Genomic DNA, 72089 nt, shown 5'->3' on the forward strand with positions numbered 1-72089 from the left:
CTGAGATGCTCAGCAAAGGGCTGGAAATTTGGTCCTATGTTTTAGGAATAAGGTGAGGCCTGAAGATAAAAGGACATCTTCTAGAACTGTGGTTCTCATTCCTAGCTGCACTTGGGAATCATCTGAGGGATGTTTAATAAAATAGATGCCAAAGCCCAACCCCAGACCAATTAAATAAGATGTCTCATCATGCCAGAAATCAGATGTAATTGGTATGTATTTAATCAAACTTAATGGGATTTAATCTGGGTTTGTATTTTCAAAAAGCTCCCTAGGTAATTCTTGGATACATCCAGATTAAGAAGCACTAATCCAGAGCAAAACAGAAGCAGCTAAGAATAGACATTTGGGGACACCAGTATTTAAGGTACTCACAGGAAGACGATAGAGAACACAAATAATAAAGAGTGGCAGATAAAGATAAAGGCAGCAAGGAGGATTTTATCCAAGGAGTGGATGCCACAAAGAGGTAGATGAGGAATGAGAAGAGGCCCCTAGATTTGGTAAGTAGGAGGCCATCACTGATCTCTGGGAAAGCAGTTTTAGTATTATAGCTGCAGAAGCCAAGTTGCAATAGGCAGGGAGTATAATAGATTTTAGATAAGCAGGGAGAGAGTGTAGGCTACTCTTTTAAGAAGTTTGGTGCAATTAGTAGGAGAAAACAGCCAGTAACTTACAAAGAAAAAAAAAGATGGAGAGAAAGCATTGTTGGATTTTAAGCTAGAGCATATTAGATAACTAAGGGTAAGGAAACATTAAAGAAAGAGAGAATGAAAATACACAGTAAAGATGAAGTTATTGGGAGAGCAGGGCCCCAGAAAAGCCCGGAGTGGGAGGCATCCAGATTATCAGTGGACTAGTCAGCCTAGGAAAGGAATACCAAAAAGATAAGCCTAAAGTTGAGGGAGTTCAAGCCATTATTTTCATAATGAAATGGGAGGCATGGATGATTGCTGAGAGCAAAGAAGGTAGCAGGGAAAGGGTAAAGAGGCACACAACAATTGAGAGATTTCCATGTGCCAAGCACCATGGTGACATTCTACCAAGTTACCTCATTCAGTAATTAAATGTGCTTTTCAAGGATAAATGTTGCCAGATGGGATAAGAAGCAAAAATTAGGCCTATTCTGCCCAATTTTAGCCATCTCATCACCTTCCTCCTCTGGTACAATTACTAATTAATGGCCCTTTAAAGCTTGGCCTGCAATTTGTTTTAAGTTAAGTGCTCATTTCTAGCTGAATAGGAAAAGATATTAGTTATGATAATTTTCCCTTAGTTTAGTTTAAAGGTAAGAGCTGCAGAAGATCATTTAAGTAAAAGAAAAACCCTATTATTGAGAACACTCCATTAGTGAGGGCAAAGGGAGATGGGGCTTCAAAAAGATAATGTTTAATTGTCCAAGTTAATGGTAATCAATAAATATTTAGAAAGTAGATTGAACCTGCATATTTTTAAGTTCCTCCTTTAAATGTAAAAAATGTAACATTAGATTGCAAATCCTTCATGGGCTAGGACTGTGCCACTCCTTTCCTCAATGCCTGGGCAATTGTGTGAGCTCAGTGGATGTCAGCTAAGGATTGAGCCATCCTCCATGGCCTGACCCTCCCATTATTATCTACGCTGTGTGGTACAGGCAAGCAGACCAGCAAGCTAGATAGCAATTTTCCAGATGGCAAATGGGAACCTCTAAACGGGAAACTTGTGACATTGGCTGTCCTTTTCTCTGGGAAACACTTTCTAAAATTGGGATTGGTAAATTCAGAAATAGTTGCCTGCATTGACATCCAAGTGAACCAAGTTGGGAGTAGCAGTAGCTGCAAGGAAAGGCAGGAAACCTGACCCTGCCTGAATGAGACTTAGGGGACCCCAGAGGGATGACCCTCCTGGCCGAAATCCAATGGAAGTGAAGGTGGAGATGAGGTTACAGAAGGCTGAGAAAGGCTGGGATGACGTCAGGGTAGCATCCCTATTTGGCTTTCCACAGCTTAAGTCCTGAGCTGCTATAAATTGTTTCCAAAGTCACTATTGGACCTATTGGACCCTTTGCCATAGGCTGCTGAGCCATGCCTCTAAAAGACTACATTATTCTATCCCTAGCCCATTTTATTATTTATGTCTAGCCTATTGCTACGGTTTGAACGTGTCTCCTCCAAAATTCATGTTGAAACTTAATCCTTATTGTGGTGGTATTAAGAGGTGGGGCCTCTTAGGAAGTGATTAAACAACAAGGGTGGAGCCCTCATGGATGGATTAATGTCTATAAAAAGGCTGGAGGGAAGTAGCCCAGGCCCTTTTTGTCCTTTTGCCTTCCTCCACATGAGGACCCAGCATTTACCCCTTCTGCAAGAAGGCCCTCACCAGACACTGAATGCCAGCACCTTGATCTTGGACTTCTCAGACTCCAGAACTAAGAGAAATAAATTTCAATTGTTTGCAAATTATCAGTATGTGTTATTTTGTTTAGCAGCACAGACACTTACAAAAAACAGATTTGAGATGATCAAGCCTCCCTTTCTTAAGCCAGAACAGCATGCAACTTTTAAGTTCTGTGAAGACTGGATCCTGGTTTACATCACTCAACCACTACAATCTCAGCTCCAAGCACAGAGCCTGGCATGTAAGGTAGTTAGTACTCACTAGATATTATATTTATTGAATGTTTGAACTTTGTTTATATAATGCTGCTTTCTTGTGATTCTTGTGATGTTATTTTTATGTGTTTAAAAACTTTCTTATAAAGTATTTTTTAAAGTATTAGCATATTTCTTTATAATTTGAGACACGGTCTCACTGTGTTGCCTAGGCTGGTCTCAAACTCCTAGGCTCAAGCCATCCTCCCTCCTCAGGCTCCTGAGTAGCTGAGATCACAGGCATATGCCACCATGTCCAGCTTTTTTTCATAATTCTTTACATGGAATAGTCAAAGAAAAATTGTGATGCTATAGTGAAGAGTCATTATGTAGACACACAGATGTTTTTCTAACCTTCCAGGAATCCTGGAAGTGTTCTGACATTAGTGCACTGAGGGAGTACTAATCTGAAACCTTGGGGCTTTCAGTCCTCTGTTTCTAAAATAAATAGCTGTGAGGTAAAATTGTTATGACTAGAACACTTTTAGGGGAGACATCACCTGACATTTATTTAATGTGTTTTCTTTAGCCTCCATTTCTCTCCTAGAGTCTTATTCTTCCCTCTTTCATCCTGGGCAGGTAGATAAAAAGCAAACATTTTCATTTCATCTTTAGTCTAAAAGTTCAAAATAACGACAATATCACTAATAGAACCTACACCTTCGGCTTTATTGCAGATCTCATCCTACTTAACCTTATCTACTGGCATTCTGTTCTTGGTGGCTGGGATTATAGAAGATTGGCTTGAAACAAACATCAGCTATTTCTCAACCTCTTTCTTAGCAGCTCACCTTCTTAATTCATGATCACACCAGCTTGATAGAGTGACTCCTGAACGATAATAACAAGAATAGTAAAGTTAATTTTATATAGCATCTTTCATGCAGCTAGCTCTATTACAAAATGCTTTGCCAGCTTAAGAGTTGTAGAATTACAGCGTAGTGTTACTGAATTAAATAATAAGTAACAGCTGATACTAATAATAGCTTAATTTATGGTCTAGTAGAACTGTCACAACTGAGGCAGCTCTCCCCCGCCCCTCATCTCTGTCTTTTCCTTCTCCCTCCTCCTTTGGCAACAGCAGCCAAGTGAAGTGCTGAGATTGTCATATGACTCATCAATGAGTCAAGTCACTTCTTATACTCTGTGGCATTACAACCTTATTAGATCAAGAATTTCCAACCTTTTTGAAGTTGCATCACCTCATCATTGTTTAATTTCACAATTGCTTCTCCTGATGTCATGCACTTGGTGGGAGGGACACACTAGGATAGATTCAAATCTCTTGAGAATTTGCAACATCCTCAAAAAGGCTCTTGCTTTTTACAAAATCGAGGTTGACAATTATACTCTACATGGTAACTCTGTAAAGAGGGTCCTCCTCTCCGCTTAAACCAAAGGATTAGAAATCAAACACATCAAGGCCATCCTGGGGTCAGGTGGCAGAAATTGGGAATGACTATTTTTCCAGCATCTATGCATGGTGACTTTCTGACCATGGACATATGACCTCAGTGATAGCTGGAAAGAATTCAAGAATATTATTACATAAAACTGATCTAAAAACCCCTGCAGCTTGGATTTAACACAAAATGCCCATTTTATCATACTTATTAAGTACTTCTTTCCCCATTTACTGACCCCTTGCCTCTAAATCCTGGAGCAGGAATATGGGCCTTTCCTATAATCCTACCTGGTGACCAAACTCTCTAGGGCCACCACAGCCACACCTTCTAGAAGATACGCTTTTGGGAGCCAGAGGGAGTTTGGACCTAAAGCCTTTTTATATTGTCTGCTGCAGGCTGTAGGATAATTGTCAGGGTGTCCTCTATGCTCTGAAAACACTGCCAACTTATCTGAATGAAATGTATCTCAATAACATTCCATGCTGGGGAGGGGGCCCTGAGCAGGAAGCAGCAGTAACATTTTATGCACCTTTTATTATTGCATAAAAGTGATTAACTGACAATTTATTACTCGGTTAAGACATCAAAACAATTAAAATGAACATAAAAATCTAACATTGCCAGACTCTTCCGGGCTACCTGAGAACAACTGACATGTCCATCTTTTTCCCTGCCACATGAAACTCTTCACAGGAACTCACCTCTCTCTAATACCTCTATTCCTAGAGGTGACAGAGGAGCCCAGGTCTGAGTCCCATTAAGCTTGGAGGTTGGCTGGGTGCAGTGGCTCATGCCTGTAATCCTAGCAGTCTGGGAGGCCGAGGCAGGAAGATTGCTTGAGCTCAAGAGTTTGAGACCAGCCTGAGCAAGAGTGAGACCCCTGTCTCTACTGAAAATAGAAAAATTAGCTGGGCATGGGGGAGTGTGGCCTGTAGTCCCAGCTACCCGGGAGGCTGAGGCAGGAGGATGCTTGAGCCCAGGAGTTTGAGGTTGCTGTGAGCTAGGCTGATGCCACAGCACTCTAGCCCAGACAACAGAGAGATACTCTGTCTGAAAAAAAAAAAAAAGCTTAGAGGTTTTTTTGTTTTGTTTTGTTTTGCTCTCTTAGTTTTCCTAAAGATGAGCTTGTCCGCTATGAAAAAAAAAAGAACTGTGGACCAAACCAAGAGATATATCCAGTTCTTGCCTCTATCACCACAACATATTCTTCTTGATTTTGTTTGGCTGATACTAAAACCAGGTTCATAATATTGTAGTTTGCTCCATCAAAACAGAAGCCTTCCTGACAACTGTCTTCACAGTCCCACTGCCCTGAAATATCTGCTAGAGAAATAATTAAATTGTGAAAATAATTAAATTGTGAAAACCATGTTTGACAATTGGAAATTTCCTTCTACAGAAAGTTCTTTGGTTTTACCCTATGCTTTCCAGAATGAATACAGACCTTTTAAATTCTTAATTCAAAGCGGATCTAAATCTCTCTTTAGGATTTAGAGAAGAGGCAATGTCTGACAAACATTGAGTTTGAATACCAATAACACCACTTAATTGCTACCAGGTTCTCTGAGCCTATTTTATCATCTGTACCATGGGGCCAAGTCTAGTGAGAGCTGTTAGAGCTCCTGCCCCATTCTTGATATTTTCCATTTCTTGACTGTGGTGATTATCACCCTTAGTTTTACTGCCTACAATATATGCCACATGTAGCAACTAGTTTGATTATGATGATATGAGCTGGCAGAAAGTAATTTTTTAGAAGTCCTCAAACTATCTCTGATTTTCCTAGGCTCATCTCAGAGGTTGTGTCTGAGGGACTAGACAAAGACAAGGGTTCTCAGACCTTATGGGGCCTTGGGACTCCTCACCTTCCACTTAACAAATGACCTCCCTGCTATTTATTAGTGATTTAAGAGGTTTTGTAAACCAATTACCATGAGCAAACAGCACTTATTGTAAGGCAATAAACAACAGTAAACCATGCCCTTATCTAAATTCATTGCTCTAAGCCACAGATCTGCAGGGAACAGTTAGGTTTAAAACTCACAGTTGGTTAAGATTGAAGATTTATAGACACTCTCATCCAGCTGTCTTTGGGAAGCCAACAGTGCCAAAATACCAAGTCTAGAAAGCCAAAAACTCAAACCATGGTCACCTTGAGTCTTTCCTTGAGTGCAGAGGAAAAAAGGAAGAAGAAAATCAGAGCAAAATCCTGTGTTTATCCAAACAGCTTGTCCCCAGGACATTTGAGTATGCAATACATTACAGACAATTTCTCCTCCAGGTATACTAATAAAATAAATGGAAAAATCATTGTTGTCTGGTTAAACATGGCAGATTGAACACTCACATTTATCTCTATTCTCACAAAACAAATTCAGCAAAGAAACTTTTAAATGACATAAAACCACAAAGACAAAAAGAACCCAAGACAAAGACACAACAAATGAGAGAAATAAATAATATTAAGAGGAAGCTGAAACCTAAACCTACAGGAAAAACAAATCAATTGGTCTCAGAATTCTAGAAAGACTCAGACATTAGGGGCAACTGGTTCCTGCAAAGGAGGGAATGTTGGGCAGGCCTGAAAACAGAAAGATTGGTTGAAAGCTTGTATAAAACTCAATTAGATCACCTCCAGTTACCCCCCTCTAACCCTGCGTGCCAGGCAGCTGCCCCTCCCCCACTCCCCCCCCATTTTGTTTAGGAGGAAGACCTGGCACCGCTGGAAGAAGGGTGGACACTGCTCTCTCCCCGCCATGAGCTGATGGCACACTAGCAGCTGGCTTATAGCCCTAAGGGGCAAATTAGAGAGTTTTTCTCTGAGAAAATTGATAAGCCTAAGAAAAATTGAGGTCCCACACCATCACCCTGAAGGGCTCAATAGTTGATTACGATCCCACGTAGCGTAGCCAGATTTAGTACAAAAAAATACAGGATGCCCAGATAAATGTGAATTTCAGATAAATAATAAATACTTTCTTAGTATAAGTATGTTCCATGTAATATTTGGGACATACTTACATTTTTAAAAGTATTTATTGTTTATCTGAAATTTGAATTTAATTGGGCATCCTATATTTTATCTGGAATCTCTACACCCTATCCCAAATTCTATTTGGCTTTTTAGTGCCTCATTCTCATATGGGAACAGAAGGCTAAGAACCACCAGGAATGTTAGGAAAGCCTCCAACAGGAAAGACAGAGGCTAAAACCAACCAACAGTACAAAGGAACTCAGAAGAAACAATGAAGGAAGTAGAAGAGAACTAAACAAACTGGAATTATTATCATCAGAGAGATAAAAGAAAACTTGCTGCATGAAACAAGAACAGCACTCTATTAAAAAAAAAAAGCAGAAGAGAAATAGAAAGTCAAATACTGCACATTCTCACTTATAAGTGGGAGCTAAATAGTGCATACACGTGGACATAGAGTGTGGAATAATAGACAGTGGAGACTCAGAAAGGTGAGAAGGTGGGAGGGTGGGAGCAGGGTGAGGGGTGAAAATTACTTAAGGGGTACAATGCACAGTATTGGAGAATGGTTAACTAAAAGCCCAGACTTCACAACTACACACTATATCCATGTAATGATACTGTACTCATACCCCATAAATCTATAAATAAAAAATAAATAAATTTTTTAAAAAGGGAGGGAGGGAGAGAGGGAAAGAAGTTAGTTCTAAAAATAAGAGAACTGAAAACATGAGTACTGAAATTAAAAATGTACTCGAAGGACTGGAAGATAAATAGAGGAGTCCTGGTCTGGGTTGTGGAAGCCCGTGTGGGGAAGGCCCCAGCATAAGACATCAGAGGCCAAGTGGGGAGGGAAAAGAATTTGTGCAGGGGAGGAGATGGCAGTGGAGACAGGAGCTTGCTTACATATAGGGGATCCATCAAACATGTAAATAAATTACAGATAATAGGAGCCAGGTTCCCACTGCCTGAGAAAGGACGTACAAGTACAGAAAGAAAGAAAACTGAGAATGTGCTCTGTGGTGTTGGGTTAGAATTGGAGGTACCACTGTGAACTCATGGTTTCTAATATAGGAGAGATAAGTGTATATGTGTTCATCTATACATACATATATTCTTTAGCTCTGCCCACTGAGAGAGCTTGGGAACAGTGATGCCTCAGTAATAAGCACACCTAGCACCCTGATCTTGCTTTCTAAAATTAATTGTCCACCAGGGCTCCTTGGAGAAATGGCTGATGCCTGGGCTGGGCCAGAGAAAGTACAAAATGAGCCTAGAAAATATGTTGTACCAGAAAACAAGAAAGTGCTTAAAGAATGTTGGTGACATGTCAAAGGAGATGGAAGCAACTTGAAGGGACTCCTACTGCCTAAGCTGAGGATAATTTGAGCATAAAATACATATTTAATAAATTAAAAGTTTGATAACGAATGAGATATTTGCAGTTTCTAAGTAACTCCCTACTAAATATTTATTATGAAATAACTAGCCTGTAATTTTCAAAAGTATCAAGATCATGTAAGTTAAAGAGACTGAGCAACTCTTCTAGACTGAAAGAGACTAAAGACATTATTGAGACAACTGTTAAAACTTGAATGGGATCTAAGTATTAGATGAAAGTAATGTGTCAATTCCCTAATTTTTACAGCTGTACTGTGGGTTTTGTAGATTATATATGTCCTTGTTTGTAGGAAACACACACTAAAATTTTGGAGGTGATAAGGCATCATATCAACAATTCACTCTCAAATAGTTCAGGGAAAAAGTTATGTGCATTGTACTTGCAGCTTTTCTGAAAGTATGTGATTGTTTTGTAGGAGATTAGAATATGCCACCCCCAAATATACCACTCTGCCATAAGGATTATTTTAAGCTGAAGACAACTGATGAACAGCCCACAAAAAGCTCTCTGCCCACCCCTCCCACACACCCATTTGCCTAAAAGAAGGTTTAGACTCTTAATTATCAGAGACTGTTGGCCCAGAAATAGCACTGAGGGGAATCTACATAATAAATCTTACTAAAAAAAAAACCCTATCTTCTATTAGTTTCCCCCATATATTTACCTTCTCATAGTTTGCTGCCCCTAAAAGCCTAAACCCTTTTTCCTTTGTCTTGTCACTTATTTACATATTGTTCTTTGTTCAGATGCTAAGCCCCAAATTCTAACCACCCCCTGTAAGTTACTCATCAGTGAGTTGCTACTGCATGCTGCACATGTTAATAAACTCCATGTGTTTTTCTCTTGTTAATCTGTTTTTTGTCAGTTTAATTTCCAGGGCTCCAGCTGGAGACCCTAGGCAAATAGAGGAAAAAGTTTTTTTCCTACCCTACAGTTTCAAAACAAAAAAAATAAATACATCATATAGCTGTTGTGATAATTAAATGGGCTAATGTATAAAAAAGACTATTGGTGATATAAAGCAGGGGTTTCCTGTCATTTGGATATCATGGTCCAGTAAAAGTTTTTAATAGGAAGGATACTGTAGTTACCATCTTTTACCCACATGATGACATTACAAAGAATAAGACTACCATCAATTACTATTATTTCATGAACAATTATTTCTGTGACGAGCATCTCACTTTGGCAGAGACATAATCTCAAAATTTAAAAATTGAATACATTTGCCTCTAAGGAAAACTCGGCACGCAGATCCTATTCTTATCATTTTGCCACTACATCAACTTCTTCATAAACCAGGCTATGTCCCCATATTTGGGGCCAAGTCTTTCCTCTTTCCCTGCCCATTCACCTAGCCTGTAAGTCTTCACTGTCCAACATGGTAGCCACTAGCCACACATGGCTATTAGGCTCTTGAAATGCAGATAGTCCATTTTAAGATGTGCTATAAATGTGAAATACATGTTGGATTTCAAAGACATAGTATGAACAAATGTAAAATATCTCAATGATTTTTATACTGATTACATGTTGAAATAATAGTATTGGGGTATATTAGATTAAACATAATGTATTATTAAAATTCATTTCACCTGTTTCCTTTTATTTTTTCATGTGACTACTAGAAAATTTTAAATTACATACATGGCTTATATTATATTTCTACTGAACACTAAACAGCAGTGCTCTAAGGATACCTTCTTTCCCAAATCAGTTTGTAAGCTTTTGTTGTGAAGAGTTGGGAGAAGAAGAGAAATGCGACTGGAAAGGTAGGAGGAAAGAATAAACATATGGCCAGGGTACTGGGGACAATTTAGGAGATTTGGTGGGTAAAAGCTTCTGTCAGATGCAGATTTAGGAGAGAAAAGGGAATTTAAGAAGCGTCCTCTGGGTTATGAATCTGCTTCCCAGTAGTGTTCCTTTAGAGATTTGCATCTCTAAAGATTGGAATGCATGTTTGATTTCTTCTTTGCTCTCGGATTACCTTCTTTAATTATTATTCTGGGAAACTGAGCTTCCCGAGGACCTCGGGATTTCTTCAGGTTACTTTATTATTCTAAATATTCATTAAATTAGTCCACAAAGCTCTTTAGGACTTTTCTTTCCATCCTTTTCCCCTATTCTTTCCACCCTTCCAACTGGCGTTAACAGTGCTCACATACTAATGGAGATCTCATTCCACTGAGGCTTTCTTACCCTCTAGGCTCGCTCTTAAAGACGAAGAATCATTTGCTTAATGAGATGCCACTTTCTTTCCCTCCTCATATTAATTATTCAGGCCTTCCCTTTACATGTCCTCTGAGGCAAAATGGTCCAGGACACACACTGCTCCATCTCGTGGGGAAAAGCACTTTCTGAAGTATAGGAACAAGTGTTCAGGATAGGAGTGAGAGAAGAGACAGACAACGCCCATGGCAGCCCCTCTGACCAACTCCAAGTACACTTGATTTCCCCAAGCTCTGGAGAAACCTGGAGAAGATGCAGTCCTTAGGGAATAAATAAATTGCTGAAGGACATAAAGCCTTTCCTCCCTTCCATTTCCCCTTTCTTTAGCTTTTCCGTTTCTTCTAAATTTCTTTTTCCCATTCTCTCTAGCACATTTCTTCCTCTCCCCCTCCCTTCTTACAGAAAGAGTCTGTATCCTCTTTGGAATTATATTGTGTAAGTTAGACCAATTTGCTACTTCTCCTTAGAGTATTGCATTTTAAACTTTTTAACTGGCTGAGAATGAAAAACTGGTTAAAAAGAATTCCAAGCCAGGCAAGGTGGCTCACACCAGTAATCCCAGCACTCTGGGAGACTGAGGCGTGAGGAAGGAGCATCGACTAAGCCCAGGGGTTCAAGACCAGCCTAGGCAACAGACCAAGACCCTGTCTCCTTAAAATTCAATTTCCAGTGTATAGTTGGAAAGTCCAGGGTATTTTGACGGGTAAGAGTCCTTTCCCAGGTCTCTAAATATAACACCATAGTAAGCTGTTTAATTTGATAAGGTAAGTCTTTTAGGAGTCTCTTCTGAGGGATCCTTGGGATCATCTTGCCACTACTAACCAAAATGATGCTTTGAAAAGGAGCACAGAGCCGTGGTAGGGCATACACTGGTGGGCTGTTGTGTGCATATACCCTAGTGATAACATGTAATAATATTATTGTGATCAGAGCATCAGACTAAGGATTTCTTTTCTCTTAAAAAAAAAACAAAACAAAAACAAAAACAGAAGTCATCAGGGGATCAAGGGAAAAGATTGTATAACAGCTTTCCAATGTCCAGTTTTTCCAAGGCCGGGTCATTCAAGTCTCAGCCCAAATTTCACTTCCTCAGAGATGCATTTCCTGACTGCCCAGTCTACAGTAGCAATTTGCCAGCCCCATTCACTCTACATAATATCACAGTGTCTCTTTTTCTTCATAATATTTTCTGTTACCTTAAATTTTCTTGTTCACTTACTGTCTTTCCCATTAGAACATAAACTCCATAAGGGTAGAAACCTTGTCTGTCTTGTATTGTCGCTCCAGTGCTTGACACATATTAGGTGCTCAATAATTATTTGTTGAATGAATGAGAAAGAAGGAGAATACACAAGGGAAAGAATTTGTAGGACTTGGGAGGGGAATCATGCCCCTCTTTGCTCTTAGATGGGCAGGGTAACTGCAAATGTTCAGACACTCATCACATATTGCAGAATATTTAATGAAGCCATAAGCAGTTGAGGGCCTTGCAATGGGCTGCCCAATATATCTAAAAGAAAAGGATAGTGTGCTATAACTAAAAATGATACTCCCATTATTTTGATTCTTGCTGAATGCAGCCATGAAGGGGAGAATACCTTGGGAAAGTTTTTGCCAAAAGGATTAGAATAGAGTAAGAGAGAAAAGATTAATGTAAAGTCGATCACCCTAAACTTCAAAAGGTACAGACTGTACCTGGGAACTCAGCCAAAGCACGAGGGGTAGGTGTGTACTGCAAGCCCTGGGGTGCAACCCCTGGCTCACAGAGAAGACACGTGTGCAATCAAGTGTGGCCCAGGAATGATGTGACTGTGGAAAATGAAGTTAATGGGATCATTAATGATACAGATGTACCTAGATTTCAAGGAGGACTTGGTCCTATTAGGAAGGTCACCCCAGATGCCATTTTGGCAAGATTTCAGACAGAAACGTGTGTGGTCCTGTAGCATTCTATTGGGACGGGCATAAACCTAGGTAAGCCTGTCTGGACCAATCAGACAAAAGAAAGGCAGGTTAGTGAGGCTTCCCTCCTTTCAAGTGAATACCTGGAAGTGTCTAGAGGGGTTGGGGCAAGATGGGCAGTTGGCTGGAGTCTGTTTTTTTTTTTTTTTTTGGGCATGACACTCTGTTGCCCAAGCTACAGTGTCATGGCATCAGCCTAGCTCACAGCAACCTCAAACTCCTGGGCTCAAGCAATCCTCCTGCCTCAGCCTCCCGAGTAGCTGGGACTGTAGGCATGTGCCACCATGCCTGGCTAATTTTTTCTGTATATATTTTTAGTTGTCCATATAATTTCTTTCTATTTTTAGTAGAAACAGGGTCTCGCTCTTGCTCAGGCTGGTCTCAAACTCCTGAGCTCAATCCGCCCGCCTCACTCTCCCATAGTGCCAGGATTACAGGTGTGAGCCACCGCACCCAGCCTGGAGACTGTTCTTGATGCAAAAGAATGCTGAGGAGGATGAGAATGCTGAGGAGGATGAGAGTGCCTTGCATTGGCATGAGCTTTTCACTTTCTAGAATGGTTCTGAATCTGTGATCTCATAGTACTCTTATTTCAAACCTGTGAGGTTGGGAAGGCAGTTACTGCTTTCAAAGCCATTTATGAATGTAGAGACTAAAGCACAGTTTGTGTCTTGTCCAGAGTCAACTCGCTAAAAATAGTAGGAGAACCAGTGCTCTCCACCAGGTTTCTAAAAATGTCAACCCCTGCATCAGAATCACTCAGAGAGGATGCTCAACATGACCCACCATAGGGGGAGGAAAAATATCTTTTCCTTCTATCCTTCTGAGTTCTTGGCTGGGGCCCCTGTAACAAAAGCCAAATTGACAAGAGAAAAGTATACAGATTTATTTAATATTTATAAGTTTTACATAGCATGGCAGCCTTCAAAATGAAGACTTGAAGAAGCAGTTAAACCTGAGTGGTTTTTATGCTAGGTTTGATGAGGAGTTGGAGAGTCGTGGAGAAATGTGTTGGGACAAAAAGGTGTGAGCTAAGTGTAGTAAACTGGGGGAACAGCAAGGCCTATTAGTTCAGATTCCTCTCTGTGTCCCTCTTGTCTTCAGAGGTAAGGCGGCTCCTTTCCTGTGAGCTATAGGGAGGGCACCTCTCACACCAGGGGAAGGTCAGAAAGTCCTTCCTGCACCTGCCATTTCTCAAATTCCTTAAGCATAAAATGTCCAGTATGTCAAGGTAGTGTGTCCTGAATCCCATTACCCACTCCAGAAGTTCTTAATCAGAAGATATCTTGGGTCAGGGTCCAGAAATCTGCCATTTTATTATGAATTCCAGGAGATTCTTATGCATACTAATTGTTTATCCTGACATAACACACTTGACCCTAAAGCAATTTGTAATCCATTGAGCCATTAGCTCAATTCTGAGCTCATTTATTTCTGTATTCTTTCCCTTAAATAGTCCCCCTTTGAACTGGAAACACCAGGAGTTCCTTAGAAGAGACAATTGTGCAATTGTAAGAGAAGAGCAAACAAATGTGGACAGGGACTATTTGCAGCTCTGGCAAGGAACACTTGTTAAAGCAATCACAACTAAATTGTAGATTGTAAAACACAGCAAAGCCTGGGAATCTGTTCTTCAGTGGTTAAAGCAACATGCAACCCAACTAGCTGATCAGGTGTTCCAGGACTAAAAAGAATTGACAAAGACCTTTAGAGTCATCACAACTGGCAAAACCAAAGCTCCGTTGGCAGGCTAGAGGGTTGTTGAAACAAGATATGCTGCAACAAGTTCTGGAGCAAAACAAAGCAAGTATTTCAAACAGCTGTTGAAAGTGAATAAAGTGGAGATGGAGGAGGACCTATCACAATATCCAAAACAAATTAAGGAAATACCCAGATTTCCACTAACCTGGATTCTTGGGGAGAGGGGAATGGGACTTACAATTTAATTTTAATGTAAAATATTGAGTTTGTATGAGTCAGTAAGTGTCGTTCCTTAGGACTGTAGTAATTTAGTCCTAGTAAGTATCCGTATAAGGTCTATAGTAATCCCTTACATCTGTAGAGCTCTTTACACTTGAAAATCCTCTATGGAATCACTCTCATATGATCGTGTAGCACCTTAAAGTTTCCAAAGCTCTTGCATCATACTTCCTTCATTACCCATAATCTTTATGGACTGCTCTGCAACATTTATCATCTCCCTTTTGCAGAGAAAATTTTGAGAAAATATGGGCTTATAAAATTAATATTTAAAAATCATTGTCAATTGTTTTAGATGTGGTAATAGTACTGTAATTATGCAGGAGAATGTCCTTATTGAGGGAGCTACATGCTGAAGTATTTAGGGGTGAAGTGTCACAATGCTTGCCACTTACTTTCCAATTACTGAGAATAAAATATACATACACACACTGCAGTAAGATGACAGCACAAAAAAACACAAAAAACAGCAAAAGGCAAAATGGCAAAGAAATAGATAAAATAATTAGTGAATCTAAATAGTGTGTATAAAGGTGTTCATTGTATTAATTTTTCAACATTTTTGCATACTTGTTAATTTTTATAAAAAATTTTTAAAAATTGAGTATTTGTGGTTCAGTATTTTTATTAATTTTTCTATGTATAATCTGCACATAATTGTACATATTTGTGGGGTACAGTGTGATGTTTCAATGCCTGTGTATATTGTATAATGATCAAATCAGGATAATTGGCATATCATCACTTTAAACATTTATCATTTCTTTGTAGAAATAACATTCAAAATCTTCTCTTCTAGCTATCTTGACTACATTGTTATTTGCTATAGTCACCCTGCCATGTAGTAGAACCCCAGAACTTATTCTTCCTATGACTTTGTTACCCGTTGACCAACCTTTCCCATACTTCCCTCCCCCTACCTTCCCCAGTCTCTAGTAACCACTATTCTTACTCTTGATTTCTATGAAATCAACTTTTTTAGATTCCACATAAGAGTGAGATCATGTGGTGTTTGTCATTCTGTGCCTGACTTACTTCACTTAACACAATGTCCTCCAGCTTCCTCCATTAATACATATTAAATCTCCAATTTATCCCTTCTCTAGTCAAACCACCATCACCATCAATTACGGAGTGTTCAGGCTGTACCAGACACTTTGCTAAACTTTTACACATACTGTTTCATTTGATTCTCAAATACTCTGTCAAGAGGATACCATCATTACCCTCACTTTTACAGATGAGGAAACTCAGGTGCAAAGATTTAATCAACTTCTCCAAGATTACACAGCTAGTGGGTGACAGAGCCAGGATTCATACACAGTCTGCCTGTAGACTAGGTTCCCTATTCAGAACTGGAATCACTGAAGAACATTTTAGACACTGAGGCAAGCCCATGATGGAGATGTGTTGGGGCCCCTCAAATCAGGGCCCTTCAGAGGGTATTTCAACCACCTACAAGGAGGGTCTACTTAGGCTGCAGAGCCCAAAAGAAGCTTCTGTTTCTTATATTCTAGTGGGGAATCTGGGTACTTTGCCCGTCTCAGGGAAGCTCAAAGTGTTTTACAACGATTATCTCATCTGTAGCCCTAGGCAACCTGTGAACAAGTAAAAATAATTCTTTCTAGTTTCAGCTCCAGAGGCTTGCCTGAGGCATCTGGCTCTGTGGTCCACACCTGGCTTCTGTAGACAACAACAATAACTAGAGCAGTTAACATTTATATAACACTTGCTGTGAACCAGGCACTCTTCCAAGTGCTTTAAATATACTAACAAATCCCTGTAACACACCAATGGAGTAGGTATGTTATTAACCCCATTTTAGAGATGAGAACACTGAGGCATGGAACATAAGCAAATGCCAAGGCCACACACCTAGTAAGTGAAGGAACCTGGTTGCAGCTAGAGTCAGTGCTCGTGGCTTCTGCTAATCCCGAGGAACCCCCAAAGCTAGCTAGTGGTTCTTAGCTCTCCTCATGAGAACTTTACTTTAGTGCTTAGCCTAACTAGGTGAGTTGAATGAAGTTATCGCTGACCCCCACCCAGTGGCACTGAAGGAGGCCAGCAGTCGTGGCGTCTGGCCTCAGTGCCTCTGCCAGATATATGAGCCTGTGTTCTGATACCCTGCTCTCTCTAAACTTGACCTTTGGGTCTTTGTTTCTTACAGAACAGCAATAACTCCCAGGTGGTTTGTTATCAAAGCAAATCACCCCACCTTGCTGCCTGCCGAGGCTGTGGTGGCCCAGCCCTAGCAAACCACAGGAAACTTGCACACTTATCTTCAACCGATAGAGAAGATGTCCTGGTCGACCTTGCCTGATAGAGCCAACCACACAGCCGTCCCCGGATGCGACTACAAAGTGGAGAAAGCTGGGCCTCCCCCAATGCCCCACCCACATTCTCCCACCTGCCTCGTCAGGAAGTGTCAGGTGATCCTTCCTCACCTCTCCCAAGGGGACATCCTCACACAGGATCCCTTGAGACAGCAGTGCCTCCCCCAAAGGAATGACTCTCTGGTGACAGAATGATAATCGAATGATGGATAATTGAATGAGGCTTATTTTCCTTTCTGCTGTAGAGGAAGAATAAAGAAAAAGGGGGAAATAAAAACCAATTTCTGTTGCTATTCACTAAACTCCTAGCTCCTCAGTCAGCCAAGGCTTTGTGTTCAGTGGTCTTAGTTCCTCCTTTTGTTTTGGGATGGGCGGGTGGTGGCTTCTGTACAATGCAGGGGGCAAACCCAAGAAGGAATTCAGCTGGAGGTGCCCCAGAGGACAGGTGGGGATGGGTGGGGAGAAGCTGGAGCTTCCTGGATGGGAAAGAGGTGGATTCTACAAGTCTGGGAGGAATTAAAGAGGAGGCATCCTCAAATAGTGGAGACTTGTGCCTTTTCTGAGCAGGGCTCTGGGGGTTGCAGGTGTCTGGGGGAGTAGTTGGCACGTGGCAGTCAGAATGTCTCTGTATGCAGGAGGGTCTTAGGGGCAGCAGACTGGTTGAAAGACCAGGAGGGGAGCAGGATGTTCTAAGCTCTTTACATGGCTAAATACATGAAAATGAGAAAATATTAATTATCTGTAACAAAAAATAGAGGACCCTGTCCCAGATTATTGGAGCAGGAGGTGTCTAAAGGTCTAAAGTTTCCTCAAAACTCCTTCTACCACCACCACCACCAAAACTTGGCACATGATTGATGCCTCAGGGACAATCTCTATAAGACTTTGAAAACACAGACAAGGGCCCCTGTGGCAGAGCCTGCAGGCAATGTAAACACTATAAGGCAAAACCTTTTAGTCCAATAGCTGCATCACATAAAAACAGCAATGTTAGTAATGGTGGCTACTTATTGACTAATGTAGTCCTGTGCCCCATTTTTCTGTAATCAAGTAGGGCCCTGGATTCTAGTACAGCCCAACAGAGTGGAAAAGAAAATTTCCATAATAATTAATATTGGAGATCTCACCAGCCAGACCTAGGTGGGGCTCATGGCATAAGTTCACTTGATTTGGAAAAGTGGAGATAATGTATTTCCTTGCTCCTTGGAGAAGTGGAGCCAATTCATACCTGTTATTTTGGCATCAGTGGGGGTCGGGGGATGGGGGAGGGAAGTAGTTAGAGTGATCCTCAAATCACCAGGCAGCTGGAGAAGCTACTAGGCTCCGCCCTCCTCCATTTGCCTTTAGTTGACAAAAGACAAATTAGCCCAGTGCCTCCTGAGCCAGAGTTTGCAATGCAGAGTCTACAAGAATGTTTGCTTGGGGAGTAGCACGGTTCTTTATCTCAGCAGGTGTAATTCTGTCACATGATTGTCTTGGATCTGCTTTTCCCTGCTCTAGCCCAAGCTTGCTAATTCAGAAAACTATAGCTAAGAAATAAATAGTTTTTCTCTGTGTCAGCCCAGAAGACACTGGGAGTCCCTTTTTGTAGAATATAATGAGCATCTTCTGACAGCTGGGGTTAGAGAAGGCTTGTCGCCCTGCCCCTGAAGACTTACAAGCCAGAACTTCCTCCTTGCAGGCAACTAACTCGCTGGCTTCCCAGCCAGTCTGGGCCCTGCGGCCTGCCCTTCCTTGTCCCAGGCTTTATAGATTGCCAACAAACCAGTCATAGAAAGATCAGGGCATTTGTGGAGACACAGCCACAGAGCTAACTGTACTCCCTTGGGAATTTCCAGTATAACCTGCAATTTGAGGTTACTGTGGGCAGGTAACCTGCACCTTCTGGAAACTGTGACAACGAAGCCAATAGGAGGGGCCTCCCCAGCCAAGCCTGGAAAGCTCAACCATTCAGCCCAGGAACAGAGACAAGGTGAGTCCGCTTGTACCTAAAAGACTTGTAGGGTCCTGTGAAGCCAGGTCAGGGTCTGGCCTTCCTCGTTCAGGCTACAGATGTTCCCTCTGGATGTTTGTTTCAGGACTAAACTCGCTTAGGAGACTCTTGGGACTCTGCACAGCCCTGGCAGGGACCAAGAGAACAGATACTGTGGTTGAGTTCCAGGGATTCCCCAGTAACAGAGTCAGACCCTGTGCTGACCTGAATGTTTCACCTGCTTCAAGTTCTCTTAAAAGTGTTTTCATTTAATAAGCTTTTATATGAACATTATTATAGCAAAAAAAAAGTTTTAAAAAACTCTTGCTAATCAATTGTTTTCATTTGTTCTCTGTTCCGTCCTTGCCCACATGCGTATGTACACTGTGTAGAATTGTTTCACAACATAGATGATTCTGTTGCTTTTATAACAAGATCACTGCTGCCGCTCCACCTTTCATTTTATAGCTCAGTGGCTCTAAAAGCTGAATGTGCATCATTTGGAGTACCTGTTTAAAGTTCAGATTCTGGGCTCCTTCCAGAATGAGACTTGATTCTGTAGGTTGACGGTGGGGCATAGGATTCTGCCCCAACCATCAACAATACAAAACCATGACCTTAATGATATTATATTTCTTATAAACATACTGCATGGTTATATAAGCAAGATGATAGAAAAGGAAGTCTCTTTACTGTTTTCTTCAGTGCTTAGGACACACAACGGTCACTCCAGGCCCCAAGCTAGAGTGTTGCATTTTCTCCATTTGCTGCTCTCCACCCCTCCCTCCCCTGCTCTCTGCCCAGGAGGCTGAGTCACAAAGACTGTGTCAGTGGGCTGCCTTTGCCCTCCAGTCTCTGGGGGGTTGGCTGATAAGGTTGGCAGATTTATTTCTCTGGTTCCTTCCTGCCAGTTGGCCCTCTCTGTCAGCGTTTTTCTTTCTTTCTTTCTTTCTTTTTTTTTTTTTTTTTTTTTAGAGACAGGGTCTTGCTCAGTCACCCAGGCTGCTGGAGTGCAGTGATGTGATCACAGCTCACTACAGCCTGGACGCCTGGGCTCAAGCAATCCTCCTGCCTCAGCCTCCTGAGTAGCGGGGACTATAAGTGCACGCCACCACACCTAGTTGATTGCTTTAATTTTTGTAGAGATGGTATCTCACTGTTTTGCCCAGGCTGGTCTCAAACTCCTGGGCTCTAGCCATCCTCCTGCCTCGGCCTCACAAATTACAGGCCTGAGCGAGCTACGGTGCCTGGCCCATCAGCGTTCTTTCTAGGTTCCCTTAGTGGGTTCCACCCCCTTGTCCTGACAGGCCTAGCAGTGGTAATGGCTCCGCACTGTCACCTTGGAGCGCGCCATCCCTTTTGCTTGGTCTAAGCCAAGCCCATGCTACGTAGAGAGTGCCTTTATTACACTCTTTTCAAATGACTCAGTTGAAGGACAGCTATTTTGTGCTAGGACCGTAACTGAAGAAACCTTTAGAACATTTTGCCCTTATTACTATTTCTAAGTTAATGGGGGAGAAATTTACTTAATTTTGCTCTCTCCTAACTTTCTGTAAGTAGGATTTTATTTTTACTTAGTGGTATTGCTAAAGTAGGGTTTTTTAATTTAAAAAACAAAAAAAACAATTTTTTTCTTTGTTAAAAGCAAAATCCTTACTATAATTGCTTTCAAGAGATAATTTTTATAATGTACTACTAGTCTGTTTTCTGTTGCAGGAGCATACCCGAAACTAGGTAATTTACAAAGAAAAGGGAATTTACTGCTTACAGTTATGATGGCTGAGAAGTCCAAGGTAGAGGGGCCACATCTGATGAGAGGCTTCTTGCTGGTGGGGACTCTCTACAGAGTCCTTAGGTGGCACAGGGCATACGTGGTGAGGTGGCTGAGTGTGCTAACATGTTATCTCAGGTCTCTCTTCCTCTTCTTATAAAGCCACCAGTTCCCCTCTGTGACAACCCATTAACCCATTAGTCTGCGAATAGATTAATCCATTCCTGAGGGCAGAGCCCTCATGATCCAATCACCTCTTAAAGGCCTCACCTTTCAATACTGCCACATTTGGGGATTAAATTTCCAACATATGAAATTTGAGGGACACATTCAAACCACAGAAGATAAATAAGAAAAAAAAGTCTTGTAAATTCTGCATTTTGAACCAACACCGCCAGGTGTTTCCGATGCATGCTATGGTTTAAGAAGCACTGCACAAGTGAGCTCTGCAACCTCCTCACAGGCAGTGTTCTAAGACATCAGCACCCCCTTCCCTCTGTAGAGCCCACATCAATGAGTTTGAGATAAAGCAATTTTATGTAAAAGAACAGCCTGATGTCTGGATTTTAGAAACTGTCCTTAATGCCTGATTTTGAAGTCCAGGAAAGCTGTGCATGTGATTTTGTTGTTGTTGTTAAGTTTTATACTCAAGGCTTTTCCTAGAATATACATTCCACCATATCCCCTATTTTAAAAATTGCCTCTTTGTCTCTCAAGCTTAACAACAGCTCCTCTGTGAAGCTCTTGATCCTTCCACATCTGCCATGAAAATATCCCAAGTTATCTGCATTGGCAGATGGAGCTGTGCTGAACAGAAACTGATCCTGGATTCAGCCGTCTTGCTTCCCAGCATGAGCACCTGACTCAACCTCACAAGTGTGGAGAAGGTTATAGAACCTCATCTTGCCTCGTCCACCTGCCCCCACTTCCCGTCCTACCTACTTATCCTTTCTCCTGGTCTAAATAGTGTGTTCCCCAAATCTGATTTTTTAAAAGACATTCAGTAGGAAACTGACTATGCACACTGTATGCTTATTATGGTCCTGAGTTGCTCCTTAGAGGCTGTTGCTAAGTACTAAACCAAGTTCCTGTGGTCCACTCCTACCTCCTAGAAATGCCTTACATGGATTAGGGTAGGACGAGTTCTAGCACATGGGAACTACAGGGAGGTCTGGAACAGAGGCAAAAAAGTGACCTCAGGAATCAAGTCTTCTTTACCTTGGTGTGTGCCCTGTTCTCCTCAACAACTTCATACTGGCCACTTCTTGACCACTTATCTTAGACTTGTCTTTGAGTTTCCCATCCTTTTCTGCACACACTTATACCATCTCTAACTGCCCGGGGCTCCCATTGCTGGTTCTTAGGCTGCTCTGGCCCTGTCCTCTCAGCTTCCCCAGGGAATTGTCACCAACTCTAGCCTGGCCTGGCCCTTTTTCCAGCGAAAGGCAGGCCCCACTTGACTGTCAGTTTCATCCTGAGTAATGAACAACCAGAGCCACTTACTTCCCAGTAAGCAGTGGTAGTCACCATCAAAACCTTTGAGGCAGGTAATGACATAGTCAGAGCTTTTTGGGGGGAATATATACATTTTTAATCTGGCCGTGGTGAAATACAGATTTGCCCCTAAAATCTCAGGGCCCTGGGCATGAGTACAAATGGAGGTCCACATATCACATGTCTAAAAGTTATAAATCATACTAACAAACTGCTAAATAAAATATTTCCATTCTCCTATACTGCCAAATATACCTTCATAAACAAAACATACACATACACACATATACATATACACACACAAATACATACCTCTTTAAAGGGGAAAGAAAAGAGCTAACCTGGAAGGCCAGGTTCAAATACAAAATTCTTAAACTTCTCAGATTTCCATGCAGGAATATGGTGGAATGGAGAGAGATGGCCCCTGGGGCCTGGGCCCTGAGCCACCCTCACTCCTTTTCTTGGCCCACACTCTGTCCCACATGATAAGGGGCCTGGAGTATGTTCATATGAACATGTCCAAGCTCTTACCGATATTCCCACTCCCACCTCATAACACCCCTCCCCAACAAACAACTACTTGTTGGGCACCTTTCAGGCCCAGGGGAAAGTACAGTAGTGGTGTGGTCTGTCCTTAGGAGAATGTGCCTGGAGAAGAAGCTGGCCCAGGCCCAGGAAGTAGGCTTCAGAAGGGGAAAAATGGGGTCTGGATGGGAACATCCGTTGGCCTTGTGGATTTCTTACACCAGGAGAGGTGCAGCCAAAGTGGACCAGAGTGGGTCCCTCTACAGCATGGGACCCAAGGCAGAGGGCGTAACTGGTGAAATAAGATAGCTTGGATGAAAGATGCAACCAACAGTGGGGAAATCACTGAAGAGGTCGTGAAAGCCCCAGGTAAGATGGTGGCCCAGGAAAAGACAGAAGAGGAGAGATAAAGAGATACTCAGGAAGCAGAATGTGATCAGACAAGTAGAAAACAGAAACCAGGGCCTCAGCAAACTCTGTCTGGCTTCCCAGGAGCCTCCTGGGCCCTGGGTGTAGCCCTTGCCCAGACCACCCACACTTCTCTACTGGGCCCTGTAGACATCTCAGAATGTAAACTCCGTTTTGCCTAGGCTATTTGGAGTAGGTTACAGTTACTTGAAAAAAATAAAGTCTTGACAAAATACTACTTAGTGGAAAACGAAACTAAAGTTTTCCCAGAGAGACAAACAGTAAAGGAATAAAAGGGCTAAATATAGAGGATTGGGAAAGATATAAACTTAGGTTGCAGAAAAAAGGAAACAAAGAACCAAAGAAAGAGTTGTCACAGAAGTAGGGGTCGAACTAGCTCACTAGGGTAAGCATTTAAGAAAGAGGGGCTGGTCAGTTGGAAGATGAGGCTTGAGAAAAGGCCACTGGACCTGGTGACTAAAAGGTCACTGCTGGCCTTGAGAAAGCACAGCTAGAGACAGTGTTGGCAAATGGTCGCAGCCGGCTGTGCTGGGGAGACCGAGCAGCAGCTGTTCACACATGGCCGGAGGCTTTCTCTTCCCCCAATATCAGCAGTGGGTGTGACCGCCCTGCCTGTTTTGCCACCTCCTTCCACTGAGCATGCTGGTGCACCCTGGCACCCTTGGGGCCAAGGCAGGCTCACAGTGTGTTAGAGAACAGGGAGTGAGGTGCCACAATCCTGGATGGGACTCAAGGATGGAGTCACTGGGAAAAACCAATCAATCAAAAAACCACTGGGTTCTTGGAGATCCCTAGTCTTTACCTAAAACTTGAGATTCCCTCTTCTTATTCTGCATTCTCTTAGGTCAGTTAAGGACAAATCCCAGCCCAGGTAGGTAACAACCTCTGCTGCCTGCTGCCTGCTGCCTGCCAAGGTGAACCAGCTTCCCAGCTTCCTCATCTTGTTTCAAAGTGTGTGTGTGTGCGTGTGTGTGTGTGTGCGCGCGCATGCTGGGGTGGGCTGGTGGCGAGGACCCCATACAGAATCTTTCTCCCAAGTCTCAGCAGTTCAACAGTAACAACAAATAAGTAAAAACAACTTTTTATTTAAGGACACCTATCTATGGTTCCCTATTAATACAGCTGACAACAGAAGGACCCAGGCTGTGAAGGCTGCAGAGCATTTTCAAGGGAAGCAGCCTGCTTTTAGCTGGAGAAAACAAGCCACGGGACAGCCTGCGCCCAATTGCCCCACTGTGATGGTTGCTCGGAGACAGTCACAGAAGACAGAATTTCAGAAGTGTGAGGTATGACCCTCACGAGAGACCAGCCGCTTAAATTGGCTTCGTCTCCTGTGAACCCCACCCCACCTCACCCTTCAACCACAGTTTCCAACCTGGGTGATCTCCAGAGGAGGTGACCCCACTACACCCCCTGCCAAGGGTGAAAGGGAGGACAGAGTCCACTGGCTGGTCCTTCCTGGAAAGATTATGGAAAGGGAACGTTGTCAACAACTTCTCTGCCCTGACTCTGCAGCGTGCACAGCCGAACCTCCAGATCCTCCCACAGGGCGCTCCACGGAGCAGTGAAAAATAACTGCTCATTGCAAAACTGGGAGAGTCCTGATCTTTTTCCTTTGATTTTTCTCCTTTTTTGATTCAAATATCTGTAGCTCCTGGGTATTAGAGTCCCTTTCAACTTCCTCTGTGAGGCCGTTTCCTGAGGTCCTTCCTCTCTCTACAGGAGACAGAATTTTTTTTTAAACCGAAAAATGAAGTTTGCTTTTCTCCTCTGGGGACCTAAAGGGAGTTTACTACACAACATAATATTTTCACACATTTCAATCTATCCTCTTAATTGTTTTGTGGAGCAGGCATTATTGTTATCTCCATTCCACAAGAGAGTAACAGATGTTCTGAAAGGCCCAGTGACTTAGCCAAAGCTACTGAGTTTGTAAGTCCTGGAGCTGAGAATTGAATTTCTGCCTTCTGACTCCAGAGTCTTGTGTCAGGATAACAAATTCAAGGGCGGGGAGGTGGCCAGGGTGTGAGTGTGGTGTGGGAAGCAGAATCTCAAATTGCTATCTTTGCCTTTTTTTAGGGAGCCCAGACATTGGGAGAAGGAAAACACATACTTCAATGAGAAAGGAAAAAAATATACTGACCCTTAGAGCAATGGCTTTAAACTTTTAAAAATGTGACCCACAGTAAAAAACACATTTTATATCTTGACCTAGTAAATCACACACACACATATGTAATTCGACCAAAAGTTTTACCAAGAGCGATGTGCTCTGATATATTTTGTTCGACTCCATTGCATTCTTTTTTTTCTTTTAATGATGGTTTTGACCCACGAAATTGATTTTATTACTGACAATTGAAAAATGCTGCCTCAAAGCATAAACTACACATTCAAAGACAAGCTCTGAATACTACTCTGGTAGAAAATGCCAACATGTACAGTGTCGAACACACAGTATGTGTTCAGGAAATACTTGTCAAGCTTCTGAGTGTATAAGGAACTAATAATCCACAAGTTAAATAACTTGTTCTGGAAACTCTCCAGTTTGCTTTATGTGGAAAAAATAATCCTAATTCCAAATCCCCACCAACAGATGATTCACACTCAAAAAACTGTAAGTTGATCTCTGCTATGAATCTTGACTTGAAATTCTAAAATAAAATACTAGCAAATACATTTTATTCAGCAAGTATGAGTTAAGTATCTGCCTTGTCTGGTGCACTGTCCTAGGGGCTAGAGTTACAGGTACAATGAGACCCAGTCCTTGTCCTCAAGGAGCTGCAGGGTGGTAGGGGGCTGAGCAGTGAAGCCAGAATTACAATGCGGTGTGATGAAGGTGGCACAGGCTGCCAGAAGGTAGAAGGAAGTTGTCTACCCAACCTAGAGGGGATAAAGATGGTTTTCCTGGAGTGACCTGAGCCTATACTTGAAACAAAAATAGTAGTTAGATGGGAGGATAAATGGAGGAGAGCTGTTTCAGGCAAAGGGGACAGCATAAGCAAAGCTGTGGCAGTTACGGTTGATTTTTTACCCTGTAACCAATCCCCCTATGTTCCTTGCTGGCAGTACACCAATTATTTTGAGGGGCCATGGAGAAGAAGTGTTGTCTACTACTCTGTATAGCTTAGGGGGAAATCCTGATTACCAAGAGTCAATCATGATGGTCCAAGGATCCTTACCAGTTATTGGTTTAGGAATGGGCGTAAAACCCAGGTCTGGCCAATGATATTTGAGGGAAGATCTTCTGGTGATAGGCTTTGGAAAAGGGTTCCTTGTTCTTAAAAAAAGACTCATGGTAAGAAACATCTTTTTCTTCCACTGGATGCTTTATTGTGTTAATGGGATACCTGTCTGTGATGCAGCCATCTTGTGACCATGAGGAAATCTAGCTGGAGCATGGCAAAGCAGAAAGACAGATCAATGTCCTCAATGACCTTGATGAGCCCCTGAATGAACTAACCCTAGAGCTACTCTATCCCAGGACATGAGCTAGTGTAAGCTAATAGATTTTCCTTATTGTAAAAGCCAGTTGAGTCAGGGTTATATGTTACTTGCAGTCAAAATTAACCTAAAACTGATGCAAAAATCTATGGAGCTAAAAAAGGCATGTTCTAGGTAAGGCAAAAATTGAGATGCAAAGGCCAAATCATACTATGCTACAAACTTTAGCTTTAAAATAGGATACAAATGGCTGTTAAACATATGAAAAACTCAATTTCATTCTTAAAGATAAATGTGTTTTAAAACTACAATGAGATGTCATTTTCCTACCTCTAAATTGACAAAAGATCAAAAAGCTTGACAATATCCAATATTGTCAAAAGGAAACCAGCACACTCATTTGCTGCTGATGGGACTATAAATGGGATAAAGCTATGGAAGGCAATCTGGCAATAATGTTCAAACCTAAAAATGCACTTGACCCAGCTACTCCACTTTTAGGTATTTATCCAACAAATATACTAATGCAAAATGACATTCATAAAGGTGCTAGTTACAGCATTGTTTGGAAAAGCAAATTGGCTAAAAACTACCCAATTGTCCATCAGTAAGGAACTGATAAATAAATTGTCATATTTATATCGAATTATATGCAGCCATTAAAAAGAATGAAACAATCCATCTATGACATGGAAATATCAAATAAATCTTGTTAATCAAGAAAAGCAATATGCAGAATCATACAGAATGCCATGCAACTATTTGTGTTTGCACAGGCAGGGGGAAGGATACTTGAAAATGCAAAAAACCATGTCTGGATGATACACAAGAAACTGATAACATCAGCTGCCCTAAAGAGGGGAATTAAGTGGATGGAAGTCGGGGAGGAAAAGAGACTGACTTTCATTGTATACCTCTTCGTACCTTCTGAATTTTGTGCTGTGTGCATATATTAGCACACAAAATGATTCAATGCATTCAAAATGATTCATTAATAGAAGGAGAGGTTAGTCCCCCAAATCCAATACCTTAATTGAGAATATCAGAAAATATTAAGCAAAAAAAATCATTTGATTTGTTTCCATAAACATAAAAACTGTATTTAATATTCCATATACATTCATTTTTAAATGTTTATAAAGATACAATGAGTCTTTTTAATATAGTAAAGAGTACCTAATATTGGACAGCATATTAAATGATGACTTTATAGAAGCCATTGTCAATCCTTAAAGATCACAATAAGTTGCCTCCCAAAAAACTGGACATAAAATTGATCTCAAAATTAAATTAGTAAGATCCCTACAACACAAATGTGATTAGCTATATATATGGAGGTAAATCTAGAGGTTGTAATTTGTGCCTGATGAGATTAAGAAGAGCCAGCATTCCAGTCCCGGTGCTTCAGGAGTAATTTCAGGGAGGCAGGAAAAGAATGTAATAGTAGTGCAGTAAACAGAAACTTGAACCCTACTTGGAAGAAGACCTAATGCACTTGAGGGAATTAAGCAGCCAGGCAAACATGCCAGTGCCCCCTAAACACTGCTAACAGGGAGATCTCTTTGCTAAGCAGACTTCCATGTATACTTCTAGCCTTGGACAGTGACAACCTGCTTTAGCTAAGAGACACTTCTTGAGATCGGCTCACTCCTTGGTCTGATTTCAAGCTTCCGAAGCAGCTCTTGATAATCTGGCTATCTTTGAGGTTTGTCTAAAGAAAGAACATGTAATGATCAGGCTGTCTAGAGCATTTTGATCCACTCAAAGATTGTATTTTAATTGTAAACTGCTAAACTTTGAAGTCCCATTCCAGCTCCAGAGCATCTCCCCCAATCTCCACCACCACCTCCCACCCTAGAATCAGCTAAGGTCCCAGTTGCAACTGCACTGCAGGCCAGCTTGTTACAGGTGTCTCTTCTATAAAAACCTTCTGCAGACAACTCTCCAACTCAGAGTCTGTTTCTACGGCACCCAGACTAAGATACTATGTGTGTATACAAACATACTTACATATATACATACACTTCTTTATAAAGAAAAGTACAAAACCTTCCACTTTGTCTGAAAAGATGTGAATGAATGGAAAAATAGAAGTTCCTGGATGGGAAGCCTAAATATTATATAAACATGTGCTTCCTACTATTTAAGTTATAGATTTAGCAGAATCTTGGTAAAAATCCCAGAAGGATGTTTTTAAACATATGACAAAAGAAAGGAGGAAAAGGAAAATTCTAAACAGACAAGAAAGAAAACGTGTTGGGGAGGGTGAACAAAATCTATCAAAAGTGAAAATATATAAAACAACAAAAATATTGAAATCTTGACATAAGAATAGATAGGACAGATTGGCTGGGCACAGCGGCCCAGCCCAGGAGTTTGAGGTTGCAGTGAGTTATGATCGTGCCACTGCACTCTGGCCTGGGCGTCGGAGCAAGACTCTATCTCTAAAAAAAAATAACAACAGACAGATTTCTGGAATATAATAGAAAGATCAGAAATACACCCTAATTTTCATAAGAATGAAGAAGCTATCACAATACAATGAGATAACACAGATTTTTCAATAAATGGTAGAGGTATAGCTGATCAGCAATTTGGGAGGAATGGAAGAATTTAGACCCATACCTTTTTAAAATTTTAAATATATATATTTTTTATTTTTAAAGAGACAGAGTCTCGTTATGTTGCCCAGCCTGGTCTCAAACTCCTGGCCTCAAGTGATCCTCCCACCTCAGCCTCCTGAGTAGCTGGGACTAGAAGCCATGAGCCACCATACCCAGCTAGACCCACACCTTATACTATATGCTAAAATTAATTCCATTTGATTTGAAGACTTAAATACACTTAAAACTGAAGTCCAGAAAAAAATAGGATTGCATATTTATCAAAACACTAGTGGGAAGCAATAGTATTACTACAGAGAAAATATATTTGATTACATAAACATTTTTAGAAGAAATTTTATATGCAAAATATCACCAAAATTAAGGACAAACAATATACTAGAAGACATATTTACAACAAACATGACCAAAAAAGATGAATGTCATTGTTATCTCAAGAACTCACACAAGTTGATAAGAATCTCATTAAGACTAGCTAATAAGTAAACAAAAACTCCTAACAAAACAATTCACAAAATAACGAATATTAATAAACACATGAAAAAATATTCGATTCTGCTAGTTACCAAAGAGAAGCAGATTAAAAGAAGCATTTCTTTCACTAAATTAACTTTATTAAATTAACTCTTTGCCCTCTGACCTAATAAATATCTTTTAGAGAATGAATCCAGAGCAGAGCAGCAGAAGCAGGAGACCACTGCTAAAGCCCATAGTTTTGTCCTGACGTGGCTTCCTTGAATCAGGCCTTCCTGTGCCCTAGCCCTGTGCCTGTGCCGCCCAATACAGCAGCCACTGACCATGTGGACCCATCTTTCCTCCACAAGGCAATAAACTCCATAAGACGTACCCTGTCTACCTTGTTCTCTGCAATATCCTAGATCTTAGGACAGTGCCGGGTGCTTAGTAGGGGTTCAATGAATATTTATTGAATGACTTTATGAAAGAATGTCCAATTATTCTACCAATCTTCCCCAAATGTGATTTGAGTTTTCTTGTCTCAAAGAAAATCTTGCCTCACCGTGGTTTGCTTTTGCTGTGTCTTCCTATCTAGAGTCTTTATTGCCTATCTAAAATGATGTACTTTCCACTTCAAATATTATACAAACCACCCAACTCAAAAGCATTTCATAATAAGGAGATTTTATAAATCTCACATGAGAAGTCCAAAAGTGGTGCAGTTCCAGGGTTGGGTAATTGAGTGGTTTGGCGACATCCTCAAGGAACCATCCTTTTTCCATCTTTCCCTTCTGCTGCCCTCCACATGCCAGCTGTTGTCTTAACTTCCCCTTTATGTTGGTAAGATGGCAACAGCAGTTCAAGTACTATGTCCTTATACAACATCTCAAGTCTAGGCCAGGCGCGGTGGCTCACGCCTGTAATCCTAACACCCTGAGAGGCCGAGGTGGGGGGATCGTTTGAGCTCAGGAGTTCAAGACCAGCCTGAGCAAGAGTGAGACCTCATCTCTACTAAAAATAAAAAGAAATTAGCTGGATAACTAAAAATATATAGAAAAAAAAATTAGCTGGGCATGGTGGTACATGCCTGCAGTCCCAGCTACTCGGGAGGCTGAGGCAGGGGGATCGCTTGAGCCCAGGAGTTTGAGGTTGCTGTGAGCTAAGCTGATGCCACGGCACTCTAGCCTGGGCAACAGCGTGAGACTGTGTCTCAAAAAATAAATAAATAAATAAATAAATAAATAAATAAATAAATAAATAAATAAATCAAGTCTAGAGCATCTTGCTTTCTTTTAAAAACTTAGAGAGTTTCCCAGAAGTCTTTTCTGCAGAGTTCACTTTTCTTTTTTTCTTTTCTTTTTTTTTTTTTGAGACAGAGTCTTGCTCTGTTGCCCAAGCTAGAGTGCAGCAGCATCATCATAGCCTACTGCAACCTGACACTCCTGGGCTCAAGCCATCCTCCTGTCTCAGCCTCCTGAATAGCTGGGACTACAGGCGTGTGCCACCACGCCTGGCTAATTTTTTCTATTTTGGGTAGAGACAGGGTCTCACTCTTGCTCAGGCTGGTCTCAAACTCCTGACCTCAAGTGATCCTCTAGCTTCGGCCTCCCAGAGTGCTAGGATTACAGGTGTGAACCACCACACCCGGCTCAGAGTTCATTTTTCTGTTCTATTGTCCAGAACTAACAGTACATGCCCATTCTTAAACCAGCCCATTTCTAAACCAATTACTGGCAAGAGTACAAAATTTCCATGATTGGTCTAATAAATCAAGATGTACCTCCCTTGGACTGGCTGAGTCCCCTGTCCCAGGTCCCCTGGAGTAGAGGCTGCTAAAACTTAACAAAGGAGTGGGATTGGGGTAGGGGGCTGGGGTCCGGGAAGACAAAATAGTCTCAGAATAAGCTACTGAGAGTTTTTACAAGCCACAAAATCCTACTAATTTTTCAAAGTGCAAATCTCATGTCTTTCATTAATCCTGCTCTGATTATTTTAACCAGAAGTAGCCACTCCTTCCTATGGATTTAAAACCTTGAGTTCAGGCTAAAAATCAGTCATTCCTGATTTCTCTCTTTACATCATAACTCATAACCTTATACCTTGTCTTCTCTACCTTCAAAGTATATTCAGAATCCAACGTCTTCTCACCACCCTCAGTGCTGTCACTCCGGTCCAAACCATCATCTTCATCATTTTATATCTGATTATTGCAGCACCCTCCTCACTGGCCTCAGGCGTCTCCTCTTGCACTCCTACAGTCAGCCCTCACACAGTGAGCCTTCCAAGATAAGTTCCATCATGTCACTGCTCTGCTAAAAACCCTGCAGTGGCTTCAGAATAAAGTTCAAAGTCCTTACCACTGCCTGTAGGGCCCTCCGTGATCTGTCACCTCTCTGACCTCATCTGCCCACACCCTCTTGCTCACCACCCTCCAGCCACACTCTCCTACGTGTTCTTAGAACACACCAAGCACACGCCCTCCTCAAGGCCTTTGTACTTGCCATTCCCCCTTGCTTGGTAAATTCCTCCGTAGACCCAGATGACTTGCTCCCTCTCTCTTCAGGGTTTGACTCAAATGTCTCCTTACCTGAGAGGTCTCCCCATCTAAAAAACCACCTTCCCTCAACCCTATCCCTCTACCCCCCTCAGTGTGCTTCATTTTCCTTCGAAGCACTCGTCACACGTTGATGTATTATATATGTATTTGTTCCCACTCTGTCTTGTCTCATTAGAACATAAGATCCACGAAGCCAGGGGTTTTATAGTTTTTGTTCACTGGTTTAGCCTCAGTGCTTACAACAAAATATAGTACACAATGAGTGCTCGATATATTAATGTATTTGTTGAATAATTGCACATCCCTTTAACCTTTGTTATCTGTGTGGTTCATTTGTGTGGTCTCAAGCTGTTATCTGTGCATGTGCACACATCCTGTCTCTTCAAGAACATACACTTCTTAAAGTCCAGAGCTGAGTCTTACAGCACAGTGCCTTGCATAAAGAGGGACTAGGAAGTTTACGTTGTTGACAGTAGGAGGGAAGATACATTAGGGCAATAACAGCTGTTGTCATATGTTATCTAACCCATTCTCGGCAGGAGCGTGAGAAGCCGAAGTACACGACAAGACAGCACATCTAGGAAAGGGTGTGGGGTTTAGTGTTCTGCTGCAGAAGAGAAACCAATGTATAAAAAGCCTTGAGCAAGAGGAGGGAGGCATCTCGGGGATACTAAAAGGAGAATATAGGGGCACCTTTCCTACCCACAGTTTCCCTCACAACTGATCTTTCCAAGTTTGTTTACAATCTGGCAGTTCTTTGCAACTGAATAGGGCTTCACTCCCTTTAATTGGTGGCAAAGGTCACTACTTAACAGATACTAAACAGAAGAGCAAAGTCTAGGGTGACTGAAGTCACGTGGAACAGTGCTGAAATTTAGGAAGAAAACTCGAAAACTCACTCCAGGTCCCACCCCTTCCCAGCTCCCCCCCCCCAGCACCCAGCGCACTTCAACCTCCCCAGCAAGGGCGTCTGAGCCCCAAAGGAGCCGGTCCGGTGAGCCCCTGCTCTAGTCTCTGCACACACAAATTCTAGCAGCGAGGACATTTCCCAGACTCAAGGGAACCAGGCCACTTTCAAATGTCGATCGCATTATACTTGCCAGAGGAGAAAGGGACAAACGAGGAGGCTGAAGACAGCGCTTTAAGCAGCAGAAGAAAAAGATATCATTGAATGTGCGCTAAGCCGAGAAAGCCAATGCCAGGAATAACTGCGAGCATTGTTTGGAGCCAAGTCTGCGCAGAAGGGACCCAGGTGTGGGAGGAGACGGGCGCTGAGGCGGTCTGAGGACGCACAGCAACCGCCCCGGGGGCGGGGCGGGAGGCGAGGACGTATTTTAAGCAACCTTAAAAGCCTCGTTTTAGCATTCCGCAGGAAATGAAAAGCAGATGTGTTGGTTTGGAGCTTGTTTACGTATTATTGACCTCCGTGAAGCATCCAGGGCAGAGTTAGGACTAGAGAGAAGGGGTATTTTAGGCAACTATTGACACTCTCCACTCAGAGAGGGGCCCTTCGTCATCGGATCATCTGCCCCTTGAGAAGCAGGCGTTTTGGCTGAGGGACCCTCATGGGCCCGGCCCAGGCAGGTCTGGCTAGAATAAACAGCGATTTGATGCACAGTGCAGACCTGCTTGCACCTTTTTAAGGGACCCAAGGGTTACTACACCTTCTCTCTTGCCTTTAAGTCACACCCATTGGGCAGAGAAGCAAAAACAGAAGCCTGGACATTGGGAGGATAATGGAATGGTTTACGCCAGAGGTCCCGAGATTTGCAGAAGGCTTGTTCGAACACAGATTACTAAACTGGGATGGAGGCCAGTGGCTACACACTGGAACCACCTGGAGATTAAAATATGCTGATGGCTGGGCCCTGTTCCCAAGATTCTGATATTAATTGGTCTGGGGTGTCACTTGGGAATTGTTTAAAGACCTCCAGATAGTTCTAAGGTGCAACCAAGGTTAAGAAGCATTGAGCTATTTCTCTTTTACCTGCTATCATCATTAACATCCCCTGCTTAATTTCAGTTTACCTTCGTAACATGTTCTCTAGGTGGTTAGGCCCACAGGAGACCATGGGATCCAAATTAGGCATAAACTTAGATTTGGAAAAGATACTTAAAGAAAATTGCTGCCTGAGACAAAAGCTATCAAAAAGTCAATGTAAATGCAGGCAATCACCCTTTTTTCTAACATGTCTAGGAAATGGTTCTCCTCAAAGATAATTTTAAGTTGCTGCTAAGAGGCAACAACAGTAACAATCTCAATCTTTAACACTTATTGAGCATTTATTATATGCCAAGTACTCTTCCAAGTGCTTTCATTTTAAATTCGTTTAATTCCCACAACACCTCAGTGGTGTTAGAACTGTTATTATCCCCCATTTAACATGAAGAAACCAAGGTACTGGGAGATGACGTCATTTGTCCAAAACCACACAATCAAGTGGCAGAGCAGGCTCGCACACTTTGGTGTGCACCTGAATTATCTAGAGAGACTGTTCAAAATTCAAATGACCAGGCTCCATCTCAGACCAATTAGATCAAGGTCTCCTGGGGTGGATCTTTATTAAAATTAATTTTAACAAACTCCCTTGAGAGTCAGTTGTTGGCCAAGATATGAGACCACTGTTGGGATTTAAAATGAAGGCTTTAGAATTACGTTATCCTACGTTTAGTTCTTTCTCTACCATTTATAACTAGAATCTTTGAACAAGTTCCCTGTCCTCTCTCTGAGCTTTCATTTCTTCATCTGTAAATGGGAATAATTGTACTTAATTCCTGGGATGGTTCTGAGGATTACATGGGCCTAAGGCACTTAGCACAAAGGCAGGAACATTGCAAGGACAGAATGACATTCTGAGACATTAACCAGGTCTTCCCTTCTATTCGATGGTAGAAGGGAAGACCACATACTTCACTGCAACCTCCTGGCCTGCAGTCCCAGGCATGCCCTGCCCCAGGGAAAAGTGGGGTTGTCACAGCTGGAATGTTACGAAAAAGAAAAGTCCTTAGCTTTTGAGATTCAGTGATATTACTGAACGTAAGACCTAGACTTGGTAGAAAAGGCTTTTTGAGCATTCAGAAACCATTTGGGCCTAACTGGTTATTTTGGACCAAATATGACTAGTCCAAAAGAACTCCTCCCTTCTCCTCTATGCAGGATTGACAGCCCTCAAAAACCATATAGTAGGGTTACCAGGACTGAAGGGAGGTATGGTCTCCAAGAAAGGCCCAGCCCCTGTCATTTTCCCAGAGTGAATTCCTTTATCAGAGAAGGAATTCTGGCCAGAGGGTAAAACACAAGATAAGCTTTGAGGAAACTTAGAGGAGACTTGTGTTTACTTCCTAGGTAGGGAGGGCAGCTGACCCCACAGATATACATGTGCCACAGTGATATGGGGTCTACAGAAGAGAGATGGTTGTTTGGGTGACAGAGGAAGAGAACTCAATGACAGCCTTGTTTCCTATGGCCCCAGAGAGGTGCGGGAGAGTAGCTGGACCCTCCTTATACCCTGAGAAGGGCTCAGAAGTTAGCTGAGAGGGAGAATAGGCAGCCCAAAGGAGTCATGCCATGGAGGGACAACCATGGATGGCAGCATGGGCTGAGCAAACCAGATGGGCTTGCAGCCACTTTAGAGGACAACACGGGGCCATGCTGCATATCTCTGGGTGCCAAGGGAGAGGGATCCCATAATCAAAGACAATATGGAGCAGTTACCCATCCCGAGAGCTACCAGCAGAGAACATGATGTTACATGGGTGCCCCCTTCCCACCTCCTACAGTTGAGATTCCATCTAAAGGAGGGCAAGGGAGAGAGTATGAGTATGAATTTACCTCCTTGATGGTTACTAGATTAATTTTTCTTCATCATACAGAATGGGAGTCTGAGATAAAAATTATGTTCTGTTTTAGAAAATCAAAGATATATTCATACACATCTGAAATGATCTTGTAAAATTAATGCCTGATAATTATTAAGGCTACCAAGTTTTCTAAAACTCAGCAAGATGTAGAGTGACTCCCTAAAAAGTAGCACAGCAATCAATATAAAATGGATTTAATCAGCAGATATCTTAAAAATGACAGTGTCTATAATGAGTTTTGAATAACTTATAAGAAAATTAAAATTAGATATTAAGAAAGGGGAGTAGAAGACCAGCATTATTGCAGTATTATCTGGGGGAGAGAGACACTGTGTCTGTGAGCCTGGATTGTTATTCCAGGTTCTGCGTGTTCTGTCCCTGCAGTCAAACACTCAGAGTCCCCGTGTCCTACTGTGGCTGCTTAGCTTGCTTTATCCCAATTTAAAATTCACCAAACAATGACAAAGTTGGTTTTCCAAATACCTAAAAGAGAGAGGTACAGATAGTAGGCACATGGGCTCTGATACGTGGAAAGGTGTGCCCAACCCTGTAGACCCACACATTGGCATTCTGGTTTATAAATAAGACTCTGGTGAGTTAATCAAGGGAAGCCTCTTAGACAGGGTAGTCAGATTTAGCAAATAAAAATACAAATATTGGGCTGGGTGCAGTGGCTCACGCCTATAGTCACAGCACTCTGGGAGGCTGAGGTAGGAGGATCCTTTGAGGTCAGGAGTTCAGACCAGCCTAAGCAAATGTGACACCCCCATCTCTACTAAAAATAGGGGAAAAAATTAACTGGGCGTGGTGTTGTGCGCCTGTACACCCAAGTAGTGCCCCCAACTACTTGGGAGGCTGAAGCAGGAGGATCACTTGAGCCCAGGAGTTTGAGGTTGCTGTGAGCTATGATGGTACCACTGCACTCTAGTCATGACACAGAGAGAGACTCTGTCTCAGAAAAACCACAAAACAACCAAAAAAAAAAAAAAAAAATCCCCAAGTCTGTGTGAGACAGTCTTAAACCAAAAAACTATTCATTGTTTATCTAAAATTCAAATTTTACTGGGGCCCCTTGTATTTTTTCTGTCAACCCTACTAGACCCTGTCCACTGCCAGATAGACTGATAAAATGGAAGTCCTATATCTGCAAAGACAGAGGCCAATTCTGGACCCAAGACCACCTTCACCAATATAACGCTATCCACAGAGGGCCACCTAAGCAACCAGCCCTGGGGTAGGTTAGGAGAATAGGGTTAGCCTCTCTTTCTCTGTCTCTCTATCTCTGTTTCTGTCTGTCTGTCTTTCTCATACACTTTCTCTTCCCTCTCCCTTTTATAATAATCTACTTTTGATTAAAAAAAAATTTAAACTGACATAATAACTATATATATCTATGGGGTACATAGCAATGTTTTGATGCACATAATATATAGTGATCAGATCAAGGTAATTAGCATATCTATCATCTCAAACATTTATCATTTCTTTGTTTTGGTATCCTCCTAGTTATTTGAAACTATATACTATTGTTAACTATAGTAATCCCACAGTGGTATAGAATTTATTTCTCCTATCTATCTGTAATTTTGTATCCCTTAACAAATATTAATATCTCCCTACTCCTCCCTTCCTCTTATCCTTCTCAGCCTCTAGTATTCTCCATTCTACTTTTTATTTATACAAGATCAACTTTTTTTTAGTTTCCACATATGAGTGAGAACATGCAGTGTTTAATTTTCCATTTCTGGCTTATTTTACTTAGCATAATATCCCCCAGTTCCATCCATGTTGCCGTGAATGACGGGATTTCATTCTTTTTTTATGGCTGAATAGTAGTCCATTGTGTATATACACCACATTTCCTTTATACATTCATCTGTTGTTGGACACCTATGTTGATTCCATATTTTGCCTATTGTGAATAATTCTGCAATAAAATAGGGGTGCAGATGTCTCTTCGATATACTGATTTCCTTTCCTTTGGATAAATGCCCAGTAGTAGAATTGCTGGATCATATGGTAGTTCTATTTATATTTACAGTTTTTTGGGTTTTGTTTTTTGGGGGGTGCTTTTTGGGACATGGTCTCACTCTGTCACCCTAGGCTGGAGTGCAGTGGCACGATTACAACTTACTGCAGCCTCAAACTCCTGGGCTCAAGCCATCCTCCCTCCTCCTCAGGCTCTCAAGCAGCTAAGCTTACAGGCATGAGCCACTGTGCCCAGCCTATTTGTAGTTTTTTGAGGAACCTCCATACTGTGGCTCCATAATGGCTGTACTAGTTTACATCCTCACATAATAATCTTTATTCATTCAAATCCTTCTCTTCATTTATATACAAAGTAAATAACCTCCCTTATTAAGCTTCCCAGGATTTTGCCACCTATTAATTCTAGGACCAAATTTACAACGTGGACAATAAATGTATAAAATTGAAAGTCACTCCTTGGTGGCATCCAAGGAAGTAATCAACATTATTAACAACATCTATTATGTTGCAAGATTAGTTGCTTCCCTGCAGTGGCTAGTTAAATATGAATTCTTATTAACTTGCAACAAAGATAGTTTCTGTTCCTTGACCCGAGTCTTATCTTCTCCCTGATTTTGCCTCAATCACAACCCTAGGCTTTACTACCCATTGCCTGATGGGACATTCCGCCTTCAGATCACCTTATAGAAAAATCAGTTAATGGATCTCTGTAGGGCCACTTCAATTGTGCCTAGGGAAAATTAAGTCAGGAGGATCATTACAGAATGAACAGTGGAGCAGGTCTGGTCTATAATTCAGTGAGCAAAAAAGATCTCTTCGCTCTTTTTCCAAGCCAGTTCTGCTTCTAAGCACCAACATATGACAGGATGCCAGTGTCTTATATTTGACTGTGGCTTCCCTTTTTCTAAAGAGATTTCTGCCCATAGAGAGACAATATTGATTCTTTGTCCCCAGACCAGATGGAGTTAAGTTCATGCTACTTGACTCAAGACATCATCAAGCTCCTCCATTCTAGACATGAAGTGCAGTTTTTGCTAAGGAACTAAAGAGTCTCTCTGGTGAAGCGTGATTTAGGTTATTCTTCTAGAACTCAGGCTTTAATTCACTGCTGGCATTTCTGAAGTAGTTTAGGGTGAGCATCTGAAATAAATGAGTCATCTCAGTCCTTCTATTTCTTCTATTTCCCATTATTTTCTAACTTAAACATTTCAGGACTAAGGTTTAATTTATCCTCCCAACACTGGCAATAGGCAAGTAATTCTGTAAAATATATTGGGAAATTAATGGACTTCCATTTGGGGAGAAGTAAACAAAAGTAGAATAATATAGATGCCTGTTTATCTATAGCTGCACAGTATTGGGAACTGAAGAATGAATAGTTCTAAGCCAAGCTTGTTGTTAGGTTATAAAAAAACCCAACCAGCCAACCACCAATTTGGTTTTTCTCAAGCTGTCAGCTGGAAGCAGGGAGAAGTAAAATGTTAAATTGAGGGGTGCTTTAAGGAGTTAAGAATCTGCTACATTTGTCCCCATGTTCTCTATCAAGTCAACCTCCCTCATGTGACAGTCAGGGCTGCACTCAGACCCTAGACTCCGAGGAGGAGTTGGAAGGAACCCCTGCTCCCATTGGAGCGAGGCTCTCATGGTTTGGTGAAACAGATGTGGTTAGGAAACCTAGTCAGATTAATCACCTGGTAGATTTAGGGGACAGAGGCTGCTAGAGGCAGCCAGAGACACTCAGAGGCAAAGGACATTGAGACTTTATAAAGGCCCTTCCATGGTGGGCACTTGAAAGTAGACTCAACAAACTGAGATATCAACTTCAGTGTTGACTCTTCCCCCTGTCCAAGGCACAAACATATCCCCCTAGTTACTGCACCAGAACATTATGAGAAGCATCCAACCTACTTCTATATAAACATAGTCCTCATACTACAGAAGACATTTTGTCAGCTAATATTAGTACAGCACCCTGCAGTTTGTAAAGTGCTCTCAGACACACAATCTTATTTGATCCAGTTGCACACAAGCTTTATCAAGATGTTCTATTATCATAGCCATCAGTGAAGGTACTGAAGTTCTCCAGAACCTGTCTCATTCAGGGAAATGCATCAATATGATCTTACAAAGAAATATCAGTTTATTTGATAACTGAAAAAAAGAAATTTGCAAGATAGTTTGTACAGTGTGAATCCATTTGTGCAAAAGAAATATGTGTATAGATATATATGCATATAGATAGCTTTATTTCTATATCTACACTCACACCAATATATAGATATATGTATGTACATCCAAATGTTTATACACACATATATACAATTTTAGAATTAACATTATTTTTATTGTTTATTTTATATATATTTATAATATGTAATATTTTATAATTAAAACATAGGTATGTTTTTTAAAAAGCTGATCAGTATTAGCAATTCTTTTTTCCCACCCTCACTTAAGAGAAAAGAGGTGGTTATTGTGTTGCTAAAGGTCTAGGTTGTGCTGTATTTGGAAGACAGGCCTTAGAAGGGAGAAAGACTCCGAAAGGAAGGTGAGGACTCCACTCCGGTAGTCTCCATGGCCTTATACAGACCCTGTGCTGCTGAGGGCTGGCATGACAGCTGTGTTGCAGAAGAAGGACATCTTTTGCTCCTGAGAACAACTCAAACTCAGCTGAGTCAAACTCAGGTCCAGTCCACATTTGAGTCAGAGAACCAAAATGATAAGACTGAACATACCCTGTAACTGACCAACTATTCAAACAGCCATGGGCTTGCACATGGTAGGGCTAAAACAGAAAATAATGGCAAGTTCTGTGCCAACTTCCTGGGAGACAATCAGGTGTAGTGGGTAGAAAAGAGAATTTTTTTTGAGAAAGGGTCTCACTCTATCACCTGGGCTGGAGTGCAATGGCGTCAGCCTAGCTCACAGCAACCTCTAACTCCTGGGCAAAAGCAATCCTCCTTCCTCAGCCTCCTGAGTAGCTGGGACTACAAGCATGTGCCAACACTCCTGGTTAATTTTTCTAGTTTTTGTAGAGAAGAGGTTTTGCTCAGGCTGATTCTCGAACTCCTGACCTCAAGCCATCCTCCCACCTCTGCTTCTCATAGTGCTAGGATTACAGGCGTGAGCCACTGGGCCCTGTCAGAAAACAGAATTTGAATAAGGCACTTCTGAGTTCAGAATCTCAGCACTGCTACTTATTAATACTTTGTGTCCATAAGCATGGTGTTAAGGTCTCTGGGCTTCAGTTCCCTCTCTGTTAAATGTGACCAATAACACCTGCATCAGAGGATTATTTCACATACATACCTCAACTGACACTCAATAGAAACATTGATAAATTGTCAGTTATTAGAGCTAGGTAGCACACCAGGTGACCAATTAGACTTTTCCGGTAACCCACAGTCACTGCATCAAATTGAATTTCTGTCTCTTTATGTACATTGTAGGGTAACTCCCAGGTATTTGCAAGCATGATATATTGGGTGTGTTTTATTTGCTAGGAAATAATATTGTTTTTCAATTCTTCTACAAACAAACTAACACCCTAGAGGTTATAGTTTTATGAATAAAACCCACATCCCTCTAAAATGAAGGATGGCTTGAAAGACCACCAGGAGAAGGGAAAGAGACTCCCAGCATCCACTTCGTTTCTTTTTCTAATTCAATTTTTATTAAAAGTCCCCCATTCCCATCCTAACCTTATACTTCCAAAGACCAAGAATACCATACTTAGAGAAATGAGCCTTGAAAAACTTTCCAGGTTTTTCTAAACACCTGGGAATTTCCTTAGGAGTAGAAAAGGTTTTGGTGCAAAGAGCTTCAACTTGCAAGAAGTTGTGCAGTCTCTTTGGTCCCCAATTTCCTCAGCTGTAAAAGAAAGAATTAAAGATTACTAAATTCTTGGCCTGGTGCAGTGGCTCACGCCTGTAATCCCAGAACTTTGGAAGGATTGCTTGAGGCCAGGAGTTCAAGACCAGCCTGGGCAAGAAAGCAAGACTCTCTACAAAAAATTTTAAAAATTAGGCAGGCATGGTGGCACACATTTGTAGTCCTCGCTACTCAGGAGGCTAAGGCAGGAGGATCACTTGAGCCTAGGAGTTTGAGGTTACAGTGAGGTATGATTGTCCCACTGCACTGCATTCCAGCCTGGGTGACCACGTGAGACCCTGTCCCTAAAAAATGGTTTTTTTTTTTTAATTACTAACTTCTTTTTTAGTCCTAACATGTTATACCTAAAATGCTTTCTCTCAAGTCTTCTGTTTATTCCCATTGCACCAACCTAATTCATGCAACCACCACCCCTTACCTGGGTTGTTGCAACTGCTTGCAGACTTGCTCTTGCAAAACCATGCTCCATGCAGCTTGCAAAATAATCTCCCTAAAATGCATACCCACCTCAAGTGGCTTGATAATGTTCCATTACCTCCAAAATAATTCCAGTTTATCAGCACAACCCTCAAAGTTTTGTCTACATTTCCAGCGTCATCTCCTGTCAATCACTACATATGTCACACACTAAGCAAACAGAATTCCTTGTAATTCCTCTCTCACCTCCATACTTTGTATATGCTATTTCCTTTGCCTGAACTGTACCTCCTGGTGAACACCCCATATCTGCCTAGCCAACTCTTCCTTCAAAGTGTAGCTCAAGTAGCACCTTCTCCAAAAGGCAATTTGTTACCTCTCCTCTGAGCCCCAATAAGGCCCTATACCATGGTATTTATTATATAGTATTATGATTGTTGGCTTCTAACAAAAGGCTTCCCTTCTGCTCTGGCAAAGCACTCTTAGCACTAGTAGCATCACTGGTGCAGGTGAAACTCAAGAAAGGTGCAGGTACACGTGTGCCCTATTCTCCCTGGATCCTGCAGAGATGGGGGGTCATTTAGGGTGCAGCTGGATGTGCCATAAGGCAATGATCCTGAGGAGGGATGCCCTCTTGTTCTTCCTTTTTTACAGGTCAACTTGAGAGGGCATTTGCTGGGGAGAAGGATAAACATTTTGGGGTTCAGACACTAATCAGTGTGAGCTTAGGGACTCACAGCTTAAGGAACTGTTGTGAAATGCCCAGCCAGAAGCCTTCAGGTCTCCTGGTCCTATAGGAAGTTGAGGTTGGGTGTAGCCAGCCCCTCTTGTTGGGGAAGGGGGAAGGTAGCCCATTGCCAGGCAACCCCAAAAAGAGCTCTTGGGACCATTCATCGGACAATCCTATTTGTCAAACCACACTTTCTAACATATCCTCCAAACCTAGCTAAGTACCTAGTACCTAAAATGTACTTGAAAAATAACTACAGTTACCACTTATTGAGGGCCTATTGCATGCAAGTAACTTATTTTATCACTAGTTCTCACAATGACTATGCGAGATAGGTATTACTATCAATATTTGTACATAAGGAAACTGAAGCTAGAGAAGACTGAGTGACTTTCTTACCTCATATAGCTAGTAAATGGTGGAGTTGGAATTCGAACCCACATCTCTATGACTCCAAAACCAGTGCTCCTTTCCCCAGGCTATGTAGCCTCTCAGAATGGAAGTCAGTCTCTCTCTCTCCCTCTCCCTTCTGTCTTTCTCTCTCCTCTTCCTCCCCTGTATGCGTGTGTCCATCTGTATGTCTTCAACTCCATCTCCATCTCTGTTTCTCTGTCTCTCTCATCTATGGGTAGGTACTTATCACTTCTTTTCCTGAAGTCCACACTCTGAGTTCCCTCCTACTGAAAGGTGCTCCACTAATGAGGCCTTGTCACAAGCTGGCCTGTTTTTTTGTTTTGTTTTGTTTTGTTTTTGAGGTGAGGGTCTCACTATGTTATCCAGGCTGGTCTCTAACTCCTGGGCTCAAGGTATCGTCCTGCCTCAGCCTCCCAAGTAGCTGGGACTACAGGCACATCCCACCACGCCCAGCTTTTGGATTTGTTTTCTTACCTCCACCCAGCCTAGTCTGCTCTGTACCTTCCAAACCCAGTGGGCACTTTAAAAGCAGTAGTCATCAGCTGTTAAAAGCTCCAAGTAAGTAAAATGAAAGGTGAATTTGGAGCAGGAACAACAAGAAGCTAAGAGACAGGAACAAAACCTAGTTCCTTGGCAGGGCCCTTAGGGACAGAATGACCCAATGTCAGTCAAGCCTGGGCCCTGACACAGGAAAGGCCTCTGGCCTTTTTACTCAGCAAAATGCCCAGGGAGCAACCCAGAACGCTATGAGTCTGGCAGAGGAAGCTGTTACATTTCCAGGGACTTGTAAGCCCTAACAATCACCATCCTCCTCCCCCTCCTCCTCATCAAAAGCATTTATTAAACAGCCTAATTATTAAACAAGGCAGGTGGAAGAGAAAGGTGGGAAATTGGAGGGTTGAATCAAGCTTTTTAAGAAGCTAGAAAAATGAGTCAGTGTGTGTAACACTTCATTTGGAGAACAAAGTGGATGTTCCTGATCCAGCCAGGTGCATTGTTAAACCTGTAGGGGAGAGATAGGGAAACGATCATTTTTTTCCTCTCTCAGTCGCAAACACTGTGAGCTCAGAGCTGAACTGCCATGCGTCTAGAACAAATCCAGAGGATTTATTCTCCCAACAAGGGTCAGAGATGACAGAATCACAGGCAAGAATAATATCTGTTCAAGTCAGTGTTTAGAATATTCTAAGTGTGAAGACATTTTGTTAGCAAATCGAATAGATCTGCTCCTTAAGGTAAGAAATTGTACTCTATTTAGTTTTGAATCCTGGGATGGAGTCCAGTGTGTGCTACAAAGTGGATGCTCAGTACGTGTTTACTAGGATAAAGCTGAAGGCAGAAACTGAGTCTCGTACAACTTTGCATTCCACTCGGTGCCCTGCACTAAGTGAATGAATGCCTGTAGGCATTAATGAATGAGAAATGCAGTTTTTGATTTGCCTTTGAAGGAAAGCATATGCCTTTGCCAGCAGTGGTATCATCTCCCTAATTATCCAAGAAGTCTGTGTTCTCTTCTTAATTTCATCTTGATTTTGTCCCCTTAGAAGATAAGGGCTTTTGCTAAATTAATCTGGCTACTAAAAAGACACAGCGCTGCTGGTTTTTCTTCATCCTCAAGAAGAGTCAAACAGTCCTGAACGTCTAAAGCTGTCGAGACAGTTCCTGTGTCCCTCTGCAGCACAGGGCCGGGCCTCTGGGATTCTTCCAGGAGCTGCTCTAATTTCGCTCCAGCTTTCCTGGTCCCTCCCCCTTCTCCTCTCCCCTCTCCTCCTTCTTCTTTATCTTACCTCATTTGAATTTTTTTTTTTTTTTTTTGAGACAGAGTCTCACTCTGTTGCCCAGGCTAGAGTGCTGTGGAGTCAGCCTCGCTCACAGCAACCTCAACTACTGGGCTCAAGCGATCCTCCTGCCTCAGCCTCCCAAGTAGCTGGGACTACAGGCATGCGCCACCATGCCCGGCTAATTTTTTCTCTACATATTTTTCGTTGTCTAGATAATTTCTTTCTATTTTTAGTAGAGACGGGGTCTCGCTCTTGCTCAGGCTGGTCTCGAACTCCTGAGCTCAAATGCTCCACCCTCCTCGGCCTCCCAGAGTGCTAGGATTACAGGCGTGAGCCACCGTGCCTGGCCTCATTTGAATTTTTTTTTTTTTTTATTTCAGCTCATCATGGGGGTACATAAGTTCAGGTCATATACATTGTCCATGTCCCACCCATCCCCCCGAGTCAGAGTCCCAAGCGCGTCCATTCTCATTCTCCATACAGTGCGCCTTGCACTCATCATGTAGTCATACCTCCATCCCCTCCCCCCCACCTCCCCAAGTCTGCACCTTCAAGCATGACCATTCCCCAGAGGGTGTGCAATGCACTCATCATTTTGACCCCTTTTGCTCAGCAGCTCCCTGCTTCTCCCAATCCAGTAAACCTCGTCTCAGTTTATTTGCACATTACCAGGGAAAGTGGATTTGGATATGGATAGCCAAGAAAGTACATAGTGCATTGAGTGGGGAGGGGTGTGGGGAAACTTAGGCAACAGCAGGGAAAGGCAAGAGTCTTTTTTCAAAGAGTCCTGAGTAGAGGGAGCGTGGGGACCAGTGGTGGGCTTTCCCGCTCACAAAAGAGACAGGTGCACGTTACCAAACGGGCTTCATTGGGGAGACAAGAGTGCTTCAGTATGTTGGCTTCCTTCATAAGTACGTGAAAGCTCCCTATTTTACAGCTGAGGGTTTGAAACTCAGAGAGGGTAGGAGACTTCCTGACCACCACCTCTGGTGAGCAACGTACTCGTCCGCTAGGCTTCTCTCATGGGAACTCTGTCTTTAGCTTAGCTTCTTTCCTTTTCTTTTCTTTCTTTTTTTTTTTCTTTTTTGAGACAGGGTCTTGTTCTGTCACCTGGACTAGAGTGCAGTGGTGTGATCATAACTCATTGCAACCTCAAACTCCGGGCCCCAGGCAATTCTTCCGCCTCAGCCTCCCGAGTAGCTGGGACTACAGACACACACCACCACGCCTGGCTAATCTTTCTATTTTTTGAAGAGACAGGGGTCTTGCTCTTGCTCAGGCTGGTCTCAAAGTCCTGGCCTCAAGCAATCCTCCTGCCTCTGTGTCCCAGAGTGCTAGGATTACAGGTATGAGCCACCACGCCTGGCCATGTCTTAGCATTTATTATACTGTGATATAGTTATTTACTTAAATCTTTTTCTACTCAATTTTTTTGCACACTCACTGAGGGCAGTAACTGTGTCTTTCATCTTTGTGATTCTCAAGGATAAAGCCCTCAATAAGTGTTTGCTGAATGAATGACTTGCCCAAGGTCACCCAGCTAATAGGTGGCACAGCTGGGACCAGAACCAAGACCTCTGTGTCCCCAGATCCCATATCCTTTTGTTCCACTGGGACACTTTCTGGAAGAAAATGAGCTGTGGACCTATAAAGAGGCTAATCAAGCATTTGGCAGGTTTATGAACCTGAGAAATTTTTTTAAAACTTTCATTCTCTTTTCCTTTTTGCTATTGTCAGGAATTCTAGGCAGTTACTGAGAGCTGAGCTGGGGTCACATCCATAATCCCTGCTCCCAAAATAGCTGAATTCATCATGTCTTCAGAGGGGGATGCTTTGCTGATGAAAGCGAAGGCTGCAAATCTCCAAAGATGGCTTTCTCCTCCCTCTCCTAACCCCTGCCAGGTGTGAACAGACACTTTGAAGTAATTTGGGGATGACTGGGAGGAAATGTCAAAGGCTTTGATCCATGGTTCTTAAAACATTGAAGAGTTTTCTGATCTTGTTGGTCCTGAACAACCAGGCTGAAAAATCTCATGAGAAAGGTTTGCTGCTTTTCTTGTCTGATCACACATGTTGGAGGTGGAGAGCCCGTCCCGGTCAACCACAGCAGGACACCAGCACCTGACTTTGACGAAATGGATGCGGCCGGACACTGGGAAGACAGAAGTAGCAGGCCTGTACTGCCCCTGAGAGTAGAAGGAATTTTCTGGCTCCAAAGGAAAGCCCAAAATAGAAAGAAAGCAGAGACAAGGGGCCCTGAGAACTGTACCTGTAGTGGTCAAGTGCCCAGGCTCTGGGGCTAAATCTGCTGGGTTCCAGCCCTAGTTCTACCACCTGGTTATCTCTCCCTGGACAAGTTACTTAACATCTGTGTGCTTCAGTCCTCATGTACCAAAAGCCATGAAAATCAGTGAGCTAATCCGTGAAGGCTCATTATTCTTCATCTGCCCTTCCAGTTCCATTCTCCATCCACTTCTTCATCCCTTCTCAGTGCCCTAAGAGACTAACCTGTAAGCCTCTATCACCCAGCATCCTTTGCGCTCTGGTTTCTGGTTGGATTCAGCCAAAGGAGACACTGGGAGATGACACTGGTTGCTCAGAAGAACGAGAGCCCAGGGTGTTTACTCCCCTGGCCTTCACCATGCTGGGCCACCATTTCAGCAGAGGCTGCACCCAGCGACTGTCACGCAGCCCCGTCTAATAGCCAGGCTCTATGAGGGTTCCGCTAACTCTGCTCTCTTCCCTTCAGACCTAGGGATGCTAATGGCTTCAGTGTCCCTCCCTGTTGGGCACCCTAACCATATGCATACAGTCCCTTTGTTAAATTCTCTCCATTCTACCATTTGCATGTCCTTTTTACCTCCTTTCAGGACCTTGACTAATGTGCCTGACACATAAGCGTCCAGCAAATGTTTCCTGCTTCTCCTCCTTCTATTCCCTCATTATCCTCATCATCCGTTCACCCTCTTCATTATCATCTCGGTATAAAGCAGAAGAACTAGAGGGGGATTGTATTAGTTTTCTACTGTTGCATAATAAATTGCACAAACTCAGCAGCTTAGAACAACACACAGTTATTATTTCACATTTTCTATGGGCCAGGAGTCCAGGCCTGGCTTAGCTGGGTTCTCTGCTTCAGGTTCTCACCCGGCTGTGAGCTGGGCATTGGCTGGGGCCTCATCAGAAGATTGACTGGGGAAAGCTCCCCCAGTTGTTGGCAGAATTCATCTCTTTGCGGCTGTATGGCTGAGTTCCTGTTTACTTGCTGGCTCCTGTGAGCTCTAGGGGCCACCCCCAGTCCCTTGTCATGTGGCCCTCCCTCTTATGCCCTCTCACCACATGGCCCCCTACTTCTTCAAGACTAGCAGTGGAGAGAGAGTTTCTCTGGCTTCAGGGAGGGCCCGGTCACTCTCTAAATGGCTTTCTCCTGGTTAAATCAGGCCCACCCAGGATAATCTCCCTTTTTATGAACTCAAAATCCACTGATTTGGGAGCTTAAATTCATTACAAAGTCCCTTCACCCTGCCATATGCTGTAACCTAGTCAAAGGAGTGGCAGCCCATTGCCTCTGCAAGTCACAGGTTCTGCCTGTGGTTCAAGGGGAGAGGATTACACAGGTGTAGACTCGAGGAGACAAGAAATCACCGGAGGTTACCCTAGGGTCTGTCTGCCACAGAGAGCTCATCAGATGGTGGAGCAATACTTGTCAGCAGCTACTTTTATACAGTTTTTCACTGCAGTCCAGGCATCGGTCTTGCCAGTAGGAAAGACAGGAACCAGCACTGATTGAGCACATGCTCCGGGCTCTGCACGGTGCCCTCCGCTTCCCTCCTTGGTTCTCCAAGAATCCTCTGAGTGTCTGCTGTTATCCCCCCACCTTTTGAATGAAGAAGCTGAACAGCAAAGAGGTTGAAGCAATTCACCCAATGTCACACACAGACCACCTCTTCAATGGTTCCTAAGGTTTTAGACAAGAAGTAACTAAAGTTGTGGCGGTCAATGTTTGGGGCAAAGGTGCTCTCCATGTACATTCCTCTTTTCCATAGAGCCAACATCTCTGATTTCAGGGAAGGGAGACATAAATCTTTTTTTCAGAGGGAGTTTGCTAACTTCAATAGCACAGCTGCTTATGAAGAGTCACTTACCTGGAAGATACAGTTAAAATTTTCAGGTGGGTAAAAAAGCCACCATCCTTTCTATTTGTTAACGAACACTTCTTTCCTGTTCAGGATACATTTGAAACCAATCAAAATCTACTATGTATATAGTGCTTTTGGCTTTTTAAAGCATATTCACATGTATTCTGAAGTTCTGTGCTTTTCTGTCTTTTTTTTTGAGACAGAATGTCACTCTGTCACCCGGACTAGAGTGCCGTGGCATCAGCCTAGCTCACAGCAACCTCAAACTCCTGGGCTCAAGCAATTCTCCTGCCTCAGCCTCCCGAGTAGCTGGGACTACAGGCGCGTGCCACCACGCCTGGCTAATTTTTTTTTTTTCTATTTTCAGTTGCCCATCTAAATTATTTTTATTTTTGGTAGAGACAGGGTCTCGCTCTTACTCAGGCTGGTCACGAACGCCTAACCACCAAGCAATCCTCCCATCTCAGCCTCCCAGAGTGCTAAGATTACAGGCATGAGCCACAGTGCCTGGACCTTTTCTCTCTTTTAACTTGACCAAATTCTAGAAACCTCCAATAAGCATAAACATTTAGCTTATCAGAAGCTTTGGGAATGGCAGGGATGTTTTAAGGGAAAACAAACCTAACTTCCCACCAATGCCAAGAACTCGCAAGCGGTGCCTCTCAGATCAGCAAGTACAGTACCTCAGTTAGCAAAGTACTTACAGCCACGTTAGCCAGTGTCTAACATGGAGCCTGCTGCCCAGAAGGTGCTTGATAAAAATTTGGTGAATGACTGAACTAATGAATGTATTTTCAGTTTCCTCATCTTTTTCTCACTTCCTCATAAACGTTTCCTCATTTTTTTTTCTTGTTTCTTTTCATTTTAAATGTACTCTATAGGCTTGTTGTAAAAACACAACCAAACCCAGAAATGTGTAAAATAAAAAATGAAAATCCACCTTCTCCTTCATCCTGTTCTCTTTAGAGGTAACCACTGTGGACAATTTGTTGTACGTTTTTATAACAAAAGTGGAAGCATTTGATACATATTTACTTGCTCCTTGGTTTGTCTTGTAGCATGGTGGCCTCATTCTTTTTAAAGGCCTTTTTGTGTTTGTCAGCGTGTGTAGCCGACACTGTCAGTGTTCTGCTCAAATCCCCTTGGAAACCCTCATCATTCCCACATATTACAGCCTGACTTCCAATGGCCAGTATCTCCCTCTTGCTGGATGCCTCCCTTTAGCCACTGAAACCAATTTGCTTGTGGATGGTTTGCCTATTAATGTGCCTCTGAGAGACAGCCTTGAACCAATGACTGAAAATTACAGGAATAAAAACACCCCAGCTTCTTGGCCCCTTGGCTAGGATAATTCTGAGACATGTGCTTTGCCCTGTTTCCAGAGGTTCTCTAAAAGATTAAACTGTACTCACTCACCCTGGTATCTAGTTAAATATCACTTCCACATTTCCCTAACTGATGCTTCCCAAACACCCTGTTCTTAATCCTAGTCACCAGGTCTGCTTCTGGGAGAACACAAACTAAGACAGCACGGATGTGTTCTAGTTTATTTCATCATTTTCTTATTAATTATTAATGGCCATCTAGGCTATTTCTGATTTTCAGTAAAAATAACACTGCAATAAAAATCTTTAGCCGTGTGGCTTAAATATGTGCATATATTCCTGAATTTTTTTTTTTTTTTTTTTTTTTTTTTGAGACAGCCTCACTCTGTTGCCCGGGCTAGAGTGCCGTGGCGTCAGCCTCACTCACAGCAACCTCAAACTCCTGGGCTCAAGCAATCCTTCTGCCTCAGCCTCCTGAGTAGCTGGGACTACAGGCGCGTGCCACCATGCCTGGCTAATTTTTTCTATTTTTGGTTGTCTAGCTAATTTCTTTTTATTTTTGGTAGAGATGGGGTCTTGATCTTGCTCAGGCTGGTCTCAACTCCTGACCTCAAGCCATCCTCCTGCCTCTGCCTCCCAGAGTGCTAGGATTATAGGCATAAGCCACCACACCCAACCTATATTGCCTAGAATTGTAATTGCTAGGTAAAAGGGAACACACATTCAATATTTAAGAGATACTGCTACTCATATCAATTAAAAACAAAAATTATTAAAAAAAACTTTTAAAACTCAATGAGGAAATAAATAGCCCAAAGATGTGCAAAATATCAAAACAGACACCTGACTGAAATGATTAAAAAAAAGGGACAGATACTACCAAACTGGCCCCCCAAATGGCTTTATTAATAACATCCTTGCCAACAGTTTATTGGAGTGTACTTTACCTTTTGCCAACATTGGATATTATATGTACTTTAATATTTTTCTGATCAGTTAAACAATAATAGATGAACTCTATAGGCTTGTTGTATCACATTTTAATTTGCATTTCTCAGATTAATTAGGATAAACGTTGCAGCATTTCAGGTAGTCATCACTGATGAGACGAGAACACACAGAAAACACACACAACCTAAGGCAGGAAAAATAAAGGTCTGGATTTAACTAGTGGATGATATAAAATCTTATCAGCAGGGGAATGGCTACATGGAGCAAAGGAGGATGGCTCCCTGCAGGCTCTTCCCGTCCCCAGCCTTGGCGTGGGGCATACTATGCATATGAGGGCAGTCAAGCCAGATGTAGAAAACTTTAAGTCTTATTATGCTTTAACTTCATTGTACTCAGGGTTTTTGTCACCTTTTAAGAAGACTTTTATATACATAAGCCATATTTCTGTCTATGGGGATGTCACCAACCTTGTGCTGTCCTGGTTCTTGAAACAAACTTAAGTCCAGGTGTCCCTAAACAATAGCTCTGCCTATACTTTTGCAATATTCTGGAAAACCCATTTCCCCAAAGACCATCCTTTGTCTATAATTACTCTTTTTTCTGGGTAGTTGTGAAGCTCAGCATGATCTGAAAACCACAATTAAAATCTATTTTTCTAAAATCATCGGTTCATATGAAAATTTGTATTTCTTATGTGATTGTCCAGTTCATATCCTTTGCCCATTTTTAATTGAATTATCTGTTTTTTGTATTTATTTGTTAAAATGTTTTACATATTATGGATTTGCTTGCTATAAATATTGCAAATATTTTCTCTAAACTTACTGCTTGTCACTTGGCTTTGTTTAGTGTTTTTAATTTTTATTCAGTCAAATCTGTAGATCTTTTCATTTATGATTTGAATTTTGTGTCTTCCTTAGGAAGGTCATTCATTCCTACTCAAAGATCATGAAAATAATCTCCTATTTTTCCTTCTAAAGCTTTATAACTTTGTTTTTTTCTTTACATTTAGATCTTTAATCCATCCAGAATTTATTTTTGTGAATGATGTGAAGAAGAAATCTGCCCAGAGAATTTTATCATTTTTGCTGCTACTATAAGTGAGATATTTTTCCCATCACATTTTCAGAGCGGTTATTGCTAGTACAAAGGCTACACACTTACTTTGAAGCTACAATTTCATCATCTTCCACTGTCTCATCTCAGCAGGAACTGGATCTTTGTGTTGAAGGAAAAACCCTTTCAGACTAGTCAGCATGGCTGCTATGTAATCATTAAACTACAGCTTGAGTATCTCTTTTCCAAAATGCTTGGGATTAGAAAGTGTTTTGGATTTGGGATTTTTTTCAGATTTTGGAATATTTGCATGTATACATGAGATATCTTGGGGATGGGACCCAAGTCTAAACACAAAATTCATTTATGTTTTATCTATACCTTATACACATAGCCTGACAGTGATTTTATGCAATATTTTTAATAATTTTGTGCTTGAAACAAACTTTGTGTACACTGAATGATCAGAAATCTTCTTATACTTACTCACACATAAGTAATTAACAGTAAAAAATACGACATACCATTACTAATAAGCACAAAGTTAAACTGAGTGTTGTATGTCTGCATTTTGACTGCAACCCATCACGTGACGTCAGCTGTGGAATTGTACACTGTGGCATAACAGTAGCACTCAAAAACTTTCAGAGTTTGGAGCATTTGGAATTTTGGATTTACAGATTAAGGATGTTCACCTTGTCTCTCTCTTGGCCTTTGTTTCTTAATCTGTTAAATGGGGAAGGTGGACCAAACACTCTTTGTGGTCCCTTCTTGCATCAATAATGTTAAGGTCTTAAATAGCTTCATTCTTTCTGGCCAAAAAGTAGTTCAATTTTAATAGGGAGAAAACTGAATCCTGTATCTCTAGTTGCTAAAGGGCATTGAGCCTCTTCACATTTGAAAATGATACCAAAGGGTGAAGATTGGCATCCCCTGCTCTTGGATTCAATACCTTGGCTATATTTAGCTAGAGCTAGCACCTCTGGGAATAGGACACTCGCAATACATAGCTAAGAGCAGGGTAAGGCAGCCATTCAGCAGTTATCCGCTGACTTCCTGTGAAATAATATGTTTCTTTCCAGGGAAAGAGCAAAAAGATCCAACAGCGGTGTCCTTCTCCAGGAAACTCTTTTTCTAACGACCTGGCATTATAGAGTTTGGCAGGCCTGCTCCAACAGTCCACCTTGACTAAGGGGTTCAGTAGTGTGTGAGCCCCTATATATGGTGCTGTCTCCCAAATGGTTTCAACTGTAAATGCAGGGAGAAGTTTGATGTTTAGCTACCCAAAAGAAGACCAAGGATTCACTGGGTGTCAGATAACCTATAATTTCTACCAAACTTCTGGGTCAGCCTTGATTTGTGTTATATCACTATCATTTCCTTTAAAATAGTGCAGCCTAGTTAGTCCTCTACACACTAGGAACAGTTAATTGTCATTTGGGGTCCCCTAAAAGAAATGAACTCCTGAGAGATGAATAGCATCTGAAAGATTTTAAGCAGAACTCTAAGCAAAAAAGATCTGACCGGAGAGTGACACCACCATAATTTCGACGATCTTTATTACATATTAACACCGGAGGGCTTGTTAACTGGCATAATAAATGTTAAGATATTAGTTTTCACTGGTAAAATGAGTTGTGTTCAGAATAAGTGCACTGGCTAGAACTATTTTGTAGGTACTCGTAACTTTGCCCAAACACATCAGTAGCTCATAGGCTTTCAGGATGGCCTAAGCCAAGAATTCAGTCTGTTCCAGTGTAAACTACCTACAAATAATTCTATCACCTGATCCCAACTAGAAGCTCGGCTTAATCTTGTGGCAGGTCCAATAGTTATTAATAATTTTGAAGCAATAATGAAAGTAAACACTATTTCAAGATGACAACAGGAAAGTGATAACAACAGGAAAGTGATATGAAAATAGCTATGATTTCTTTTGGTGACAGAGTCACAAGTTCTGTGAATACTACTGCAGTTTATTGCCTACAGCATTATTGAAGGAAATGCTAAATTTCATTTAGAAGTTAGTAAAATAAAGATTTTTTTCCCCCATTCAAGTACATAGAGTCTCTGAATTCTATTTGCTGACTTCATGGGAGGTCCAGGGCTCAGGGTAAGAACTCCTGGGCCCAGCCTCGTGAATGCTCGATACTAAAGAAGCTGCTCAAAAGGGCTCATTGCTAATAGTGCCCATCATGGGGACACCAATGCCCTGGCCAAGGGGGTCTCTCCTGGGGATCTCAGAGCAGTCTATAGGGCTGGGCTCCACACACAGTCTCCCCAACTCCATGTTGCTTGTGCCCAGGGTCCCCACAAAGCCTTTGAAAAAGCAAGTCCTTCATCCATGATGAACTACACAAGAACATAAGCGGCTTCAGTGGAGCATCAGCCTGGCACAGGTCAAATTTTCTCAGCAAATTCTTTCATAGTTGAAATCTGTATCTGACTCTAACGTAGACACACTTTACAACCAGAGCATTTTTCCCTTCCAGCTACTATACCCCTATATTTGCATACTTAAATGGGCCATTACATTGGTTTCGGCCAGAAATAAGTAACCATCTACCCTGAAGCTGTATCCAAGTATTGCTGCTTACAAAACCCAAGACTCACTTCTAGACGCTTTTAAAAGCCTGAGTTTGTTGTTGATTTTTCATATGTGTTTTCTGTTCTCTTCACAAATATTTCAAAGATCTTCAGGTCAAAACTCAGTCCCAGCTCAAGCATCCCGTGTTGCCCTCTCCCAAGTAGTCTCTGAAGCACGTGGCCCGGCCCTGTGCTAGAGGGAGAAAGCACAGAGGTCTCCTTCCCATCTGAGCCACTGGTAGCCACCTCTCCCTCCCCACTGCGGAGCCCTGAAGCTGCTTTCACCAAAGTCAGCAGCAGGAAGCTGCCACTCATAGAGCACGACCTGGCCCGGTGCTGTAGAGGATGGGACCAGAGAACCAGAAAAGCAGAAGAATGGCTTCCTCCACTTCCAGATCCTTTTTCTCTCTTGTTCCCAGGCCAGGAGGGTGTTTAGTGGCCTGAGGGGAGCATGTCCGGGACAACTTAGTGGAAGAAAGTACACAATCAATCTAAGTGCCTGTGTCATCCAGCTGGCACCTGCATGCAGGGAGGCTGTCCCGGGGGTGAGGCGCCGTGTGGGAGGAGGTGGTGCAGGGGCCGTGAGGGAAGCCAAGGACGGGAGGAGCTGGGCAGGGTCTCAGCCTTCCCGGCCCCTGGCGGCACTCACATCACCGCGCTGGTGGGTGGGGCTGCTGGGCTCAGGAGGGCCCGCGAAACAGGCCTGTCCCTCCGTGGTGCCTCTGCACTCAGCCACTGCACACAGGCTGCCTGCCACTCTGGCATTCCTGCTTTGGGGGGCGGGTGGTATTTATTTTCACTTGGTCTTGCTACCTAAATGTAGCATGGAAAGAGGATAAGGAGGGGGAACTCTTTGCAGGAAAATGTCCTTTCTCTCCCAGATCCGTAGGCTCCTTACCCTTCACAATGTCAGCTTGATCCCTTGCTTCTTCCAGATTCAGGACCTTTCTTATAAATGATCCCTTCCTAGGTCCCCATGAGGTCATTCTTCCAGGGCCCCCAGTCATTGCCTTGAGGGAGGTGTCAAGGTGTTAGCTGCCTGATGCCACAATTAGTCTCTATTCAAACAAAGGATTCCATCTATAGAAGCTCATTTGTTTCCTTCTCTGCAGCTGGCTGAGCTGAGTGAGTAGGAGTGGGAGCCTTCTTCTCTCTCACTTTTTTCTTAAGCCTTTCCTTTACATCCAGGAAATGAACATCTCGTTACAGTTAAAATGCATGTTAGGGGCCGTCCCAGCAACCAGCTAACTCCTTGTATTTCCTGCTTTTTGTTCCGTTAAAATACCAGAAGAGTTGTTTCATGTGGGCACTCCCTTTCCGGGGCTTGAAGAGAACCCGGAGGCTATTCCCAGCCATGAACTTCCCTGTGAGCCTTGTAAACCCCCAAGCTCACCATAGCTCAGGATGCTCAGAGCAAACACCTCCACCTCTACTGAGAGCTGGATATCCTACCACTCCTGCCCACCACCGACGTTCCCACTGCGGATTTTGGAGTCAGAAGAGCCCTGGCTGAGTACCTTCCTAGCTGTGTGATCACAGGCAAGTTAGTTAAACTCTCTGAGCCGCAGAAGGGGATGATGCTAATGTTGATAGCAACTTGGAAGGTTGTGGAGATTAAACCTAATGGGTTTTGTAAATCGTGCTTAATAGACTCGAAAAACCTATTTAAATGTTAGACAGCATAGTTTCTCAGAATGTTGGGCTAGAGAGGGGCTATCTAGAACTTTCCTCAGGAGCTCAGAATGTAAGCATCTACACTGGCACTTGTGACACCCCTGGTGAAGGAGCCCTAGTAAGGTAAAGGTGGGCCTCTTGTCGTGGGTCTGTCCTCCAAGGAGTGAAAATACTAAAGAGAAATTTTCAAACCATAAAGGAACCTCAGTGCTGGGCACATAGTAGGTTGTCAGAAAACATTTCTCCATTTCCTGATGGTTCTAGATAACTGTGAGCCCAAGAGGCTGAAAAAGGTACAGTAAACAGCTAGACCTGCCTTACAGATGATCTGAGCTGACGGAGTCACCCGCAGCCCCTAAAGTTGTGGTGGCTGAGGAATGACGCCACGGAAAACCACCCCAGTTTCGGTCTGATGAACCCCACACCTGGTCTCTTCCACCACAGGCCCCTGTTCCCTCTCTCTGGCCACGTCCCTCTGAAGTGGCGATGGGTCAGGTCTGTGCACAAAGGGTTAACCTTCAGGCTGTCACGCAGGTGATTGCTTAACTGGAGCCCAGACTCGTATTTACTGGCACATAATTCTTTGCTTTGACAATTGTATGAGTGTTTTAACGCCTGGCTGGCCCTGCTGGAGATTGACCATGTTTTGAAAAGTGGCTTCGGTGCTTGCGGTGGTAATTGGCCTGGCACCATTGGCCGGCGACTCAGCAGCAGGAGGGACTGGAGCAATTTGAACTCAGCAGCTCATTTATTTTCTGCGACTTCCTGCCTCTTCTGCTGCTGCTGCTACTGCATAGGCACCAAGCAGTCAAGGAGGACACCGGGCCCAGGGCCCTCTGTCTAATAGGTATGCGTGGTATGTGGCGGTGGTGTTTCTCTCCTAGATGTCCTTCTAGAAATAGCCAGGTATTTGCCAGTGGCTCATGATGGAAAAAACACTGATGCAGTGTATGGCCTGTGAGATTCCTTTGGGTTCAGTATCTACCAAGACGACCTGCGATAAGCCCTGCTGGGAGCGTGGACATAAACAAAGACCTCCCAAATGAGAACAAGCAGAGGTGACTTACGCAGCGCTTTCTATAGCAGGGGAGTCAGCCCCATCACTTGCTTTTGGCAGAGACTCACAGGCAGGAATGGGAAAGCTTTAGAGGGAGAGAAAAAGGGCGGGCTTCAGGTGTGCCCCGATAGGAGGTTGCTGGCCTGGGAGAGCTGGAGGTGGGCTGGCTGGAAGCAGGGTACCCTACGTGATTGGTTTGGAGAGCAGAGCTGGCTTTCGCGGGTTGCTCCTGAGTTGGAAGCAGGGGCAAAATTTAGGGAAGCTGGCAATTAGCGACCAAGTCCTGCCTGTTTGGGTCTGATTGCTGTGGAGGTTGTCTCTCTCCAGTCCCCACCACAAACGCTCCTCTCCCTCAACGCCTCGAAGGACTCTGTTAAAGCTTTAAAGTGACCAGTTGTATTTTGTCAGGGCCACCAGGTTGCATTTGCTCTGAGAAACAAGTCTCTTTTCCTCTTAGGCCCTGTGGGGTGAGTGGGGGAGGGAGTCCGTGTGGGCGGGTGGTTTTTTCCAGCAACACAGCCTTGTTTGCAGATTAGAGACCGGGTACATAAAACTCCTAGCAGAGGCCCTGGCTCTGCCACTGCCTTGTTGTTTTATCAAACAGTATCAAGGGGCCCTATTCCAGGTCTTCCAAGCTTCATCAGCATTTGCATATCCGTCCCCAGCTCCAAAGATAACTCCTTCACTACTGGTTTCTGTGCAATTTTTCTCATCTGTTCTTTTTTTTTCTATTTTTAGTAGAGATGGGGTCTTGCTCTTGCTCAGGCTGGTCTCAAACTCCTGAGCTCAAACAATCCTCCCGCCTCGGCCTCCCAGAGTGCTAGGATTACAGGCCAGAGCCACTGCCCCATCTCATCTGTTCTTAAAGGCTAGTTCTACCTCTGCTTCGCACCAAATCATCGCAGTTTTGTTTCTCTAATGCTTATCCAAGCAGTCCTTCACTTTGGAAGCTCAGTTTTGACTTTCTGTTGATCAACTCTGAAGGGCCCAAGAAAGTTAATGCTTTTAGATTTTATTCACTTTTCCCCTCGAGACGTGATGCAGTGTGGGCTGGAGACAAGCCACCTTTAGCTGGGGCTCAGATGTGTCTGGTCCTGCGTAGAGGGCCACTGGGAGGCCTGTCAGGAACTTAGCTCTGTGAGGGACCTAGAAGACACCAGGGAAGAACCCTCTCTGAGAGAGAGACACTGGCAGACAAAAGTTGCCCCTATAATAATGTCCTTGACTTCTGGCGGAGGGAGTAGTTTCGGGTAACAGCCGGTGTGCGCCTCTCAGCCTGTCCCCCATCCCGCACCCGTGGCTGTGCTTACATCCCACTCGCAAAGGACAGGACAGGGGGCTGAGGGGGTGCAGAGCTGAACTAGGCACAGTCACACAAAATTTCTGTGAGTATTGGGGGTACACAAACAGCACTGTGGGGACACATGGAAGCAAGTGTGGATCGGGAACATTCCTCAAGTCACAGAGCCATGTGGCACCTATGTAATAGGAGCCACCAGGAATGCTTCCTGCTTCAGTAGGTAGAGTCTCATCACAGGGGGCTCACTGAGGTGGTGCCCTGGTAAACACTAGAACTTCGAGAAGGGCAGTGGCAGTGGCCTGAGTGCTGCTGAGTCAGTGTTGACGTCACTGGCTTCAAGCAGGAGGCAGCACCATTAGCGTAGACATTAGCACCCTATGTGGTGGGCGCTGCAAGATGGTAGCAGAGAGCTCAGCATCAGACAAGAGCAAAGGAAACCAGAGTAGAATTAGAGGAAGAAGGAAGTGTGTGGGGAACCCAAGAGAAATATGAGATTTGGTCACCAAGTCTTACTAGTGAACATACCTGAGACACCCCTGAAGACTCACAGAAATGTGAGGAGAACTCTGAGGAATGATTGGTTCTCCAGGGATCCTTCTCTCCTTTTCTTAATTAATTAATTAGTTTAGAGATGAAGTCTCACTGTGTCACCCAGACTGGAGTGCAGTGGCTATTCACAGGCACAACCATAGCACACCACAGGCTCAAACTCCTGGGCTCAAGTGATCCTCCTGCCTCAGCCTTCCAAGTAGCTGGGGCTACAGGTGTGTGCCACCATACCCAGGTCCAGAGATTTTTCTGATAGAGGCCAAAGCCATAGCTAGCTGCAATGTACTGAGTGCTTGACATCAATTATCACATTTAATTCTCATAATCCAAGAGACAGGTAAAATTAGCCTCATTTTACCAATGAGGAGGGAAGAGGTCAGAGAGAGAAAATAACCTACAAGGGGTCACATAACTTATGAGGTTCAAACACAAGTCTATTTGATTCTAAAGTCAGTGCTCTACCACTACACTGTAGTGCCTCCAAAAAGGACCAGATTTAGTCAACAAATTCACTCAACAAACATTTATTGCATGTTTACTAAATTCCAGGCACTGTTCTAGATACTCACTACATAGTACATTCTCATTACATAGTAGTAAACAAAATAAACAAAATCCCTGCTCATATTAGGTTTAAAGACTGGATGTTATTGAAATTGTAACCCTTAATGTTGTCTTCAGGTTAATCTGACCTTGTTTACACGGGTTTCATAAGGAAACTGGAGTAGTTCTAAGGCTTGAGATAACCTGGATTCCTAGTACATCCACTACTCAGCCATGCTCCGGGCCAGCTGCCAATGTCTCCCCCCACACTTGTCTGTACATAATTTTCTCCATTACATTGATTTAAGAGAAAAATACAATTCACTTAACTTCTGTTTTCCAAAGAATGAGAAGAACTTGTGCTGAAGACCAGTTAAGAACAGGGGAACCAGAATGCCTTACCCAAGGACAGAAATAGAGGACGCAATGGATTTGACAATAGCTGATGCCTATGCAAGAATGTGTTGCATTTAGAAAGGGTATCTATATCCGTATATACACACAGATAGTATGTAGACCCATGTAGCTTATTATACACAAGCAAGCTCTCTCATCCTCATCTCTTTGAACAGATGGGATACCAAGATAGGCCGGTCAAGAGCATGGTGAATATATTTATACAACTGACACTATAAGAACATGGGCAAAGTGGACTGGTGGCAACCAAACATAACACTGTTGCTAGCTTTCTATACCCCAGTGTAAGAGATGCAGCCTACATGGAACCATGACTTCTATTTTTACTAAGTCCATGACAAAGGAACAGCATAGTTGTTAAGAGTATGAACTCTGAAAAAAAACTATTTGAGTTTGAATCCATGTTGTATCACTTACTAGCTACGAGACCTGAGTAAGTGATTTAATTTCTCTTTCCTTCACTTTCCTCATCTTTAAAATGGAGATGATAATAATAAAAGCTACCCTCACAGGATTATTGTAGGGATTAGCAAAATATAAGTGTTAGGTATTATTAATAGGATCATAGGTCATGACTGATATAATGATATGTGTTTACCAAATCCTATTTCATCTTCTTTCAGGGCAGAAGGGAAGATGACATATACCCCATTGTTCTTTACACTTATACCTAGGTTTTAGCCAATTGGGGCTTTTTTGTTTTTGTTTTTGTTTTTCAGACAAAGTCTTGTTCTGTTGCCTGGGCTAAAGTGCCATGGTGTCAGCCTAGGTCACAGCAACCTCAAACTCCTGGGCTCACGTGATCCTCCTGCCTCAGCCTCCCAAGTAGCTGGGACTACAGTCATGTGCCACCAGGCCCGGCTAACTTTTTCTATTTTTAGTTTCCTGGCTAATTTCTTTCTATTTTTAGTAGAGACGGGGTCTTGCTCGTGCTGAGGCTGGTCTTGAACTCCTGAGCTCAAACAATACACCCACCTCAACCTCCCAGAGTGCTAGGATTACAGGCGTGAGCCACCACGTCTGGCTGCCAGTTGAGTTTTGGTGGAGTGACATAAGCCACCCTCAGTCTCAGCTCTTATAAACATCCCACAGTTTTTTCCCCTGCTGCAGAAACTCTGAGAGCCACATGATGAGATGGCAACATTCCAAGATGACAGAATCTCCATTAGCCTGGGGCCCTGAGAGATTATTTGGAGCAGAGCTCCCTCCACTTCACCCGTGTCCACATTGGGTATGTAGCATAAATAAGAAATCAATGTTTATTGTTCCAAGTCACTGAGATTTAGCGACTCATTGCCTCCACAGCATAACCTCTTCTATCCTGATGAATGCATAGTGTCATAACAATCAGTTGCAGGTGCTTCTCCCCAGCACAGAAACACTTGGCGTCTTAAATGCCTGAAGAGCCAGGTTATCTACTCAAGTCTTAGGGTACAGAGGTTTCTACATTTAAACCTCTTAACTTCTTAAGAACAATGGATTCTTTTTATACTACCAAAAGGAACCCATCTTTTTTACAAAAAGATAAAACATTTCCCCTCCTTTCTCAAGCTGAATCTCAGCAGAAAATCTTGCTGCTATTTTCCCAAATGCCACACTCGTTCATTCTACTACATCCTGACTCATCAACTTTCCTTCTGTTTTGTCAGTCTGTCCACTTCACGGCCCAGCCTCCACGAAGTATAAAGTCTACTTGAAATATTAATGTTTATCTTTTCTGGAATCTTATTGCCCTTATAGTTAACATTGGCACGTAGTAATATGGGACCTTGTTTTGGGGATCTTAGCTCCATGACTCCAGCGAGATCATGGGCAGGGACCTTCTTTTAGATCCCCACAAGGCCTAATGCAGCATTAGGCCTTAAGTAGGTGGCCTATGCATATTTACTGAAGTAAATTTCTAAGCAACATATTAAATTCCAGACCTGCCACATTCTTGACCCTTCCTCCCAGAAGAGCTCTGTGGGTAAAGAAAGGTGGCTGGAAACACCCCCCTTCACCCTCTGGCCTAGACGAATTCAAGGATCGTTTTCTCCACGCTCATTAGGACTGTGGATATGTGTGTTGTGGGTTAGGGAGCTGGGAAGGGGCGGGAGAGTCAGGGAGTTGACACAACATTTATTTCTACTTCCTTTTATATTGCTTTGTAAATGTAGTTAAATTCTTATAAGCTTGGTGTCTGTCCTGTCTCTACAGGTTATCCATAAAGTTGTTTGAGCACAGGGACCATGTTTTCTATAGATCAAATATTTATTGTTCCTTTATTTCAAACAAGACTCAGTGATAAGACCTTGTATTTGTTTCTTCATTTAAAATTTACAAGGTATTTTCTAATGTATTGTCTTTTTTGCTCTTTACAATGATCAGGGCTCCAAACACTTGGTTCAGGACTCACTCCACTGCCAAGTTACAGAGAGGTTTGAAAATGCCCCTTAGGGTTCTATGCACACAGCAATAATTTTTCCTCACTTGAAATAGAGTCCTGAGCACAACTCAGGGCCTGCTGATAAGAGCTGGCACCTTGTAAGTGTTGCTAATCTTGGCCAGTGTTGTTTACAAGAGGAGAGGCGGCTTCCTGTTTCCTTAGCCGTGGCTGCAGAGTTGTTTACACTCTTAAGCTTCACCTTGGGACAAGCAGAAAATGATCACTGACTGACAGCCCCTTACTCAGGGTGCCACGTAAGACCCCAGACTCCAGAATTTAAGGGTTCCTACTTTCTCTGATTGGTCTGGGCTGGGGCCCCAGCCCTGGAACCAAACCAGTTACTTGGCTTACCATGAAGCTATCAAGTGCCACTGGGAGGTGTGGGGGTGGGGGGCTCAAGGTAATCCAGCCCTTCTGAGCTTAGAAAGTCAGAACAAAACTGGTCTTGGGCAGGAGAAGAAGGGAGCCCTTCTCTTCCTTGGGTTCTATGGGAAAGCTCCAGGCTGCTTTGCCTCTACTTTCTCCAACTTGGCCTTCCCCTCCTTCTTAGGTGGACCAACCATCTCAGTGTGCGTGGGACCAAGGGGCTTCCCAAGATGCTGGACTTTTCATTTCTAAACCAGGAATGTCCCAGGAAAAATGAGACAAATTGGTCACCTCGGTCCCTCTCTGGGGCTCTGTCCTCAGGTCTCATAGCTTGTGTGCTCTCTGTCTCTCTCCCCTCCTGTTCTCCCCAGGGATGTTACCGACTCCACGGCTTCTCCCAGCCTTTGACACATCATTTCCTACTAGATCTTCACGTCTGGCTTCTCCTGAGCGCCAGACCAGCACTTGGGCCACATCTACCCTTAAATCCATGGGTTCTAAATGACTCACCTTCTCACCGCTCCACTTCACCAACCCTGGTCTCACTCATCCCCCAGGGTTTCTGCTTTTTTCAATGTCACATCATAGTTCAGGTTCATTCATTTACTTACATTCATTGAGTGCCTACTCTGTGGCAGGTTCTGTCCTAGGTGAGGAGATTCAGCAGTGAACAAAAGTCATGGAGCCCCCATGGAGTTTGGATTTTTGTTAAAGGCAACTGAAAAGAAATATATACATAGTTAATCAGGGTTAAGTACTATGGGGAAAAATTAATTGGCAGGTATAAGGAGTGCTGAGGGTAAGGGATGCAGTAGTAGAGGGGAATTCAGGGAAGCCTTTCTGACGTGATGCAGAGGCCCAAGGAAGTGAGGACATGAGCTAGGGGGGCCTCTGGGGTAACAGTGTCCCAAGCAGAGGGCACAGAAAGTGCAAAGACACATGTAGCTGGGCAGACCAGACAGGGGAAAGAATGGTAAGAGATACATCAGAGGAAGCAGGGGGCGTTAGCTCCTGCAGGCCTTATAGATGAAAGCTTTTTATTTCAACCCCTTTACCCTCTAATTTCTAGCGGAACCTGATCACCCCACCTCTGCAGGGTCTCTCCTCTCTCCTTTCCATTTCTGTGGCTACTGCCTCAGAACGATCTTTACCAGTTCTCATTTGAATTATAATATTGGCCTCCTGAGTGGTATTTTTGCCCTTTGTTAGTCCCTACCTTAATCCTACTCATGGCTGCTATAATCTTCCTGGATCATCACCACCATAAGATAATTAGCATACACTTTTTTTCATTAGCATATACTTATGTAGCTCTGAATAAAAGTGTACTTAGAAATAAGGGGGAAGGCTGGGCACAGTGGCTCACGCCTGTAATCCTAGCACTCTGGGAGGCCGAGAGGGGCGGATCCCTTGAGCTCAGGAGTGTGAGACCAGCCTGAGCAAGAGCAAGACCCCGTCTTTACTAAAAAATAGAAAGAAATTAGCTGGACAACTAAAAATATATAGAAAAAATTAGCCAGGCATGGTGGTGCATGCCTGTAGTCCCAGCTGCTTGGGAGGCTGAAGCAGTAGGATTGCTTGAGCCCAGGAGTTTGTGGTTGCTGTGAGCTAGGCTGACGGAACTCTAGCCCGGGCAACAGAGTGAGACTGTCTCAAAAAAAAAAAAAAAAAGAAATGAGGGGGATGGACACAGGAGATGTGTTCCCACAACTTCCCAGCATGTCCTTGTCAGAAATAGAACTGTCAAAAGTATGTTGTCAAACATGTTAGATTTTTGTTTTTATGCCACAATGTAAAAATTGCAAATTTTTCATCAAAATAAAAAATAAATAGAAAAATGAATTAGTCACAACCCCTTTGATTGCCATTAACAGAAACCTAATTCAAGCTGTTTTTAAAAAGGTAATATGTTAGCACATGTAAATATAAATTCTACATCTTCAGGAACGGCTAGTTCCAGGTGCTCAGCAAGGGCAACAAGAAACCCATGTCTTTTGGATCTGCTTTTTCTCTCTGTTGTCTTTATTCTCAGGCAGACTCTACCACCCAGTGAAGAAGATAGTTACTACTGGCTTCGGCTTACATCCTGTCAGCTTTGCTTACATCCTGTCAGCTTTGCAACTCCAGCGGGAAGAGTGCTCCTCTTAGCAAAAGTCCCCATGCTGTCACTGGCCCACTCTGGACAAGGGGATTACTCCTCAACCAATCACTATGACTGTGATTAGCCAGGCCCGCCTCATGTACACACCCCTGGAGCTGAGGTCAACCTGAACTGCAGGGAAAGTGAGTGGAATATGAGGGATTCCCAAAGGGCTCTTGGGTACTGAGGATGGAGGAGGGATGGTGGACAGGCAAAAACAACAAGTGTCCACAATCAAAGACTAGGAGCACCATTTTTGGTGAGCCCTAGCCCCACACCTCCGAGTACTCCATAGTCCTCCACCCTCAAACAATTTGTCATGTCGTGTCTGTACTCAGTTATTTCCATGATGCTCTTGCTCCAGCATCTTAAATGGCTCTCCACTGCTCCCCCTTTGCAGTCAGATCTCTTCCTTCACTGGCTCTACTTCAGCTACTTGACAATAGGGCCTGGAGATGAGAAAGGTCATTGTCTCTAAGTACAGGCTTTCAATACGTTTCGGCTGTTATTATAAACACCTGTGGTCACGGGCACAGCCGTATTACACCGAAAATACTACAAGCAGGTATCTCCTGTGACTTCCTACTCACACAACAACCTTATGAAGTAGGTAGGATTATTCTCATTTTCCATATGGGGAAGGTGAGGCACAGACATGTTGACTACCTTGCCCACTGTTTCTTTCATGCAACTAATGAATGGAGGATCAGGGATTTGAAGCCATGGCTCTCCGACTCCAAGACCCGGTTACAAACCTGCACATTATTTTGCTTCTATGAAGAGGAGGGAAAAAACTCCTCACGTTAAGTCCACCCACGGCTCTGGAATCACCTGAAACGCCCCAGTGGCCATGACTGCCCCGCAGGCAAGTAAGTAGCCAGATTTCACCGCATTCCGCTTCTTTCAGGGGCAGAAAAACGGAGCAGAACCAGAATTAGCGACTCAATGGAACACTCAGAACGGTAGAGGAAGTGGTGGCGCTAACGCACGCCGTGGGCCTGTTGTCTCAAAGATCCTTCCAGCAAACAGATACCGCCCACCTCCCAAAACAGTTGTGGTTGGAACAGTGTTCGTGTGAAAGCAAACAGGCCGATCCTACTCAGTCCTGCTGCCCTGCCCTGCCCAGGGTGCCCGCAGCCCTGGCTTACCCGGTACGAGGGGACCCGCTCGGTGCCCAGCACGGAGGGGCAGTCTCAGCCGTGCGCAGCGTCCCTCTGCGGCCCCTGCACCGCGCAGGGCGCCTCGGACCCAGCGTGGGGACCTGAGCGCAGCCAGTCCTCCCCAGACCCCCAGAGGGACAAGTTCATGGCTGTCAGGGAGAACCTTCAAACCCCACTTGCCTCCAGCTCAGAGGCCCCTCCTCCGACCCACGCTTTGACCCCTGGTGGGCTGGGAGGACAACTCACAGCCCACCTGGTGCCATGAGGGAGTCCTGACTGAGTCCCTGAGGGTGCGGGGATCTTCGAGAGCACCAGGGGGCCTGAAAGTCAGGCTGCGCAGAGACGCCCAGGGCGTCAGCGCTGGGGAGGCCTGGCATCCCGAGCAGGGGCTCGCGGAAGCAGCTGGTGGAGAAGGGTACCGGTGTGCGTGTTTAAAGGCTGTGGGCCGGCCCGGTGCTCTGCCGGGGCAGAAAGCTGCAAACAGTGAGCGGGGAGCTGACGGGCTGGGCTCTCTGAGGGATGGCAGGGCAAGGCCCCATGAATCTGGCCCCAAGCACACGCCCTTGGGCTAAGCTTGGGAACTGGGGGAGGAGGCGCCCCAGGGCAGAGCTGGGAGGCCGCCTCAGGAGTTAGGGTTACCAAGCACCTGAAGTCGACCCAGAAGGAGCTCCTGGCTGAGTCACTGGGTGGGAGAGAGGCCCGGGGAGGGAGGGCTTGCTTTGCCCTGTCAGATTTGGGATCTGGAGCCTTAGATTTTAATGGCCATGTGGGAGTCGTGAGACCAGATCTTGGACTGGGGAAGGTAAATATTTGTTATACTCTATCCAGTATATTCAGGTCTTGTAGTGGGGGGATATTTCAGAATATTGAGTCCATCATAGTTTTGGAAAGAGAAGTCCAAATAGACTCTTTCAAAAAAATTTAAACATATTTTAAATTTTGCATTATAGAACATTTTACCAAGCCCTGTCACTTAGATTATTTTGAAGCAAAATCCAAACCTAAAATCATTTCACCCATATATATTTCAGTAAATATCTCCAAATTTTAGATGGGTCATTCTTAACCTAGGGCAATTTTGCCCCCTAGGGGACATGTGGCAACATCTGGGGACTTTTTTTGTTGTTACAATGTTGTGGGGGAGGGGTGTGCTGCTGGCATCTAGGGGAGGAAGCCAAGGATGCTGCCAAACATCCCACACAGCACAAAGAATTATTTGGCCCAAAGTAACAATAGATTGAAAAACCATGTTTTAGTGTCTAAAGGTTAAGAAATCTCTAAATATATAACTATAATATTATTGGCATACATAAAACTAACAAAAATTCCTTAATATCATCAAATATCCAGTTAATATTAAAATTTCCCCAATTGTGTCATAAATTTAAAAGACTTTTTTATTTAATCAGGATCCAAATAACATTGCAATTGTTGATATATTTTACGTCTCTGAATCTATAGGTTCTCATCCCTCTTTTCTCCTTGTAATTTACTTATTATAAAATAACTTTATTATTAATTACAAAAGAGGACATGAATACATTCTTGCTATCAAAATTGAAATATTACAAAGCTGAAATTCCATACTACCAATAGTCCAATCCCAGTCCTATTCCCAAAATACAACTAATTTATCAAAATTGTGTGCATATCAGTTAAGATTATACTCAGCTACATGTTTCAAAAAACAAAAACAATAACAGCAACAAAACCTTTAAGTTTATTTATTTTTTCAAGAAAATAAGCCCAGGGGTAGGCAGTCCAGGGCTAGTGTAGCAGCTCTCTGAGGTTTTTAGAGTATCAGGCTCCTTCTAGTTCCCTGCCCTATTATCTGTGAGTATAGTCCTTGTCCTCATAGTCCAAAATGGCTAATGGGGAACCAGCCCTCCTATCTGCATTCCAGGCAGCAAGATGGAAAAGTGGTGAAGAAGGGTATATTTCTCTATTAATTTGTTTGGGCTACTGTAACAATGTATCACAAACTGAGTGACTTAAACAACAGAAATTTATTTATTGTTTTACATTTCTCACAGTTCTGAAGGCCAGAAGTCTGAGATCAGCGTGTTGGTGGGTTGGTTCCTTCTGAAAGCTGTGAGGAAAAATCTATTCCATGCCTCTCCCCTAGCTTCTTGTGGTTTGCTGGCCATCTTTGAGATTCCTCAACTTGGGAGTTGAAGCATCACATTGCAGCTAGGTGTGGCTGTGTAGGCATTATTATCCTTATTTCATAGATGAGGAACTTGAAGCACAGAGAGGGCAAGTAGTTTAATTGGGGTCACAGAGCCAGTAGTGGAGCTTAGTTTTGTTTTGTTTTGTTTTGTTTTGTTTTGAGGCAGAGTCCCACTCTGTTGCCCGGGCTAGAGTGCCATCAGCCTAGCTCACAGCAACCTCAAACTCCTGGACTTAAACAATCCTTCTGCCTCAGCCTCCCGAGTAGCTGGGACTACAGGAATGTGCCACCATGCCCGGCTAATTTTTTTTATATATTTTTAGTTGTCCAGCTAATTTCTTTCTATTTTTTTAGTAGAGACGAGGTCTCGCTCTTGCTCAGGTTGGTCTCGAACTCCTTAGCTCAAACGATCTGCCCGTCTCAGCCTCCCAGAGTGCTAGGATTACAGGTGTGAGCCACCATGCCCAGCCTAGAGTTCAGTTTTAAACCCAGGTCTGTCTAGTTCCAAAATCCAGGTCACTTCTCCTGTGCCTTGCCTGCTAAGGATGCAGAACACTGGCTGCTGACCAGCCGGCTGAGGCTGCTGCTTAAGCCAGTCCTCCCACAGAGGAAGAAAACAGCTCCTGTGGAGCATGGGCCTCAGCTGGGGTCCATCCCCGGGGGGCATGCTTGTGGTAGCTTCCTAGGGCTGCTGTAACAAATTGCCACAAACTGGGTGGCCTGAAACAACAGATATTCATTCCCTCTCGGTTCTAGAGGCCAGAAGTCTGAAATCAAGGTGTCAGCAGGGCCATGCTCCTTCCAAAGGCCCTAGTGGACAACCCTTCCTTGCCTCTTCCAGCTTCTGGGGGCTCTGGTGTTCCTTGGCTTGTGGCTGCATCACCTCAGTCTCTGCCTCCATCTTCACGTGGACTTCTCTGTGTCTGTGTCTCCTCCTCTTCTGTCTCTTATGAGGATATTTGTCATTGGATGTAGGGTTCGCCCAAGTAATCCAGGATGATCTCATCTCAAGATCCTTTGTTTTACATTTGCAAAGTCCTTTTCCAAGTAAGGTCACATTGATGGGTTCCAGGATGCAACCATATCTTTTGGGGACCCACCATTTAACCCCCTACACCCTCCCTTCCAGAGCAGCAGATATTTCCAGGACCACGGTACAAGGTAGCAAAATATGGCTGTCCGCGTTGTCCTTTTTGTCCATTTTAAAATTAGCTAGGGCAGACAAAGGGGACCATGGCGGAACTTCAATGACAGGGCTACACACTTTGGGAAACATAAGTAGATCCAGTTGCCTAAGGCCTGTTTAAAGTTAGTGAAACTCTGAAGGTTCTGCCAAGTGTGGGCATGTGGGTGCCAAGCTGTTTTTGGTAGAATGATAAGCTATACTGGCATGTTTTTCTGTGTTTACATGCATTTTAGAGAGGCTCCCTGCAAAATGAATTTTAAATTCAGAGCCAAGTCAGAAGGGGCGCAAGGAAGATGGAAGGGATAAGAGAAACATTTCCAATTTATCAAGCTATGCATCACACGGCCTCACGTCTTACTTAAAAAGCAAACTGTTGGCTGGGGGTAGTGGTGGAAAATTCCTGATGCCAGATTTTGGAGGTGGCAGAAATAGTTTCAGTCCTATACCTGCCACCCTGTTTCTCAACTGTTTCGAATTCAGTTTCAGTTAAGTATTTACTGAGAGCAAACCAGGCACCAGGCAGGCCTTATTTTCCTCGAACCTCACAACCAGCTGGGTGTAGGACTTTCTCCACCTTCCAGATGAGATGCCGAGGTTCCAAGAGGTGAAGGAACTTGCCCAAGACGGCATAGCTGTAAGTGGCTGAAGCAGTTTTGAACATGCTTTGTGTGATTCCTACCTCGGTGCTCTTTCCACCACAGCACGAGAGATGAACATTCCTTTCTACTTGCTGGCGCCCATCCTGGTGAAGGGACAGAGAGAGGAGCAGGCCCGTCTCCTACCCAGCAGGGCTTGCTGCTCCCTCCCACCGGAAGGGAGAGAGGGCTGGAGCAGGAGGCGAGCAATTGGTGTTTCTGTCAGTCTCCAGTCCTAGTGGAAGAAACTGCCTAATTAAAGTCTGTAGCATGCCCAGAAGCATCCCAAGTTGTTCCCCATGCATTCTCAGCGCTTGATGATACATATTCTTCATGTTTATGTGGCGCATATGTGTATCACTGTGCTCCAAGAATATGAGGTATTAGTGAGCCAATTTCACCATCCATGCAGCTCCAGAGCAACCGGAAGGCATCCCTGTTCTAATTTATGAGGGACCAGCATGTGCAATCAATACGTGCCCCACAGGTTATTAAAGAAGAGAAAGATGGCCCAGGCAGCCCTGTTTACTAACAGGGAAATGGTCTTCTGGCAGCTTCTGGCTGACGAGAGATTTACATTTGTTTTTCAGGCCAGAAACAATGGTCTTCCTTTTCATCTCAGCCCTAAGCCTGAGAACTGGGGGCTGATGGAGACTGGGGCACAATCTGAAAGTGCCCTTCCCTGCACTGTAATTCCAGAGGGGACTTGGGGGGTGGCGTCAGTCCAAGGATTTATTAAGTCCCTTTGTGTTTTGAGGCCCTGAAGAACAATAGCTTTCCAGGATGGGTGTTAAGATATAGGAGGTGGGAGTGGGTGATTGGGGGTGAGACCAAAGAAGCAAAATGAAATAAGCAATTGCTACCAGTTTGGCTGGAGGGAAGCAGTCCCAGGCCAGCCTTACCAGACTCCGGGGAAGCTCCTTTATTTGCTTTGTTTCAGGTCCTTTGATTTCAGGAAGCCACAGTCCTTTTGCAGATTGCTCTGCTTTGTAGCAGTTTTGGAGGAAGAGGGCAGGTGGGATTTAAAAATAAAACAGTAACAGCACTGGGCTATTTGGGTAAAGGGAAAAGAAGTATTATACCTCCTCCCAGCCCACTTTCTGGGGGGCAGAGTGGTGTAAATGCAGCAGTCCTTAAGC

Source organism: Lemur catta, chromosome 1, assembly GCF_020740605.2.
Source record: "Lemur catta isolate mLemCat1 chromosome 1, mLemCat1.pri, whole genome shotgun sequence".
NCBI classification, from domain to species: domain Eukaryota; kingdom Metazoa; phylum Chordata; class Mammalia; order Primates; family Lemuridae; genus Lemur; species Lemur catta.